The 70,265-nt window shown below is 41.8% G+C and overlaps 7 protein-coding genes across 8 annotated transcripts in view; 4 read left to right on the top strand and 3 right to left on the bottom strand.

Moving 5' to 3' along the window:
* The window catches only part of jarid2b (jumonji and AT-rich interaction domain containing 2b), a 50,494-nt gene extending 37,896 nt beyond the window's left edge, over positions 1–12,598 (bottom strand). The window contains 1 exon segment of the mRNA XM_077590460.1: positions 12,010–12,598. Coding sequence (XP_077446586.1) covers positions 12,010–12,054 — 45 coding nt within the window. The 5' untranslated portion in view covers positions 12,055–12,598.
* A 27,902-nt stretch (positions 12,599–40,500) lies between these two features.
* Positions 40,501–42,886, top strand: bloc1s4 (biogenesis of lysosomal organelles complex-1, subunit 4, cappuccino). The gene is made up of 5 exons (XM_077590461.1): positions 40,501–40,981; positions 41,644–41,715; positions 41,781–41,882; positions 42,018–42,152; positions 42,224–42,886. Exons 1-5 carry the CDS (start codon positions 40,667–40,669, stop codon positions 42,332–42,334), a joined length of 735 nt encoding a protein of 244 aa, XP_077446587.1. The 5' UTR covers positions 40,501–40,666; the 3' UTR covers positions 42,335–42,886.
* Positions 42,887–43,504: 618 nt separating this feature from the next.
* On the top strand, positions 43,505–45,000 carry LOC144067184 (nuclear transport factor 2-like). Its single transcript, XM_077590722.1, has 5 exons — positions 43,505–43,652; positions 44,087–44,201; positions 44,267–44,338; positions 44,406–44,504; positions 44,768–45,000. Exons 2-5 carry the CDS (start codon positions 44,094–44,096, stop codon positions 44,888–44,890), a joined length of 402 nt encoding a protein of 133 aa, XP_077446848.1. The 5' UTR covers positions 43,505–43,652; positions 44,087–44,093; the 3' UTR covers positions 44,891–45,000.
* Positions 45,001–45,677: 677 nt separating this feature from the next.
* On the top strand, positions 45,678–49,515 carry rrm2b (ribonucleotide reductase M2 b). 2 transcript variants are annotated; one of them, XM_077590647.1, is made up of 9 exons: positions 45,678–45,860; positions 46,296–46,412; positions 46,480–46,596; positions 47,175–47,308; positions 47,793–47,887; positions 48,454–48,587; positions 48,652–48,756; positions 48,857–48,970; positions 49,039–49,515. In XM_077590647.1, exons 1-9 carry the CDS (start codon positions 45,792–45,794, stop codon positions 49,189–49,191), a joined length of 1,038 nt encoding a protein of 345 aa, XP_077446773.1. In that variant the 5' UTR covers positions 45,678–45,791; the 3' UTR covers positions 49,192–49,515. The 2 variants fall into 2 exon arrangements, with proteins under 2 accessions (XP_077446773.1, XP_077446772.1); XM_077590646.1 differs by having other exon boundaries at positions 46,263–46,412.
* Positions 49,516–49,604: 89 nt separating this feature from the next.
* LOC144067134 (uncharacterized) lies at positions 49,605–53,669 on the top strand. Its single transcript, XM_077590645.1, has 10 exons — positions 49,605–50,106; positions 50,466–50,567; positions 50,637–50,754; positions 50,850–50,987; positions 51,507–51,755; positions 51,826–51,879; positions 51,953–52,059; positions 52,373–52,474; positions 52,556–52,631; positions 52,704–53,669. The coding sequence occupies exons 1-10, from the start codon at positions 49,708–49,710 to the stop codon at positions 52,760–52,762; spliced, it is 1,404 nt and encodes a 467-aa protein (XP_077446771.1). The 5' UTR covers positions 49,605–49,707; the 3' UTR covers positions 52,763–53,669.
* A 378-nt stretch (positions 53,670–54,047) lies between these two features.
* On the bottom strand, positions 54,048–59,091 carry cart4 (cocaine- and amphetamine-regulated transcript 4). Its single transcript, XM_077590649.1, has 4 exons — positions 58,505–59,091; positions 55,922–56,063; positions 55,709–55,792; positions 54,048–55,638 (listed from the first exon to the last, which is right to left on the bottom strand). Exons 1-4 carry the CDS (start codon positions 58,648–58,650, stop codon positions 55,531–55,533), a joined length of 480 nt encoding a protein of 159 aa, XP_077446775.1. The 5' UTR covers positions 58,651–59,091; the 3' UTR covers positions 54,048–55,530.
* A 1,143-nt stretch (positions 59,092–60,234) lies between these two features.
* On the bottom strand, positions 60,235–62,586 carry LOC144067250 (uncharacterized). Its single transcript, XM_077590842.1, has 4 exons — positions 61,855–62,586; positions 61,247–61,324; positions 60,704–60,870; positions 60,235–60,460 (listed from the first exon to the last, which is right to left on the bottom strand). The coding sequence occupies exons 1-4, from the start codon at positions 61,904–61,906 to the stop codon at positions 60,401–60,403; spliced, it is 357 nt and encodes a 118-aa protein (XP_077446968.1). The 5' UTR covers positions 61,907–62,586; the 3' UTR covers positions 60,235–60,400.
* Between the last annotated feature and the right edge of the window lie 7,679 nt (positions 62,587–70,265).

The following is a 70,265-nucleotide window of genomic DNA, read 5'->3' as shown; positions in this document are numbered from 1 at the left end:
ATAACGATACCTGTTTCTTTGCATTGATTGGCTGTGAAAATGAACCAATAGATCAGACTTGGGTTGGTTCGCGGGCCGCATTAACGTCAACTCGATTTTATGTGGGCCGGACGGACCATTTTAGATATAATATTTAGATTTTTATTTATTTAAATGGATTAAAAGAACTGGTCTAAAATCCCTGGATATTCAGTTTTTTATAGATCTAAAACAATGTTTATTTTAGCTTTTTTTTAAATATATTTTTAGATTTTACAAAATGATTTTTGAACTAAAAACACAGAAAAAATGGATTAAAAAATGACAATTATTGATTTAAAAGGGGGAAAATCAGGACATTTAACATACATCTATACTCTTCATTTTAATTTGATCCTAAAACAGAAAGTCGGCACTCATCATTTACTTCCACGGGCCGCACAAAATGAAGTGGCGGGCCAGATTTGGCCCCCGGGCCGCCACTTTGACACCTGTGCAATAGATTAAATGAACTTTGACAATAGCTGGACATGAGTTGAAAAAAAAATCTATTATAATGCGTTATTGGGGCTAATGGATAAACGCCTACGCTACTTTTCTTTGACTGTATTTTTGGCTATTTTGAATAGTTCAAAAAAGAAAACATGCAATTATTTTCCGATATTACGACAGGCCGACATTCAACATAACCGATTTTGTTGCCCAAAAGTGATTATCGTTCTGCCAAGATACAAACTTCAACTCAGATTTTTTTTCCCGGCACACGACGGACCCCCACGCGAGGGCCCCGCGGGAACATTTGACCCGGAGCGCTAGCACGCGAAACACGTGTTCCTCAGGTTCCTCCTCTCAAACATCTGTTCTCCCATCACACCTGCTCCTTTTCCACCCCTCCTCCCAACAGCCCATCTTCTTCTTGTCAAGCGAGAGCAGCTGGAGCACCACCACCACCAAGCCGGGCTATTCCAACCCGCCACCGCCGCCGCCGCCACCCCCCCCTTCGTCTAAGTGCGGCGAGGAGAGCGAGGATCCGTTGGACTTGTTAAGAACCACACAAACCACATGAGGAGAAAGCAAAGATGCTTCTTTTTTTGTCCTGCCTTCCCACTTACAACATTGTTTTCCCACACTGTCAGTCTTGTCATGTTTTCGCTCCGTGATGCTAATCGCTAAAGCGGGAGATTCTTGCGGCGGATATCTTAACGCCAGACGTGCCAACGACAATCTGACATGTTAGCGTTGGGGAGGAGATTACAGGGTAGAGAATAAAGTCAAGAAAAATGGAAGAAGAAAAAAAAAAAAAGCCAGACTGCGGTGTGGCGTACCGCAACATCGAGCTAATGGATAACTGGCTACGCTACTTTTCTTTGACCGTATTTTTAGGGCAAGTGGTTATTTTGCATAGTTAAAAAAAGAAATTTAACCCAGTAAAGACACATGCCTGGATTTCACATTTTGGGTCACTAAGGTCAAAATATTTTTGGTAAAATAAAAATTTAAAAAAAGACTGCTGAGTGATTATGTGGTAACCTCAGTCTCAGTCTGTGGAATTCCTGTTTGTGGCTCCAGTTTTTTTAACTAGGTCTACAATGTCTTGTGTGTCTTGTGTCTGTCTTGCTACTGCCAAGAAATTTCCCGAATACGGCATAAATAAAGTTCTAATCTAAATAACGAGGATGGCCTACATGACCCAAAATGTAACGTTTATACGTGGACACCAGGTCTCAATTATTTTTTATATATATACATAAATAAAATTCAATAATCATTACATTGGCCTATATTTTTACGTATAGATAAAATAATAAACTGCTACTACAACCTAAAATAATACATCTTTTTTAGATTAGATAACTTTATTCATCCCATATTTGGGAAATTTCCCCATCACAGTAGCAAGAGGGTGAGAATACAGACACAGGAAAAGATTTACAATTTAAAATGAATAAAACCAGAAGCAAAGTCCCCAATAACGCACTAAAATTGAGTCATATTGACAAGGATAGATGTCAAAGTTGATTTAATCTACTGGTTCATTTTCACAGCCAATCAGTTAATTTTATAGTTTTTAACATCCAATCCATATTGACCCGAGTTAGTCTTTAGAAATGTGATATTTGATATTTTGCCTGTAAAGATAGTTTTTATCTGGATTTATTTCCGAGTCAAAATGGACTAGACGTTTAGCGATGTCAATGGTTGGTAGCCATTAAGTTCAATAATTATACACACACACACACACGAGATCGAATTGCCGTGGTTATGACCGGCAAACCCAAGTAAATTTGACACCTAAATTCTAGACTATCAAGTCCTATTTCCCAAAACCTGACTTTTTGGTTCTTGCTTTCTGTGACAAGTTGATTCCAAAAGTGTCCTGCCAGAGATTGCAAAGTACTTTGTGTAAAATGCTCGGGAACTTTTTACGACCTCCTGCGAGTCAGAGCGAAACTGCCATCATCAAGTCATCTTCCTGCCAATAAAGTCAAGGCCAGACCACGACTAAACCCAGCCAGCCAGTCACGTTTGTTTCGTCATTTGAGGACCTTGAATAATCAACTCTGGGGCTTTTAAAGTTCTTGTGGTTTGCCATTTGAAAGGCTTCCGCGAAAAAAATCAAGTTAAGTCATCGCGCAAAATCTCTTAATAGTTCTTTGCTAATTTTTTCAATCTGGGATCGCCACCCAAATACGTGTCAATCCACAAAAACCTAATCCCGCAATAGGATTCGTTACAGTGCATCTAGGGCAAGGGTGTCAGACTGTATTTTTAGATTTTACAAAATGATTTTTGAACTAAAAACACTGAAAAAAATTGATTAAAAAAATGACAATTATTGATTTAAAAGGGGGAAAATCAGGAAAAGTAATATACATCTATACTCTTCATTTTAATTTGATCCTAAAACAGAAAGTCGGCACTCATGATTGACTTTCCCGGGCCACACAAAATGATGCGGCGGGCCAGATTTGGCCCCCGGGCCGCCACTTTGACACATGTGATCTAGGGGGAACTGACATCCCTCTTCTATTCTGTTTTTATGAGTGGTGGGTGGAGTGCTAGTGGGAATCAACACCCCCCCTTGACACACACGGATTACTCGTCAATCCAATTGTATTCAGCGCGGGCCCACCAATCGGACAGCGGTACGGGAGGGGAAAGCGGCCGGGATTGGCGGAGGACGTCGGCCGTGCCCCAACAACAGCGGCAAAGCCTGCGAGACCCCCCCCCCCCACCACAAACACACTCACACGAGGCCCCAGGGCCTCCCCAAGCGTGCCGTTCCAGGCGCCCTCGGTCTTTGCGGGGGTCCCCTTTCCTTTCCCTTCCCTTCCTTTCCCTCCGCCATGACGGCGAGTGAAATTGGGCTGAGATTTGCCAGAGTTCGGCGAGTTCTCAAAGCCTTTCCACGCGAGCGCTCGGGTTGAACGAGGTCTCTCCGCTGACCTACTTCTCGGCTCAACGCTGAGCTCACGCGACACCGCCGCCAAAACGACCGTTCGCCGTTTGGCGGCGGAGGCGCCCGACCTCTTCCGGGGCTGCTGACGCACCCCCCCGGGCCCCCAAAGAAGAACCCCGCCTCCCCGTGTAAGCGGGAGGTGTAAACAGTCAGCTACAAAGAATGGAGGGGGGGGGAAAAAGCAGGCATGTGCCTCATTAACACTGAATGACTGCGCAGCGGTAGGTTGATTTAGAAGGCTCCCGATTCAACTGAATTGGACGTCTAATGCCGTCAATGGCGCTGTAACTTGAGAATTTAATGCTAACAGGCCCAGTTTGGACAAACTTGACATTTATCATGTTGCGGGTCTTTAAAAAATCCTCCATTTCAGACTACAATTTCGAAAACCAAAGCTCGTATGTCAATTTACTCGTATCTCAAATCAATTTTTCCCATATAAAATAACTAAATACAAATTAATAAGTTCCCACCCTCTGAAAAAAAACACCTAAAAGAAATTACAATGGGAAAAACATGTTTTTAATTGTTCCAATTCACCACCTACGCTCACAAAGTAACAAATACCTATCTAGTGGTTATGATCTGCAATAAGAGACAGACGCTAGCGGCTAACGGCTACAATTTTTGTGACACTTCGTAAGATAACAAACTTTAAATTGAACTTATATGAACTTTGCTTACTATACACACTTAAAAATTGATGTAACCTTGTTGTGCTATAACCGTGGCAAACGTGTTAATGCATTCCGCCGCGGCTTTTGAGTCGGAACTAGCGTGTATGTCAGTTTGTTTTTTAAAGTTATGGAACCAGCCCCAAGTTTTTGAAGTATCCCCATTTATCCATATTAAAAGAAGCCCCTCCCTATCGTCATGAATATCAGTGAGCATCTTGAAAAAGACTACCTAGCATCCACGTCGTATGCGCTTATGTCAAATCGGTCTCGTATGTCGGGGCAAAAATTTGCTCGGAATTTTCCTCATATCTCAAATTTCTCGTATGTTGGGACACTCTTATGTCAAGGCATTACTGTAAAGCAGGGGTGTCAGACTCGGGTTGGTTGGCGGGCCGCATTAACGGCAACTCCATTTCATGTGGGCCGGACCATTTTAGATTTAATATTTAGATTTATTTTTTTATAAATGGATTAAAAGAACTGGGTTAAAATCCCTGAATATTTAGTTTTTATAGATCTAATGTTTATTTTAGCTTTTTTAAATATATTTTTAGATTTTACAAAATGATTTTTGAACTAAAAACAGAAAAAAATGGATTAAAAAAATGACAATTATTGATTTAAAAAGGGGGGAAATCAGGAAATTTAATATACATCTATACTCTTCATTTTAATTTGATCCTAAAACAGAAAGTCAGCACTCATGATTGACTTTCCCGGGCCACCCAAAATGATGCGGCGGGCCAGATTTGGCCCCCGGGCCGCCACTTTGACACACGTGCTGTAACGAGTCCTGCCACGGGGCGCAAACGCCGAGTGTTTTATCTCAGTGCCGAGAAGTGCCGATCCTTCCTTTAATTGCTTCTTCTCGGCGGCGCAGCGAGAAACCAGCGTCTCCGAGTCCCCGAGCGCCGGAGCGCCGGAACCCCCCTCCCGCGGCCTAAGCCCCCGGCTTTGTTTCACGGCGTTCGGCGGCTACGCCGTAATCTACAGTCACACCGGCACGCACGGCGAGGCTTTAAAAGGCTTAAGATTGTCGGACACGGCGGAACGCTTCGAAAGGCGCTCCGGGTCTCGCGAGGTGAGCGCTACGCCAACGTGGCGCACCCGCACATTTCTATTGACGGAGGCGAACCCGTCGACCCGTAACAGATGCTGGCGCCGTGCGACAAATTCAAGTCTGCTCGGCCTGTTTCGAAGGCTGCTCTAGAAAAAGCTCCGGGCGGGCCGGCCAGTTTCGAGCGTTTGTTACGTTTGCAACGGGTTGCTTTTTCTAAAAGACGAGTGGAATTGCAAAATGGCAAACAGTAAGTGAGGCGTGCGTGGATGGGGGTTCCAGTTCCGGTCTTTCCTGTCGGTTTTGGTTCACTTAATCGGCAATCTTATCTGTCTCGCGGTTTAACTGACATAGAGCCTATCCTGGTGAGTTTTTGACCGGCAAGATCGGTCGACCGAATGGTTGTAGACGGGTTTTCTTAGTTTGAGGGTCGTAAGAGGTCTTTTGAGAAAATGACTGTTTGGTCAAAGTAAAAACGGTTCCTATTTAAAGAAACTGGTTCACGGTCAATGTTGAAAATAGAAAAACGAGGTGGCAAAAATTTGGTCACCTGTCATTAATTCAATGTTCAATTGCCTGGGCCAATCGAATTGCCTAAACCAAGGGTGTCAGACTCAGGTTGGTTCGCGGACCGCTTTAACGTCAACTTGATTTCACGTGGGCCGGACTATTTTAGATATAATGTTTAGATTTTGTTTTTAAATAAATTAAAAGAACTGGATTCAAAGCCCTGAATATTCAGTTTTTTATAGCTCTGAAGCAATGTTTATTTTAGTTTTTTTTTTTAAATATATTTTTAGATTTTACAAAATGATTTTTGAACTAAAAACACAGAAAAAATGGATTAAAAAATGACAATTATTGATTTAAAAGGGGGAAATCAGGAAATTTAATATACATCTATACTCTTCATTTTAATTTCATCCTAAAACAGAAAGTCGGCACTCATTATTTACTTTCTCGGGCCGCACAAAATGATGCGGCGGGCCAGATTTGGCCCCCGGGCCGCCACTTTGACACCTGTGGCCTAATCTGTCAGGCTTCGCTCGATGATTCATCTGGCTGCTAACGCTAACAAATATATGGCTACTTATCAGATCTGGATCACCAACTTGGCCCTTGCCTGGGTTCAATCGAATTGCCTAAACTGTCAGGCTTCACTCGATTATTCATCTGGCTGCGAACGCTAACAAATATATGGCTACTTAGCAGATCTGGAATGCCAACTAGATCAAAAAACAATCAAAATATTCATGTCGGATGTCATCGTTAGCTTGAGAGAAACCGTAGTAGGAAAATGTCAAAACAATTCAAGGAAATGGGGGCAAATTTACTACAGGAAACGGCTTTCACCGCGATATCTTTTTCCAACTCGACTCACGCTCGCGACTTCCGCGGTCGACCTGACGCTTTCGGATCCATCAAAAGCGGAAACCGTGTCGACATTGTCACTCGTGAAAATACTTGATCACACCTGCTCTGTCTTCCAAACGTGCTAAAGAAGTGCTGGCGATCCAATTTCTTTCCAAAAAGCGCCACGGTGGCTCATCGAGCTCGTTTTCTCTCCACGGTCCCAGATTGGCGTTTTAGGGAGGATTCTGCGTTCTTTGGCGGTGGCCAAAGAAGAAGGCCAGATGGTCAGATGAAATCAGCGTCGTGTAATGCTTCCATTTTGGCAACGCTGGAGTAGAACAATTAAAACGGCACTCCGAACGCCACCGAGGAAGACAAACAATGGCGTCTTGACTCATCGGGTGCCATTGGTGAACCAGATTAGCTCTGAAAATGAACCGGTTTTACATTGACCGCGCGGTCATTTTAGCATTCAGCAACACACCTTCTAACGTCTTCAATTTGTTTCATAAATTGCCTTATTTACTTGCCACTGATGACGACTGATCAACTACTGTAGGTCTAAAACTGAATTAACTTTAGAATTTTACCGCTTACAAGACTAAAGAAAATTCAACCACCTTCCTCCTGTTCTATTTCTTTAATTTCACAAATTACCGCCATCAAAATGACAGGTACGCACGTCCTATGGGACAAAGGATAGTCCTTTGCATATGCAGATAAATGCAAAATTATGTGTTATTTCCGCAAAAGCCGGTAACAACAGTTGGTATTTTAGCACCGTGCCGGACATTTTTACGAGCGGCGACGGCGTCAGCAGATCGATACGCCCTCTTGTCGCCGCGTCCCCCGAGGCTTCGTTCCCGCGACATCCGTGTCACTATAACGGAGGATCAGACGGCGAGGTGAAAAGGTAGGGGCTGTTTATTAAAAAGCCAGTCGTGGCGACGGTTGGCGCTTAATCTGGAAGATGGACGGAAAGGTCAATACCAAGTCAAATCAGATTAGAATCGCCAGCGTCTTTTTTGTCGGATTTAATATTAAGCAATTAGCACGACACTGTCGGCAATTATTTTTAGTCATGTTAGTTGGGATGTGTAATTATTAGAGTTAGAAACAAAAAAAAAAACGCTCATTTTTGTCTTCATTGCGCAATTCTCGTGTACATTTTTCCTGATAATGATGCCCATTATGTATTCGGTTCTGTGTTTCTGATTGTTTTTCTGTCTAAAATAACCGAAAAAGTTATCAAAGTTGCAATAATATGAAATGTAAAGGTGAATTTTGGGGTCATGAGGTCAAAGGTTGTAAATAAATCAAGAGCTAATAAAGGAATTAGCAAATTTATGGAATAGTTTTACAGTATAAAACAGAAGAGGTGATTCAATCATGGCAAGGGTGTCAGACTCGGGTTGGTTCGCGGGCCGCTTTAACGTGAATTTGATTTCACGTGGGCCGGACTATTTTAGATATAATATTTAGATTTTTTTTTAAATAAATGGATTAAAAGAACTGGATTAAAAGGTATTCTGTGAATGCGCTTTGACCAATCGTCCCCATTGCAACAACAAAAAATCCTATATGAGTTAATAAAATAATATATATTCATTATTTACAAAAAGTTTAAAAACCAAACTATACCTTCACTCCCACAATATGAGCACTGATCCACAAATACACAAAGCCTCCGAAGGACCGAGCAGCTGTCCTGCCCCCCCCCCCCCCCACACACACACACACACACAATCTCTAACGCCCCTTCTTCACCCACAGGAGCAGCCGTGTATAAATCAGAGGGTGAAATGAAGTCGTACATAACACACACACGCGCACCCACAAAACCGTCCAACGCGCCTCACGACGAAAACAACCGCCCCCCTACTGCGTTACCAAAGTTTGTCGACGCCAGCCCCTAAAATGGCCCCCGATTGGAACCTACTATGGAAATAGACATCTACCTGATAAGTACTTTAGCTAGATTTTGCGCAAAATGCTCCTGTGTGGTGTTTGCATGTTCTCTGTGGGTTTTCTCCGGGTACTCCGGTTGGACACTCTAAATTGCCCCTAGGTAAGAGTATTAGCTTGAAAACTTGTCCGTCTCTGTGCTTGGCGATCCGATTGGCTGTCCACCAGATAAGGGTGTCCCCCATCTCAGGCCCAAAGTCAGCTGGAATAGGCTCCAGCACCCCCTACAACCCCTGTGAGGATAAGCGGCGCAGAAAATGAACAAATGAGTTTTATCTGTCAGAGTTTTATGTGTCAAAGTGGCGGCCCGGGGGCCAAATCTGGCCTACCCGCGAATAAACCGGAGTCGGACACCCTTGATTAACATGAATCAATTGCAAACTTATTGTTGCCTGTGGACTCCGTGTTAGCCAGGAAAAGGGATTCGTGGTCTCCAATTGTGTTTTTCACGTCTCCGGCCTGATAAAAGATTTAGCGAGCGAGCCACGGGTCATTGTAAAAGACGCTGTCAGTGTACGTTTCATCAGGCGTGCCAAAGCCAAACGCCATGAGGAAACAAAAATAGAGCGAGCGGGCAGTGAGTGGCCAGTTGCAAAAAAGCCCCACACCCTCTATTTCTCCACTACTCAAAATTGGGGGCCTCTTGACTCGGACTTGTTTTGTTTTCCGCCCCGCTCGGGCGAATCTTATGTTTGGACGCGAACGCTCACGTGCGCACAAGACGGCTTTTTCGAGCGACCGTCGCTGAGGCCGACCTAAAGCGGAGCCCTGCTTTATTGCCTGTTTATTTGAGCGGCCCGCTTCTGTGTTTATGTTCCACGCTGAGCCGACGAAAGTCACTCGCCGTCTTGTCCGTGTGCTTCGAGTTCGCTTTTGCCGCCGCCTTTTCTTTCCATATATGTTCATTTCGCGCAAATGCTGTATGGAAACACAGATTAATTTTTCACCTGGTTGTTATTTTACCCTTTGAATGACACAAAATGGAGTTGGCTGACTTCATAGTATATAAAATGGTATTAATACAAAAATACTATTTGATTTTTCATGCATTTTTTTTAACCGGATAGTAAATTCAGTCATCAGTGGTTCACTGCTACTTTAAAAAGGCAGAAATAGAAGTCTTTGGTTGCATGCTCTCCAGATTGGACATCTGTAAATGCCCAAATAGGGATTCTGCTTGATCAAATTGTGGGAAAAAAATTACAAGAAAAGTAGCAGGCATGCTACTACATTGTCCAACATTTGCCATGAATGATTTCCACATGGCGAAATAAACAAAAAGCGGAAAACCGAGCAAAACGAAGCTAAGCCGCCATCTGCGACCAATTAATTCGATTACAACGATTTCCTACGGGGAATTACATGGACTTGGTGCCATTTCCACTGTATTGGTTTTGCTTAGTTGCCTTTTATTAAGCTTAATCAATGATTTGATTAACTATAAAAAAGGGGGGTCCTGTGTTTTAGTGGGGGGGTCCTGTATGCATAATTGTCTTTCACTAATAAATGGGAGCAAAAGGACGGCAGGGGGGCCCGGATTCTGGGTGGATGGGGGTTGTTCTTATTTTTTTTTTACATTCTATCCATTTAAAGTAGAAGTGTTGACGTCTATTGACGTCGGTTGAATATTGCGCAATGAAATCCGTTTGCACTTTTTTAGTAACTATCTAATACTTTGGGAAACTTAAATTTTAAACGAACTATGAAACAGCGATGTCGAGAGGCGATTTGGAAATATGCAAAAGTTTATTATCAATGGGAGACACTGAGTAAATAGTAGATGCTTTGACTTCGATGAAATAAGCTATTCAAGATTTAATTTTAATGTCAACGCATTGAATTCAATGGAATGGTCACCGTTATCAAGATGGCTGCCCCGAGGCCATGTTGGTCAGGGTGATGAAAGGCCTTTTCATTCTTCTACTGTCACTTGAAATGAGTTTATCGCCAAGAGACATCCAATCTATTTGAACTGGAAGGCCGGCAGTGAACGAAAATTAATTTCCTGCCAGGTCTCCTTCTTCAAACGGATTGGACGTCAATGCTTCTGCTGTAAATTGAATTGTGTTGATCACCAATATCCAACGCATTTGAAGGAGCCCGACAGCAAATGTGTGGTCATTCGCTGCCGCCCTCCCATTGCAAATGGATTGGACGGCTAACGCCGTCAATGGAAGCCAATGATTTACCATTGCATTTGGCTTCGGATTGGAAGTTTAAAGGCAGAGCTGGTTCAAAGTGCATGATTGTCTCCCTGTTACAGGAAAATGCCATGTTTCTTGTTACAATATTGATTACAATGCCATTATTTAGGTTTATAGTCCTAACTTAATCCTAAAAGTGACTGTTTTGGAACAGAAAAGCTTCAAAAAAAGTGCAGTTAAACAGGTTTCCTGTCGAAACTGTACACAACACTGAAAGGCAGCAACAACGACAGCGTGCAGCAAACTTTAAATGTCCAGACGAAACGTGGAGCGAGTGACTTTGAACAACTCGGACGCATGCAAAGACGACATTGTTGGCACAAGTCATTCCATTTTCCACGCAACCGGAAGTGAAGGATCCCACGGACAGCACGCCGGTAGAAAATGGTCGCTTCTCGTCACGTACGCGAGTCCCCCCCGACCCTCTGCAATGCGCCTCGTCGTTCGAACGAGTGGCTCGCCCCCACCGAAAGCACATTTGACGACATAAAACGCAGCCTTTCCTCGTCATTTGAGAACAAGGAGAAAAAAAAGGAGGCTAGCTGGCTAACCGAGCAAAGGTTTGCTTCGCTATTAGCTAGCTAGCGGAAGGTCATGCCAATACCTGCCGGATTCGATTTCGCCCTCAACAAACCCCCCCCAACACACACTTCCAAAAAGGGGCTTCCAAAGTAGAATAAGTCGTGCATACGACCTCCACAGCTAACATACTTTAAAGTGTTGTCTAAAGGCAGAAAAAGTGCTGATTTAGCGTGACCCCCTTTCCCCCCCTTCGAGTACACTTTGGCGAGGAAGGGGGGTTATTAAAGGGACCCCAAACGACAACACGTTCGCGTGGAATTAAAAACACAACCCGTGCAATAGACGCCCCCGACCGCTCTTAATATTCCTCAAAATGTCCACAAGTCAGATAACAACATGAGAACGAGCTGTGCAATAAAAAAAGAGGGGAAAAAAAGGCTAAACCCATGCATGGCCGCCGATGCCGACGACCGGGCTCCCCCCTCGCCCACAAAAAAAGCCATTTTGTCTCCAAATTAAAGCCACGTTGTGACAATTTAACCCGATGATCACAAAGAGTGGACGCGATGTCGCGGCGAGCAAGCCCGTGGCGAAAAACAGCGATTTCGCGTTGACAAAACACTCGAATTGGACACAAAATGGAGTAAAGTGAGAGTGAGGGCTTTTAAATGTGTTTTGAAAAGGTACAATCTTTTGGCCGGGGGGCTGGAACCCCCCTCGCCACCCCCCTCTCCTGTTATCATCCACATGAAAGTTTACACATTTAGGCGACAAAGTTGAAGATGTACTTACATATTTCTTGTGGATAATATTCCTTTTGGGTCGTTCTTTGCTCATCCTGCACTTTCTTCCCCCCGACCCCCAAAGAGGCAAACTAGAAACGAGAGAATGGCCACATGAATGTCTCTCTCCCCCCTGAGGGGCAGCAGCGAATTTAAATCCCCGAAGAAGAGCAGAAAAATAATAGCTCTCCAAAAACAAAAAAGCCAATCCTCACTTCCTCGGCTCGGTTGTCTTTAAAATGTTCCCGATGGAGGTCCGACGACGACGAACTCGACCGGGGGTTGCGACGACGTAGCCCAAACAATCGCAACATAACAATAAGTTCCGATCGGCTGCTCAGGCTCGGCTCCCGGTTCTTCTTTCACCATCGTCCGCCACCGCCGAGTTACATTTTTCGAGAGAATAAATAGGCTGGATTGCAAGCGATTGGTGTGAAGAAGAAAAAAAGAGCAACAAAAAGAAAATAAGAAGGCTCCTTTTCCTTGCTTTCCGTTCGTTTCCTTTCGGCGTTCTCGCCGGAGCTTTCGCTGCGGCGGTCGCGAGAGCTTCTCCGGCTGCACTGATGAGCCGAGTCCGAGCAGCTCCTTTCTTCCCCGAAAACAGCCTATCACGACGCGCGTTCCGCAGCGGCAACTTTAAAATCCCTCCGAGGCACCCCCACCAAAATAATCCCCCACTCCGCTTCTCCGACGGGTTCATTTGACAAATTAAACTATTCCAAATAGGCCTGGGAAACTCGGGATACGATACACGATACGAGGTTTGCAACAAAAAAAAGATGCAGGGCCAGAAAATCAATTTAGGATCATTTACTATGCCAGAGAAAAGCAAGCTATTTCTAATAGGGAAAATAGACAATAATTATTATTTTCTTATTATTTTTTTATCATTAACTTGTATTATTATTTATTATTATCATTTTTTTAATTAATTCTTGTTGTTTATTATTAATTATTATTCTTATTCCTATTCTCATTACTATTATTATTGTTATTATTCGTATTATTTATATTATTATCATTATTGTTGTTATTATTTTTATCATTAATATCATTATTTTGACTTTTATTATTATAATCATTATTATTGTTATTATTTTTAAACAAACGTTTACTTTATTATAATGGGCTGCCATTGACAGCACTCGACGTCCAATTTGTTTTGCTTGGGAGGGGTCGCAAACAAATCCTTCCTATAATCCATGAAACGATGAAATCTTGTTTAACAACTTGTTAAACTGATGAAATTTGGAATCGTCATATTCTTTTGATAAACCTCTTTACCTCATTTCAATCTCCAACTGATGTTTTCAGAAAAAAAATCAGTGATTTTCCATTATTTCCACACACAACCCTGTAAAATCAATCTATTTATTGCGATATGCCCTATGCCAATAGATTACTGATATATCCTTTTAGAAAAATGTCACTCCTTATAAAGAAAAATATTCCACTAAAAAGTGAAAGTGAGTACAAAATGTTTCCGTGTGGCAACGTTTGAATGCTCATCTCGACATGAAACACAATCAGATGGAGAATTTGATAAAGAAACAAAAGAACAAAAGAAAAAAAGTCACAGGCTTCTCAATGTTTATGTAAATTGACCCCCACCAACCTCTTAGCCCCCCCCCCCCACTATCACTATTCACCCCAACCCCCAGTAGTGTGAAATTGCAAAGCGTAGAAACAAGTAAGACCTGATTTGCCCCACTTTCCGCACTCACATGCTAATTTTGCTAATGCTAATCCCTGTACGGCGCTTATAAGACATCAAAGGAAAGATGCTGATTTTTTTTTAATATTATTTTTTTAATAAATGCAAGGCTGCTCATCCACCGCCATAGAAAACTGAAACAGGATCTCGGAGTTATTTACAGTATCCTAATCTGTCCAATCATTATTCATTTTGCCCTTGGATCAATGTCCGTCTGTCCCGACAGCCCCGGGGGTCCCAGGGGTTATTTCCAGGCTGCTTTTAGCCTACTACGCCTGACCCACCCGCCAACTCCCCCTCAGTGCGGGTTTGCTCGGGGGTCCGCGGCGCTGACATTCGAACCGGCGTCGATCGATGAGACCCGACGGCGACGAGGCTGCTATTGTTTCCTTGTGACCAACTCGTTCAAACTGAGCAATTAAAGCAAACCTTTTCAAATTTTTCAAACACAGGCAACACTGACTGAGATTTTTACTGTATTTACTCAGATATTAGCCGCCTCCGCGTATAAGCCGTACCTTAAAATTGCCTTAAAATAATTGAATTTGACAATTTCTCGCGTATAAGATGTAATTTTCTGAAGTATAGATGTATATTAAATTCCTGATTTACCCCCTTTTGAATCAATAATTGTATTTTTTTAATCATTTTTTTCAGTTTTTAGTTCAAAAATCATTTTGTAAAATCTAAAAATATATTTAAAAAAAGTTAAAATAAACATTGTTTTAGATCTATAAAAAACTGAATATTCAGGGCCTTTAATCCGGTTCATTTAATCCAATAAACAAAAAAAAAATCTAAATATTATATCTAAAAGGATCCGGCCCACATGAAATGGAGTTGACGTTAATGCGGCCCGCGAACCAACCCGAGTCTGACACACCTGCGTTATGGCGTCAAGTCTAATTTGTGCGCGTATAAGCCGTACCCTTGATTCGGTCATGATTTTTTTAGTGACAGATATGCGCGAAATTGTTTGAATTCAATACAATTCAACTTTCTTCAGTTTTGCGACCATGTGAATATTGAAACCGGTCATTTTTGTGAAGTATTCTTTTTTTCAGAGGTAGAAAAAGCCCGCAGTGGGGCCAAAACCTGTACGGGTTTACCAGGTGAACGTCGGGACGAGAGCCTCATTAGCCAAACGCAAGCCGCCGCCGCCTCGGGCGCCCGCGAATCGAAACGCGGCTGTGATCTTCGCATGTTTGGCTTCCAGATGGGTCAACTCGGGGCGGAATCTTTGAGTGCGGGAGGGACCATGTCTTGAAAAAGGGGGGCCCCGCCTACAGGCACCCCTCTCGGCTTGTCCGTTCGTTGTCTATAGCCTTGGGGCGTCAAAAATGAATTACGAGCTTGAACTTGGTCCACTTTTCAAAGGCCGTGAATAAAAAAAGTGGAATGAATTCATCGGCATGGATACGAAAAGCAGCCAATGAGTGTATAGAGTGGCCAAGGTTATATTTTTTAACTCATTGACTTCCGTTGACAGTCATAGATGTCTAATTTCTTTAAACTGGGAGAATGATCATATTTTAGTGTCATGGACGGTAAATTCAGTCAAACGGAAGAACGTCAACAAGGTGATCATTGAGTAATTTGAAGTGAATACACTAAAACAGGGGTGTCAGACTCGGGTTGGTTCGCGGGCCGCGTTCATGTCAACTTGATTTCATGTGGGCTGGCCCATTTTAGATAAACTTAGATTTTTTTAATAAATGGATTAAAAGCCCTGAATATTCAGTTTGTTATATATCTAAAACAATGTTTATTTTAGCTTTTTTTAAAATATATTTTTAGATTTTACAAAATGATTTTTGAACTAAAAACACAGAAAAAATGGATTAAAAAATTACAATTATTGATTTAAAAGGAGGAAAATCAGGAAATTTAATATACATCTATACTCCATTTTAATTAGATCCTAAAACAGAAAGTCGGCACTCATGATTTACTTTCCCGGGCCACACAAAATGATGCGGCGGGCCAGATTTGGCCCCCGGGCCGCCACTTTGCTCTAAAATGAACATAAAGTGACCCAAAATGAACTCATTGGCTGCCAGTGACAAAGATAGATGTCCAATTCATTTAAAACAGGAGAACATGATGTCAATGCTCACGTCTGATTAAATTTGACTTGTAATCATATTTTTTTGACATTTTTAAAATTAAAACTTTTTTTTAACTAAATCAAAAAATGCTAAAATAATATATCTACATTAAATGTGAAGGCGCCCATGTCAGCCATTTTGACCTTTTAAACAAATTTCAATTTCATTTTTGGACTTTTTTATCAATTTTCATCAGTGCAAGAGATTGCAAATCTCTGGGTAAATTTTGTCCCCCCCTCAGTTTTGGTTCCATCCCCCTTCCACCCCACCCGGGCCCCCTCCTCCTGGATATCGGACATCAATCTCGCCAGCACCGTCTGCTAAGCCTCACTGGGCAATTAAGCACATTGAGAGTGAAAGCTCTAATCAATTCCTGGCCTTCTCCACTGCACGCTCTCTCTTCAATTTGTTGGCTTTGCCGTTTATGCCGCTGTCCAAATAGGCCTTTTAAATCTACAACTCCCTTGAAAGAGCAACAAAAAAAGCGCCTAAATGGAAATCTCTTTTCCGGCGACGCGAGCGTTACGCGACGGCCGGTGAAAACGGATGACCGTCATTTGGCCCTTTGCCAAGTGGGCAAAAACGCAAATGTTAGCGAGCGGCGCTAAAACGAAGGAGACCAAAAGTTACAGCAAGGATGTCAGACTCGGGTTCAAACATTTAAAAGAACTGGTTTAAAAGCCCTGAATATTCATTTTTTATAGATCTAAAACAATGTTTATTTTAGCTTTTTTTAAATATATTTTTAGATTTTACAAAATGATTTTTGAACTAAAAATAGAAAAAAAATGATTTAAAAAATTACAATTATTGATTTAAAAAGGGAAAAATCTGGAAATGTAATATACATCTATACTCTTCATTTTAATATGATGCTAAAACAGAAAGTCGGTACTCATCATTTACTTTCTCGGGCCGCACAAAATTATGCGGCGGGCCAGATTTGGCCCCCGGGCCGCCACTTTGACACGTGGGTTAAAGGAAGCAAACTTTTCGGTTTCCTATTTTTTGTTGGGAATTATGGGCTGTACAAAAGATTGGGAAAAACTGCATGGTAATTTAATACTTGAAATGTCCCAATTTTTAATGTATTGGCGGTCAGTGACAAGAATTGCTTTAAAATGATCAGTTTTTAAATTCACCACCCAAAAACTTTGTAATATTACCACTTAAAAACGTCCAAAAAATACATTTTTCTTTTGCCCCCAATATTATTTAAAAAAAAAACATTGACTGCCAATGACAGTGATAAATGCCTTATCCATTTGTTCGATCATAAGTCTTAAATTGGCTTTTTTCCAATGGAGTTTGGTTAGGCCCGATATCAAAACAAATTATTTTTACACATTATTGTCAAATTTCAATTTTAAGCCAATTTAGATTTTTAATTTAAACTTGAACTCTTTCAATGCCAATGACGATAATATAGCCCCCATCATTTGGCATCCAGTCATCACTAGTAGACCCCCAATTTGTTTGAATTGGAATTCTGCCAACGTTAATTCGCTGCCATCCTCCCGCTTCGAATGAATTGGTCGCCTATCGCTGTAAATCGCAACGCGGTGGCTTTCTACACAGGATGTGATCTTGAATCAGGCCTAATTCCAACCCCCTCCCATTAAAATAAAAAAATCCTCACCTCAGTGTGAGGTAGTCTCATGCAAACGTCCCGCAGTGAAGCTAGCTAGCACGCATATGAGCCCCCCACTCCGCCCCTCGCCAACCCAAAATCTTTGCTTATTCACTTAGTTCAAGAACAATTATGCGTCTTTCAACTGTGAATTAAACCAGAACTGACAATCAAGTGAAAAAAAACACCTCACATTACAGGCAGCCAATTAGCGACGAGACATATGTAGCTAAATTACGACGCGCACCCGGGAGCGGAGGGCTATGCAAATGAGCGGGACCTCCCGCGTGACTTACCTTGCTTTTTATCATGCAAAAACGTGTTGGCGTGATAACCCGGAGGGGGTGCGGTTTGGTTAGCACGTTTTATTTTATTAACCCGGTTCGCAAATCGAGCGCTACGTCGTCCCGGTTTGAAAAATGGCACTGGCGGACGAGAATCGATTGGAAGACTTCGCCTTCTTTGTGCGTGGGACCACCCAGGCGGACCCCCCCAGACCCCCCAACCCACCCCACCCCACCCGCGCCGAGCTCCAGCTGTTCCCCTGCTGTGGTTCACGTTTGTGTTACTTTGTTTCCGCGTGGCTAAGGTTGAGGCTGGCGGCGCCCCAACCCGCCCCCGCCTACCCGACCCACTTTCTTTCTGCATTTTCTTCGCTAGCGGAGAATCGCGGGGGCTTTTGTGCAGGGTGCAGGTGTCCCAGCTATGGGGGTATTCAGCACGGGACCCCTTTCCCGTCCCCCCACCTGTGGCAGGTTTCAAACTACTCGAGACTCTACGATTTTGACCGACAAAAAAAAAAACGCATGTACACATTCATACCTATTAATGATTTTGGAGTGATTATTTAGCCTAGCATGCACACTTTTGGGGTACGGAAGGAAACCGGAATCCCCCGAGAAAACCCACACAGCCAATGAGGAGGACACGCAAACTCCACATAGGAAGGAAGAAAGCCCGGGATTGAACCCTTGACCTCAGAACTATGTTTAATGCAATTCCTTGTTAATTTTAGAGTACCGTACCAACGGAGTAGATTTTTTCTATTTTTTTTTATGGGAATTGAATGTGTGATTGGAAATTTTGAGGGAAGTTTTGGCACCCGTTTTTGCCAAAAAAAATGTATTTTTGTGTGCCTTGATTTTCTTAATGTTTCATCTGTGAATAGCATGATTTTGACAAAATCATTTTTTTTTGAACATTTGTTTTTGTCATTGGAAATGAACAAGAATCCTGTATTTTCCTTTCTGCTTGTGATTAGCTAAAATGTTTCAGCTAGCTGCTGTTTTTAGCTACGGTTACAGCTGGACGCTTTTATCCTGTATTAATCTGGCAAATTGCTTCTTACTCAAGGGTTATGTTTTTTTTTTTAAATGCAGCGGTGCAAAGCGCATCACGCGTGTTAATCTGGTCTTGTTATCTAGCACATCAAAGCCAATTTATCCCGATTTAACATCAATTCTCAGCCCGGCCGAGGCAACGTATGAATTAATAATCAACCCCCACAGCCCCTCCCGTTATTTTTTTAACTATTTTCAGTGCCATGGTCGATGACAGACGTCCAATTATGTGGGGGTGTGAATTGAAATGAGTTGTGGGAGCATTACTTGTAAGTTAATACAAATTGCAGGAATTGTAATATGAAACTAGATTCAAATTTGGGGTCATGAGGTCAAGTGTGTGTTCAAGAGAAGTCAAGAATGAATAAAGGGATACATCTTAAACATGTGGTGTGTGTTTGTAATATGAAACATAAGAGGTGATTCCATTTGGAGGTCATGAGGTCAAAGGTTAGAGTTCAGATATGTATTTTCACAATAATTGATAAGAGATTAGCTTAGCTAACTCAAATTTGCTGTGTAGGTGATAGAATTGAATTGAATGGTGAGACATATGGCGATGCTTTGCATTTGACTGCTTTGGCAGAAAAAATATGCGGTTATTTTTATTAATTTGCTGTGCACTATTAGCTTTCCAATCTAACTGAAGTATGAAGCTAGTGGGGCAAAACTCCCACTTCAAATGGATTGGACATCTAGAATCGTCAAATGTTAATATGAACTTGCCAGCACTTTAAAATGAGTTTGCCATGAAGCACATTGTCAAGGAAACACGCAACACGGCAACATGACGTCGTTGTCTGCCTCTCTCGCTTCGACACGAACCCTCCATTTCTGCCACATGAAATATGGAGCGTCTCCTCATGAATAGTTGACAAGATGGCGGCGGTCTGCCGTGGATACTTTTTACGTTTCAACTCTGACCTAAATTGTCCAACATGTCATACCTGTCAACCTCTGCCGATAACTGCCCTTATAAATGATTATGATTCCCCTTACAAACCCCCCAAAAACCTTACAAACACCGTACGACTCGTCGTACGGTGTTTGTAAGGTTTTGGGGGGGTTTGTAAGGGGAATCATAATCATTTATAAGGGCAGTTATCGGCAGAGGTTGACAGGTATGACATGTCCACATGTAGAGATTTCACGCAGCAACCCGACTCATCAAATCTGGTTTGAGTTGCATTCGGTAAGTATAAAAAAATGTATTGAGTATTATTTATGAGTTGAAAACTTTACGATCGTGACAACAGTATTATTACTTTAACCCAACTATGAACAGATGATGGGAATGATGGCAATATTGGTCGGGGGAAAAAAAAAACAGGAAGCAGCCCAGCACTTAGCGTCAACATAAATGCGCTAACGGTACCTCCGGCGCGCTAGCCGGCACATGGACTTGGAGGTTTTATCTTTGGCCTTTTTGTGATCGATGGCGAGAACGCGTGCACGTCGGCGGGGCCGGCCAACCACGAGCATTCCACTGCAGCGCTTGAAAAATTATGCCTATATATTATTCATCACTTCCCTTGTGCCATTAGCGGATATTGGCCATCCGCGGCCCGGAGAGAATACCAATGTTGCGCCTCACTCGACGTTTACGTTTTTTTTCTCCCAATGACCTCAAAAGCTTGTGTTTCGATTTATACGGCTTTAACATGTACTCCTAAATCAAGTTTTATTTTTTGGTTGCAGGGAAACTAATTCTATGTACTATTTCAAGAAATAAATGTCATGTATTTAGAGTTAAAAAGAACTAGACGTGTATCGCTGTCTATGGTAGACAAGAAATTAATTTGTCAAAAAAATCTAAAAATCATACTTAGTAGAAAACCTTTTTCTGACTAAAAACCAAATGGATTGGACGTCCAAGGCCACTGAGTTAACATAGCCGTGTTCCATTTTGGTTGTAAACAGACAATTACAGTTGGAATTTTTCCGTTTTGTCGTCTGTCTGCTAGTGACAGCGGTTTCTAGCGCAATTGTCGACTACTCTAGACTCCCCCCCTCCCTCCGTCGACCTGCCAATTAGAGATTAGCCCCGCTTCCGAGGGGCGCGGCTCGCCGTCCAATCGGGCGGGACCTTTCTCACCGATTCCGGATCCCGCTGAGCCACCAGGCTGCGGGGCTAGATGGGCCGGACGGAGGTGGGCGGCAGACCGAGGGACCAACTGTCTCCTCCACACATGGCCGCTCCAATCTGCCCAAGTGAAGATCTATCTTTCCTGGATCTTAACAAGCTCCGCTTGCAACCAAAATGGCAGACGTCCTGAGCAGGACTACTTGAGACTTTTTTTTGCAGATCTACCCATGAAAACATGTCTACCAAATTTCCACGCTTCTCTATGTCAATGTGGATTTTCAAACCAATGACTAACTCCCTACGTCAAGGGTGTCAGACTCGGGTCAACTCGGTTTCATGTGGGCCGGACCATTTTAGATATAATATTTAGATTTTTTTTAAATAAATGGATTAAAAGAACTGGATTAAAAGCCCTGAATATTCAGTTTTTTTTATAGATCTAAAACAATGTTTATTTGAGCTGTTTTTTTATATTTTTAGATTTTACAAAATGATTTTTGAACTAAAAACAGAAAAAATGATTAAAAAATTACAATTATTGATTTAAGAGGGGGAAAATCAGGAAATATAATATACATCTAGACTCTTCATTTTAATTTGATCCTAAAACAGAAAGTCGCCACTCATGATTTACTTTCTCGGGCTGCACAAAACGATGCGGCGGGCCAGATTTGGCCCCCGGGCCGCCACTTTGACACCTGTGCCCTACGTCTTTTCAGGGATTGCTTCTTGGGGCTTTTTTGTAGCTAAATGCCTACCAAACTAGCTTTGAGGGCTGAATTTACAAAGTGAAACTGAGCCAAAACAGACCATGTGATCCAAAACAAGCACCATTCTGTGTCTTTCCAGGCAAGACATTTTTTGTAGTTGTGGAAACCCCTACCAAAGTTGATGTTGCTAAGTCAATGTGGCTTCAAGATTAGCAATAATAGCCACAATGATTCAAAATGGCTAAGTTGCCCTTTTTGTGCAGTTTTTTTGTAGGTCTATACATTGAGATGCCTACCAAACTTTATACTGCTAAGTCATTACAGAGATTCACCCAACTTTGTTCCCATACTCCAGCCATTTTTATCAATTTACGACCAACTACCGTTGCTACTTTGATATGTGGTTTAAATTTGGTAAGAATCACACAAAATCTGGAGAACCAAACATCACAACAGGCCTAAAATATCTACCTTCGCGCCAAATGACCCACTACTCGTATCATTTACGAGACTTTGAAGGTAGCAAAATCGCCACCATGGTCCTAAGAAAACGTCTATGATGGTAGTACAATTTGGCTGTCATTTTTGGAATGACGCTTTCACACACAAGAACACAAAAGGAACGCGCCCTGAATGCCGCAGTCGAGCCAAACCCCGAACGGCTATTAGCATAGCTTGTTTTGGACACTTTGGGCATACGAGTTACCACAAAAAGTGCGTCATTGTTGACTGACTTTGGGTATAAACTTGACTTTTTTTTACCTTCTGTCCAAAAGCTCTGTCCCGTTGTCCTCATTTGATTAGTGGTCCGGTTGTGTAGCGGTCGTGGATCGCCTACGAAGAGGAAAAGCAACATCAAGCGTTAGCCATCGGAAGCTAATTCACGCTGAAAATATTTAGCAGTGGTTTTCTTTTTTTTGGTAACAAGACCCACGTGCGGAAGGCGCGTTACTTTTATTGTGGCGCCTGCTCGTGATTTAGCACTTATTGTTGCTTTGGACAAAAGAGCCGCGTGTGGTGAAACGCCATGAAAGTCTCCGAGATGCTAACGCGGGTATGTGAGCTAAGACTGCGGTGGTTTTGAAAGCCACCATTTGTGCTTTTTGTTCTCAAAAAAGACGAAGCGTGGTGGTCCCATGGTCACGAGGAAGTCCACCGCAGACGCAGTAATAGTAGCTAGGGTGCCCAATTTTAGCTACTTTGTGAGATTTGACTGTCGCATAGCCACCAGTAGATGGCAGTGTGTTCGGATATGAGAATTTAGAAAACCAACTCAAGTTCTACTCCTTGCTAAAGAATAATTGAATTACACTTTTTTAAAGGAGTCGTGTATGTATCTTAGTTCATTTTTGATTTTTAAAAATGTAGAACTTTTTAGTTCAAATAAGGTGAAGAAAATAGAATCACGTAAAATGCAAGAGAATTGGCAGACAAAAGCCAGTGAGAAGCTTCTGGACGCCCGTTAGCGCGGCGCTAATTACACGTGGCACGCTACACAACGCTCTAATTGTGGCGGGGACTATAAATAGCGCGGCTTGTTTTCGTGACAAGTCGTCGATTAGATCCCGTGTTTTCCTCTGTCAAAGAATACATTTACTATAAATATTAGCGCATTTGATACAGATTGTTGACATTTTAGCTCTCACAGTATTCGCTCTGTCTGAAGCAGATCAAAACAAAGAGCTACAATGTCCATATTACGTCAAAATGCATATATATATACATATACATATACATATATATATATATATATATATATATATATATATATATATATATATATATATATCCACACATATACATACATATACATATATACATACATACATACATATATACATATACACATATATATACATATATACATACATATATATACACATACATATACATACATATATACACATATATATATACACATGTATATACACATATATATACATATATATACATATATACACATATATACATATATATACACATATTTACACACATATATACATACATACATACACATATATACATACATATATACATACATATATATATGTATATATATATATATGTGTGTGTGTGTTACCCAGATTAAATTTGAAGTCAAAGTTCAAAGGTCACAGAGGTCAGAAAAGGAATTTTGCGATAACATTGCATTAAAATATGACTATGCTTTGAATTGTATTTGCCATTTTGGGTCAATGTTAACTTTGTGGCTTACATGAGCCAAAATGGCGATGTCCACATCTAAGGTCTTTACGTTAAGCATTTTTGGACTGAGCAAAAATAGTCCAAAATTTGGCCGCTAGCGTCCTTGTATTTATTTTGGTTGTAATCATCAGGCTTTAGCTACCGATAACCGAAGCCCCCCTTTCCTTCAACACCACCAAACGCTTTTTATTTGTCAGGCGGGGACGACGGAGGACGGGCGGGGTGGGGGGCTTTGGGTGGGAGGCCCTGTCCGGGGGCGCCTTTGAGCTCCCACTCGCTCGCATTGTGCTTCCTACAGCTGGACTCTCGCTCCCTCCTTCCCAGAATGCTCCATTCTTCCCTTTCTTTGCCCGGGTCGCGTTTTCTCCCCTTTAGGAGGGGAGGGCGAGGGATGAGGTGGGGGGGGCACTTGTCACGGGGCCAACTTTGGGGGTTTCCATCACACACATGCTGACAAAGAGCGCACTTCGTAGGTTTTCCTTCTTCTATATTCCTCCAATGGACACGTCCTTTGTTTATCGATGGTGATATCGACGAGGGGCTAGCGCGGGGGTGCCAAACTGTCGGCCCGGGGGGGCCGGATCCACTCCACAGGATCCTTTTTTGTGGCTGTCAAAATTAAATCATGTGCATAGACTCCATTTTTTGGGGGGTAAAATGAAGTTTATGTACAATTTCCATCATCCAAAATATGGAGGAGTAGGCTAACTGTTAGAATTGTCCCACCCCCGATGCATTTCAATGACTAGTGTCTGATGGCCGGTAAAAATAGACCAGAGGAACATCTGTGCGTCTATCTTCTTCATTTAAGTAGCATGAGAAAGGGAATATGCAACCCCAGGGGTTCAGGAGATGAGGACAACCCCCACATTCCATCACACACAATCCCAAAAAAATAAAAAGATCAGTCAGCATGTCGACCGCCTGCGACACATTTAGTGAATAACGCTCACATTTACATGGGCTGCACGTTTGCGGTAAATAAATGCATGCTCGCGGCCGCCGGTGCGTTCATTTATGACCCCAGGAAATTACAAGGGGGATTTGGAAGGGAATTTTTTTTATTTAAAAAAAAGGTCAAATCTTCCCACTTTAACTGTGCTAAAAAAGTATAGAGGCTGTCCCAAAGAAAGGTCATCACGGGAAAAAAAATAAAAACGTAATAATACACCATGTTGTTGATTTCTCATGTGTTTTGTCAAAGAATGAGGTCAGCTGACGACGTAAATATACTGAATGAACATTGCATTTTTTTCCCCTGATGACAAGGACATGCTGCAAGATGACAATGCCAGGATTCATCGGGCTCAAAAGATTGGTTTTAGGAGCATGAAAAGTCATTTTCACACATGAATTGGCTCTTAATGCCATTGAGAATCTTTGGGATGTGCTGGAGAAGCCTTTGGTAAAAAAAAAAAAAAATGAATGCATTAACAGATTGAAATGAATGTGGTGACATTGCAGAAATGTATACAAACAATGCCAGAGTGTATGACGTTATTTTTGGGGGGGCGGTACACTCCCAGCGCAAATGATTTGGACGCCTCGTGGCGTTAATGGCAGCCGAATGAGTTGAATATTTACGACCACACTTGACTTCTTTACGGTCTCATGTTTTACGCCAACATGTTTCCTGTCGTCGCCTCTCCAATAAAAGAGAAGAAAAGAAAAGGAAGTGTATAACAAAGTCTTGTCTTGGACGACGCCATCAAAAAGACAAAAAGAACGAGACTTGAGACAAGCCATAGAAGTCAATAGTCATTGTAGGTAGAAGATAAGCAAAAACTACAAACGTTTCAGGAAAGATTAGGACTCACATAAAAGAATATTTGACTTCCCAGTTGAGTACATTGTGCATTCTTTCATTTTGACGCTTTCAGCTAATTGGAAAACACCCCCAAATTTTAAATGTAATGCATACCTGTCAACCTCTGCCGATAACTGCCCTTATAAATGATTATGATTCCCCTTACAAACCCCCCAAAAACCTTCCAAACACCGTACGACGAGTCGTACGGTGTTTGGAAGGTTTTTGGGGGGTTTGTAAGGGGAATCATAATCATTTATAAGGGCAGTTATCGGCAGAGGTTGACAGGTATGGCAATGTGTCCTTCAAGTTAGTAGTCCATGTCTTTAAAAATCTTTAGCCAAATAGCTAGCTTCCCCTAGTTTGTGTTACCCTATGCTAGCCAAAAACAGCCATATAAATACATAGTGTGGTTGAGATTAGGATTAGAAACAGGATTATCTATGCCAGTGACGCCCCCATTTTGCAGGCCAAAAACAGACCCTCCTCCAAATTTCCCGAAACCACTTTTGACCTCTCAGAGTCGGCCCACTTTTCCGACAATCCACGCGAGGGAACGGCGACGCCGACTAATTATCAAACGCAATTAGCGGCGCCTACGCGGACGACGCATTCCGTCCCTCGACGTTTAACTAATAGCGGCGATGCGTTTTGCCTCCTCGATTTGTTCAAGGTGACAACGGCAGCCATAGTTTTAACTTTAACGTCCTGTTGACGATAATCGATAGCCAATGTCGTGGCGTCCAATCACCCTGCTGCTTTGAATTCAAATGAGATTGTCAATAGTGGTCGAGCTGAGGAACGACTTTCATTAAAAATCCAACATAAGAGCAAACAATGACAAAATAGAATAGAGTGGTACCTCAACATAGGAGTGCACCGACATACGAGCAATTTGAGATATGAGTAAAATTTCGGGCAAATATTTATCTTGACATACGAGACAAATTTTGATCTTTCCCGTCGCAACTCCCTCGTGTAATGTCTCTACGAGCACTGGGCGGGGCTTTGCATTTTTTTCAGTGTTTTTTTTCCCGTTAGTCAGTGCGAATGGCGGAGCGATCGCTAATACGAGAGGAGTATAAACTACTTCTCGTTGGCAAGTAGTCGTGCGTTATCCTATTGTGAGGACATTTGTGTGCATCATTTTGGGAATATTTTGAAGGGAAGACAAAAGCAAACAACCCTCGATAGGTTGCATCTGAAAGTCAGGGTGGAGGCGGGGCCAATAGTGCCAAGAAAGGTATCAAAATTTAAAACAAAATTGAAATTAAGTTTAGTGTAAGGGTAGATTAAATTTATTTTTGAGTGTGTCTGCATCGTAATTCAAGATCATTTAAATTTGTTTGTGTTATGTTACGAGCGTGTTGTCGTGCAAAATCTAATTTGTCTAATTTTAGTACTATTAAACACATTTTAGTACTATTAAACCACTAGTTATTTGTTACTTTGTTAATAGATGGCGAATTAGAACAAACAAAAATGTTTTTCCAATCCAATATCCTGTTTTGGGTGTTTTTTCAGAGGGTTGGAACAAATTAATGTATTTTTAGTTCATTTCTATGGGAAACGTTCGTTTGAGTTACGAGTAAATCGACATATGAGCTCAGTCCGGAACGCATTAAGCTCGTATTTCAAAGGTACCACTGTATACGTATAGGAATACTATTTGATGACAGGGAGCAAATGAATTCCTCCTTTTTGGGCAGGAAGGAAGGCGGAGCTTATTTGATGTCAAATCAAAGGGGGGGGAGAAGCTCAGCAATATATTCTATTTATTTGTGTTGCTGATTGTAGTTTTCGTCAAGGTGTTGTCAGGCGCATGAAATATTCATGATTGTCTTTCTGTCTGAGGGTTGACGCCACGCTGCCACTGTCACGTGTGGCGCGTGCAGGTAACGCACAAGCACACACAATGAGCAAACCCATGAGACAACATGTCAGTGTTAACTCAATGTTTTCTTTCTTTACCCGCTTCAATGTTAAAAATGGAATTAACAGAGTGTACAGGGAATATAATGCAAACTTCTATCGTATTTTTTGCACAATGCCTTTTTTGTCGACTTGCCACTTTGGGTTATCGTCATATAAATATGGGCAATCTGTGATATTCTATGTATTTATATTATACTCTAAAGTCTAGGTGTCAACATTCTGTTTTATGATCAAATTCAAATGCAAATTAATGATGTATAGGCAATATTTCCTGTTTTTAAATCAATCATTGCATTTTTTTTAAATCCAACATTGTATTTTTTTTCTTTATGTGTTGTTTTTAGTTCAGAAATCTTTTTTTTTTTAAATCGGTTTTAGATATATGACAATCTGAATATTTAATCTGATTTTTAAAAATATATTTAAATATTATATCTAAAATGTTTCATCTATCCCCTTATATTTTTTCACTACAAATAAACAGGTTTTTAAATAAACTATATTTACTCTTTTTTTCCTTTTTAAATAAAGGTTAAAACATGATAGATGTAATATTTGCCCGCTTTTCTGATAAAAACAATTTTTAAACACATTTAAAAAAACCACTACTAGAGAATATTTGCTTTTAAGAGGCTCAAAGAGAAGATTAGTACTAATTGTAATATCCAAAAATAATCTCTCCACAATCGGAAAAAATGTCCATTCAGTAATCGATGAATTTAGGATGAAATCGAAACTACGACAAAAACGGAGTTTGACACCCCTGCTCTAAATATATTATTTTTTTAAATAAATGTATACACTAATAAAACGTGATCAAAAAAAAACAAAATGAATCTTATTAAAATGATTCAAAACTGAAACAAATATACCCATATTATGCCCCCCAATAAAACTCTAAAATCCTTTTTTGTATTTAAATTCGATACGCGTCCAATTAATTTAAAGACAACATTGCTAGATGTCCAGTCCTTTTTCACCAAATAAATTGGACGACAATCACCGTCACTGGCAGCCAATGAGCTACAGTTGAATTGTTTGTTTTTCAAAATATGCGTATTTATGTAATATGTTGGGGGAAGGGCATTTCTTCCAATTAGGATCGTCCGCCTGGCATATCATTAGCTGACTTTTACCCTTCTGAATACCCGCCTAATTATTTCATTTGGGATTGATCCGGGTGCATTGCAGGGACGCGTACACCCCCCACCCATCCACACACACACACACACACACACACACACACACACACACATATATACGCAGTCCTCCCGGGTTGATCAAAAGGAAGCCATTTAATCGGGGCCTTTTCCAGGCTAATTGTCCCCGTGTTGGAAATCCGCCTCGGTTAATCTGTCGGCGTCCTCCTAAATAAATTCTCTCGACGGTTTTCGCATCTAGACAAAGTCGACGTACCCCCTTAACTTTGAACGTGTGAGTCAGCGCAATCATTCCCCACAAGGCCCGTTCATATCCTGACAAAGTAGGCGTAGCATAACATATATCATTTGCCAAGCTTTTTAAACCAATGATCCTTTCCCCAATCCCGGTCGTAAAGAGTAACCAAAGATACGGTCGGCGAAGCTTTGCGGCGAAACCGTAGCCGCGTCCGCTAAGCTTAACATCAGTCGACAGCTCGGCGGGCCTGCTATCGCATTTCGCACATTAGAGCGCCGACCATAACAAAATTTGAGCGCCCGGAAGTTCCCAGACACGTTTTCAATGAACAGCTGTAAATTTGTCACGAATGTGACCATGTTCGAACTAGAAGCGTCACGCTTGGTGTAGTCAGGCGTGACGGCGGCGGCGGCGGCGACGACGACTTGGGACTCGGACGAACTAGCGATGCGTATCGAGTGACGCTTTCTGGTCTAAAAAGAGAACGGTTTGTTATGAGACCCACTTCACTGCAAACAACATGAAGTGGGTGTCGCTGGCGCGTGGTCTTTCCTTAGCACCTGTGTTTAGACTTTTAAGTTCGCCTTATGTGAGTAAATATTATTTACAGTGGTACCTCGACATACGAGTGCCCCGACATACGAGCATTTTGAGATACGAGTAAAATTTGGAGCAGATATTTATCTTGAGATACAGGACAAATTTTGATATACGAGAATACAGCGGACCTGAGAGGTTGCTCATAAGAACATCATGGCCACTCCCTTGTTGTAATGTCTCTGCGAGCACTGGGCGGGGCTTTGCATTTTTTCAGTGTTTTTATTTTGTAATGTAAAACAAAATGAGAATTAAGTTTAGTATAAGGTTAGATTAAATTTATTTTTGAGTGTCTGCATCGTAATCCAAGTTCATTTAATTTTTAAACGAATTCATTTGTTTTTATTTCATTTCTATGGGAAACGTTCGTTTGAGTGACGAGAAAATCGACATACGAGCGCAGTCTCGGAACGCATTAAGCTCGTATCTCGAGGTACCACTGTATTATTATTTAATCGCGTAAATGTTGCATTTTTAGTTTTTTTTTTTTTTTAATCGCTTAATAAGGGGAATTGCAATCATTAATAAGGGAAGCAATTAGCCGAGGTTGACAAGTATGCATTTTACATACCGCTTATGTTCAGAAGGGTGCTGGAGCCTATCCCAGCCAACTATGGGCACCAGGCGGGGGAGACCATGAATTGGTGGCTAGCCAATCACAGAGCACACGGGCAGATATTTTTTTTTAAATTCATAAAAACTCTTTAATGAGTTTATGATGAGTAGACATCCAATCGGGAACATTTGTTCATTGGCTGCCATCTCTCCCATTTGGAGCAACAAGAGGTCAGTCCATTTGTCAGCGTTTCTTTTATTTTTAAACACCGGATGAGAAAATGGAGCGAGTCTCAGGCTGGTGTCTCGAGACGCTCGTAAAAAAAGGGAAGCCGGATTTTTAGAGCGCTCGTAAATTGAGATCCCATTTTGACCAAGTCAGTCAAATAAAATTCAGACTGTGCTGACAATTTGGGGAGTTTGACTCAGGAAAGTTCTTTTTTTCTTTGGGGCTAAGCAAAGCGGTTTTAAGGGAGGGGGGTGGGGGGGTCACATTTGCATTTGAAACACTCGCACCCCCAATGGATGACTTGACCTTTGCCCTCTTAGACAATACATTTTTACACTTGACTGACAATCGTGAAAACAAATCAAAATAAGCATTTCATTTCATTTAGTATTTCTTCCTCGTGTTGTTTTTGTTGTACAGAAAACTAACAATCATACCTTTTCTTCTTTGGCCCTTAAATCATGCTTAAAACCTTAAATGTGATGTCCTCGTATTAAACTCCAACTGTTTAAGAGTCTAAAACCACTGACAATCGTGAAAACAAATCAGAATAAGCATTTCATATTTAGTATTTCTTCCTTGTGTATTTTTTTTTTTCAAAAACTAACAAAATTTGGAGCTCTATACCTAACAATCATACCTTTTTTTCTTTGGCCCTTAAATCATACTTAAAACCTTAAATGTGATGTATTCATATTAAACTCCAACTGTTTAAGAGCCTAAAACCACCTCGAAATGGGGGCCGGACCATTTTAGATATAATATTTAGATTATTTTTTTTAATAAATTGATTAAAAGAACTGGATTAAAAGCCCTGAATATTCCGTTTTTTATAGATCTAAAACAATGTTTATTTTAGCTTTTTTTAAATATATTTTTAGATTTTACAAAATGATGTTTGAACTAAAAACAAAAAAAAATGATTTAAAAAAATACAATTATTGATTTAAAAGGGGGAAAATCAGGAAATTCAATATACATCTATACTCTTCTTTTTAATTTGATCCTAAACCAGAAAGTCGGCACTCATGATTTACTTTTCCAGTCCACACAAAATGATGTAGCGGGCCAGATTGGGCCCCCGGGCCGCCACTTTGACACATGTGCGCTAACGGAAGGTAACGGAACTTTTCAGTGGTAGCGAGCTGAACCCGCTAACGGAAGCTCGACAAATTTCGCCAATTCCACGAGCGCGGCCTTTAATTCATCGGCCGCCATTGTGGTTGTAGACGTCCAATTACGTGGCTCTTAAAAACTAAATGCAAACTCTTCATGCCAACAGCGAATTACCAAACATCCATTCATTGCCATTCACCCACTTCAAATGGATTGGACGTCAACTCTTGATAAACTCATCGGAGGAGTTTTAATTTAAGGGCCACATAATTGGACGTCTATTGTGGTCAATGGGTCTGAAAGATTAACTAGTGCAGTTGGCCAGCTTTCAACACAACAGCTGGCAGTTGACGCCGACCCCCTGGCCCTCCCGCTATTTTTTTTTTCCCCAACACGCCCCTCGTTCCTTTTTGGGCGAGCGCGTGCTTTTCTGCTTGACTTGCGCCCGCTTTTGTCCGGCCATTACCGACTGAGAAGGCCTCCGTGGTGTTTTGTTGTTTTGTGGGGGTCGCTCTGATTCTCAACTCGGGTAATTCGCTTTGGAATATTCAGACAGGTCGACAGGTTCGCTCGCCGACGGCCCTCCGGCTTCAAATGAATTGGACCTCGTCAATAGCGGTTAATGAATTGGTAGTTGCTCCGCTAAATATCACGTACTACAAATGCATTGCATGATTTAGCTATTTTTCCCTGAAAATGCTATTGTAAACAAAGAAATGCAACATGTGTCGCCATCATATTTTTTATTCTTGCTCCAAACTTATGATCTGTAGGCAAAAACACAGGGGTCTTTTGAGGACGCTCAGCTGTGCTCGATTTAAGGTTACATTTTTCATCTAAAAAGTGTATTTAATTGTAACGTACGCAGGCGGGAAAAGATAAGAGGACGTCGCGCTAATTGAAACGTTATCTTGATCTGATGTCATGATTGCTTACTAAACGCCATATTTTTAATGTGTTGTCAATGGGGCATTTACATACGCTTCTATGTGTATGTAAAATGAAAATATATATGCTCGCATATATATATATATATAGATATGTATATGTATACGTATGTATATATATATATATATATATATGTATATATATATATATATATGTATATATATATATATATATATATATATATATATATGTACATATATGTATATATATATATATATATATATATGTATATATATATATATATATTTCAGCAACACACTTATTTATTTATATATTTATTTATGTATTTTTATTGATTTATGTATTTATTTATTTTATTTTTATATTCATAATTTTTAATTTTTGATTGATTAATTTATTAATTAACTTATTTATTACCTATCTATTTATGTCTAAAATGTCTTTTGCTATGTCTGTATTCTCACCCTCTTGCTACTGTGACAATGAAATTTCCCGAATATGAGATGAATAAAGTTATCCAATCCAATGTTTATGAAAGCAGTTCTTTAATATTCAATAATGACTTTTCCTTCATAATATTATGACTTTACTCTTGTAATATTGTTGAAGCGACGTGTAATTCCGACTACATTTTCTCGTAATATCACGTAAACATGGGTAATACAACAGTTAGACTCGTAATATTATGACAGTGATAGACAAACTAGAGTTGCTTTAAAAATTCTGTTTTTAAAAGTGACAGTGCCTGATGCTCACTGTGGCCCCCTAGCGGCCTGGCATGCTTCCGTTTGATTAGCGTAAAAAGCAACAAGGCAAATGTATTTGCCAATAGTGGAGAGGTGACGTGTTTTTTTCCAGTGCCTTTTGTCCTCTAATCAAAAGGAGGGCCGCTCCCACCACCATCAACTCCACGGGCTAATGGCTAATCAAACAGGAAGGCTGCCAACCCCCCCACAACAACACCACCCGCCCATCCCAGATTGAATCTCATTTTTTACTTGGCTTCCTGCACTCCATCAATTTCTCAGTGTGATACCTTCAAGTGCTCAAATGTTTTTTTAATTTTTAACTTTCAGCTTGGGAGATTTTCGATGCCACTCCCCCCCCAAAAAAATGACCCAACCCCCTTTTCTTTGTGGCAACCAAGAGGCCAAAGGTGAAGGTTTAAAGGCTCTCTGACCCCGCCTTCTGAGAGATCTTTTTGAAATGCCACATCCCATTAAGTCCTGGGGAGCATCTGGGGGGAGCGTCCAAAGACTTCATAGCCTCCAAAAGTTGAGGAATTCCACCACCTGAATTTGCCATAACTAGTGCCCTATTGGAGACCAAGACTCCGCCTCTAAAGTGAGAGCCAGATGAGACCAGAAGAGAGTGTTCACATCTTTTGGACAGCATGACCTCAAATCAGCGGAAAAAATGAGAGGGTAGGGGGTTTCTCAAATAGCTAAAACTATCCAGATGAGCACCCCTGACCTCGGCTGCGCACCCCCCACTGACTGACAAGTAGAAGTTGCCACATACTAACCAACTCTGGGAGCCCAAACAACACCATTACAGGGGTTAGATTAAACCCCTCAAGCAGCGATACACACAAACATATACACACACACTCCCCCTTTCCTACTTCCCCTTCCTAACAAGCAATAAAGCTTGTTGTGCCTCAATAACTCACGTGGACGGTCCGCGGCGGCGCTCAGACGCACTTTGGCTTCGTATAAAAGCGTCTCCCGACAATTAAAATGTCACAATGTTGTGTCTGGCTGAGGAACTCCAAATAAACGGGTATAAATCACTTGTAGTACATTGGACCTGACGGAAAAATGGAAAAGAGAGGCTTTTTCTTGACAAGTTGGCCTCAGAATCCGGCGTTAATGGTCTCAGCCGGCCGATGGATCACCTGGGAGGCCGGGAGCGGCGACCCGCCCGGAGGGGTTGACCCTACATCAACAACTGCCACCGAGGTGGCTCGGCGTCGGGGTATGCGGGCCGCTAGAACGAGGCCACGCCTGACGGGAAATCCGAAGGGAATCCTGTGAAATGCGCAGCTTCGCAGTTGGACTCGGGAGACGAGGAATATGGAGTTAATCACGGTGGTTCCACAGAGGCGGAAAACCACCAGAGGGGATGACCCCGTGTCAACAAGCGTTGAGGACAACCTCTTCTCTTGCTGAGAAGCTAACCAGATGCAATCCAACCCTTGGAAGCAAGTAAAAAGCCGGGTTCTTTCAAGCTAGAAACTTAGTCAAAAGACACTGAATCAAGATTACATTGATCCAGAAGGGCAGCCAGGACTGGACTAGACTGGACTGGACTGGACTGGAACTGGCAAATTATAGTCTACCAGTCCCCAATCGAGGTGGTGTGGAATGGTTAGGTCCACTTCTTTCAATGTCAAAAGCTGACACTTACTGAGAGACATGGTTCCTCAACAGGGGGGAAAGGGATGAACTAGTCTCAGGAAAATTATAGTACTACCATTCCATCTATGTAGTAAATTTGTTTTATTGTCAAAAATATTTGCCTTTTTCATTACCTTGTGGCTGCGATGGCAGCGAATTAACGGACGTTGGCAAAAATGTTTCCTCTCTATCACTGTCAGCATTGTTGTTTTGCCTAGCAGTTAGCAACAATGATTGTTGTTTCGCCTAGCAGTTAGCAACAATGATTGTTGTTTCGCCTAGCAACAATTATTGTTGTTTTGCCTAGCAACAATGATTGTTGTTTCGCCTAGCAGTTAGCAACAATGATTGTTGTTTCGCCTAGCAGTTGGCAACAATGATTGTTGTTTCGTCTAGCAGTTAGCAACAATGATTGTTGTTTCGCCTAGCAACAATGATTGTTGTTTCGCCTAGCAACAATGATTGTTGTTTCGCCTAGCAGTTAGCAACAATGATTTGTTGTTTCGCCTAGCAGTTATCAACAATGCTACTGTCGCCCCATTTGATGCAGTAAACAAAGTATAATTATCTACCAAAATTGAAGGACTTATTTCTTAAGTTATTTGGCTCACCTGAAAAACTGTGTTCGTTAGCCCTTCTGAAACAGTAGCATCGTGCTAAAATCAGGTGCATCACCCGGGATTACACTCCTGGCAAACTGTAATCTGGGCCAAAATGGCCGGGTTTAACTCATTGGCTGCTATTGACAGAATAAGACGTCCAATCTACTTGAAGAAACGCTTCAAACGGATTTGTCTACAAGTGATACATTCCCAACAGACATCTATCCAATGCCTCATTTAGTTTTATTTGTGTAAATGTTTTCATATTTCATTCTTAGTGACTTGACCTTTGACCCCCTAAATGCAGCGTAGCGTTGTCGGTGTTGGCGGAATGCGCAAATATCTGGCGCCAACACATTAGCCCCTTTGACGGCGGGCTACCTAATCACGCCGAGGCGTTCGTCGGCGAGCCTTAAGTGTCTCTAATCAAGCTTCAAAATGGCCCCTTTTCTTGATTTCTCGCCCGAGGAAATCAAGTGGCTCCTTTCACACCTGCCGCGCGTCGGGGATTCCGAGGCCCGTCTCCACACCTCCGGCATTCCTGCGGTTTCGCGCCACGCTTCGGAAAACACGGCCCCCCCTTCGCTCTCCGGCCTGCGGTATGTCATAAAAAAAAGGAGAGTTTGACTACTGGCGGGGACTTTGGCGAGCGCCGGCGGACACAGACCACGTCTGTGTGTCGGAAACGCACGTGCGGCAACCGCGCTCTGAAAGCCACCCGCCCTTTACAGAATTTTTTATGCGCGGATCTTAGATTTGCATAAATTTACAAGTGACTGGTGCGATGTCTGTATGAAAAAATATATCCCCACCAAGGCTGTTTAATCCGAAACCTGCGCTCATTAGGTTAAGAATTCAAGGCACGTGCGTTTTTCTACTCCAGTCATGTAGGGGGCACTAAACTGTAAAGATTTGTATCCCTGAGTTTTCTTTATTATCTGTTCAGATTTACATAAATTTGCAAGTGCCTGATATGATGTGTGTTACGAAATAGATACACACTCAGGCTGAACAGTCGTATATATCGCCTTGTTAGATAAAAAAAATCGGACGTTATTTTACTCCGGTCCCATAGGGGGCACTAAACTTAAACAGATTTGCTGAATAGTTTTTTTATGCGCAGCGCTCGGATTTACATAGATTTACAAGGGTCAAGTGGGATGTTAGTGATAAGAAATATGTCTCTAGCCTTTCTAAATATTCATAAATCTAGGCTTGTTAGGTTAAGAATTCAAGACATTCATTTTTCTAGTCCGGTCTCATTGGGGCAGTAAACTCTAAACTTTAACACATTTTAGGGACAGTTGTGAATACAGTAGGCAGCTATGTGGGCCTTTGGTACTATTTTTAGTTATTAAAAAATATATATTTCTATGTATATTTTCTAGTTTATCACTAATGGACCCCCAATCCATTTGAAATGGAGGGTTGGCAGTGAATGAACACACAAACTATCGCATTGGTCGCCAAAGCTACTGCTAACGGCGGCTAGCCATTGCATACGTCGCTAACGTAATCGACATAGATATTACAAGAGTTCACCTGACCGCCTTTCAAGGTCACCGGCCGCATTTAAACCCAAATTAATTAGGCCGACGTCTTCCGGGGTTAATGGTTTTCACCCCTCCCTCGCGTTTTTCCTAGCCGCGTTTGCCTTAAAGACACGCGTAGAAGCAACTTTGTGTGATTTAGAAGGAGGGTGGTCCGGAGATGGCCGAGGTTAAGTTGATACATTAACGTGGGTGCGTTTTAATTAGCTGTAGAACACCCTGATCCGTTAAATCAAGTCCAGATGTGGATCTCATTCCGTCCAGCTTAACCGACCACCCGCCATTTTGGGTCTGTTATCTTTAAACTAGTGTTATTCGACTGCCGTACTATGGTGGTGCCGTGGAAATTCATCCTTGGTTATAGTGGCGCATTAGACAGAGGCTAGCCGCCAACTGCTAGCAAAACCATAAATCTGACAGCGATGGTTAGGTTTTTGAAAAGCATGCTAACTCAAACCTGGACAAAATTCCGACCCGCCCAATTGCTACCAGGCTTCCCCCCCACAACATATTGGACAGTGACAGCCGTCAATGGCAGGCAATGGGGTATTTAAGGGGGTAGGTAACTTCCCTGAGACGTTTCCCGCTGTCTTTCCTTGCTACCCCCCGCGCCGTCCATCATTAAAAATCAATAGTTTTTTTTTCTTATTGGAGTGAATGGTGGCGCGTCATGCCGGTCTTCCCCAATGCTGCACCCCGTGAGTGGCTCCCGCTTTGTCAGCGGACAAAAAGAGCGGCCGGAGGCTGCAAGTTGTGTGTGTTGTGAGGATGGAGGCGTCTCCATGGTGATGATGCTGCTTAACTAGCTAGCACTCAGGGGCCCCAGAGAAGAATGACAACATGAGAAGGCTCTGAATTAGTCTCATTTTTCACTCTTATGATATACAGTTTTGTTTTTCTTCCGTGAAGGCCCCATTTTACAAAAGGGAAGCAATTTACCTGGTAGATGGATCCTTGAAAATACTGAGAATGCTTGCATCGAATTTGATAAGAAAAATCATCAACACTGAAGGTCCAACAATCGAGGAATTAATCAATTTAACTGCTTGAGTAATTAAGTTTTGCAGTGACAGTGATAGATGTCCAATCCATTTAGACTGGGAGTTGAGTACAATTTTCATTTTTTAGTATTTTTAAGGCAACAAGTAAATACGCATGAATGCTTTTCTTTTTCCATCTGGAACAAAAAGTACTGATATTCTACAGAGACTGCCCATTTAAACTGTTCTGCTAAATTAAAAATATTAGCCTATACCCAAATGTATACTTCCAAGTATTCTTAGTATTTTTTTTAATCATAAAAATGTCATCAACATTGCAAGGTCAAGAAATATTAGAATTGATTCATTTTCATGCTTGTGCAATTGACTATTTCAGTCCCAGTGACAATGATAGCCGTCCAATTCATTTTGAGTAGGCATTAAAGTACATTTTTCATAGTCTTTTTCTGTATTGATTAGTTTTTAAAGACAGCAAATGGATAAGAAACATGAATACTTTTCTTTTTCCATCTAAGAAAAAAAATACTCTACATACTGCCCATTTAAATTGTGTTGCTAACCAAAACATCAGCATAAACCAAAATTTAAAGAGTCCAATTATTTATTTTACTTTTTGAGGGTTAGAGCTAATGGTAAGTTCGCCTCACCCTGGAAAAGGGCAAAGGTCAGGCTTTAAAGTGCAAAGGGCGAGCCCTTATCGTCGTGGAAACGTCACAGCAAAGGGCCTAGGGGGTCTATTGTGTCACCTCATTAAAGAACAAAGTGTTTGTGTGTCAGTACTTACTGTAATTCACTTGGTAACTGTACTTCACTCATTGACTGCCATTGACAGCAATAGATGTCCATCTCTACCGGGAGAGGCTTCATTCAGTAATTTACTGAGTCGCTAGGATAGAAAAGCAAATAATAGTGAGTTAGTTATCAAGCATATCACCACAATGTACAGAAAAACGTCAAGCCCAAGTTCACTTAATATGTCAGTAGTGTACTTAAAGACCCGGGAACGTCGACAAGATGGATGCTGTTTTCCTCCCATCAAGGACGCGTAATCCCAGCCTAGATGTCCCGCCCGTAGCCCACGCCGCTATTGTTTCAGCGCTACACCATGATGTCACCAGCATGGATTTGTAGCTAATACTTAGAAGTGTACATCGAGTCCCCATTTTTTTTGTCCGTAGTTACTCAGGATGTGCCGATCCCTCGTTTCTGTTGTCGCCGTGGCAACCACACAGCCACAATAGGATGTGTAGGCCTTGTTTCTGGATGAAGCCAATACACTAACGTTGGAAGATATGGGCACAGTTGGCTACCATGGACAGCGATAGACGTCCAATCCATTTTAACCCCGAGGGACAAATGGACGGTTCATTCCTGGTCAAAATGGATTGGGCGTCTTTTCACCATTTATGGCAAACAAGCTCACTCACTGTTTTTGTTTCACACAAAAAAATACAACAAGTACTTCAGTTGCACCCGTCCTTGTACTGCTTGTCCTTCTAAAGGAAAACACCAGCCATCTGGTCTCGTAGGGGTCAGAGGTCAACTCTTAGACTGGTAATGAGGATGGAGTTGCCAGGGGAGAAAGTGTGTGAGGTCAAAGGTGGCCGGGTCTGTCTACTTCCTGTGTATTAAACATTAACAGGTCTGGTATAAGACCAGACAATGAAAAGGGTTCCATTTTACTCATTCACTTCCAGTTAAAACTGATACGGACGTCTATTGCCGTCAATGAAAGCCAATAAGTTAATTGTATCAACTTCCAAAAGAACGGAAATTGAATTGTCGGCCTTCAAAAAATATTACGCAAAGACCATCACCACAGCAAAGTCTCCCACAAAGACAGTCAGTTCTACTTTAGTATTTACTTTTTAGTATTTTGAAATAAATATATACGAAAATGTAAAACGGTTTGTCCTCGCCAAATGTTATTTTCTTTGCCTGGCACTATACTGACCTCTGCTGGCAATTATGAGAAACGCATCTATTTTAGCTTGAGCTCAGAAAGCTTGTTTAATATACGTACTTCCACTTGACTAAAAACTTGTTTAATATACTTCCACTTGACTTGGGAGCCATACGTTCATTCATTAGTTGGAATGTACGTTCCAAACAAAATACTTTTATGTGATTGGGAACTATCGTCAGATTTAAAAAACGATAAGTATTTATACAATGAAAAACTATTGTTGTTATTTCTTAAACTATGTTATGAATACAAATAATTGCAAAAAAGGAGAAAACGTTGCTTAATTTGACCATATATGCTATATATGTATATTAAGCCAGGTATAAATAAATACAAAAAAAGGTCAATTTTCAAAGTGTTTTCTAACCGCTTAGTTTTTCATCAACTCCAGTCATGCAAAAATTTAACTACGTGCTCAAAATAATTACAAAAACATTTCTCACCACCCAGCCTGGATTATTGTCACATTATTACAGTTTGTGGTGAAGCCAACTGTTTATAAATGCGTCAAGAATTCAACAAGTTAAGACTATTTTAGTAACAAAAAGAAACAACAACCTCGTCTTACGCCTGGACCTCGGGCCTGTTAGTGAAGCTTTCAAGATGGCCGCCAGTTACTTTCGCCGCTACTTTCGCTTTTGGGCATCTAGCCTTGAAATAGGTTATCTGTTGTTTTGACTCTCGCGTTTGCCGTCTTTTTTTTTTTTTACACGAGTCACGTGACCCCGTCAGCTGACTATGCAAACAGGGTCGTAGTGTTGCGTCCTGCTTCCCTTTAACACTCACCTTATATCCAGTGAGTCAGGCGACATGGACCACCGTCGCGTAGAGCGGGTGGGCCTTCTGTCCCCCCTGGAGGAGTCGAGCGCCGAGATTAGCCGGGACAGCGGCATCGTGTCGCAAAGCGCTAGCAGCCTGTCGATGGTTAGCGACATCCTCAGCAGTGGCACCGTGTCGCAGAGCCCCAGCTTCGGCGCGGCGCCTAACGTCGTCGCGTCGCCCAGTCCAAGCCTTCACGAGGCGGCCGCAGCGGCGTCCCAACACGGCCCCGAAAGACACGACGACGACCTCGTCCAAACCGCCATTGCGTACTCTTCCTACGTGAGAGCCACAGCAGGAGAAGAGGTGAACATTTGATGAAAACAATCTCACCTGGTTCGCTTTAAAAGTGACTATAAACCGTAGTTCTTCGCTTTACTTTTGTTTAAACACGCGTTTCTTAGTTTTTAACTTACTCAATTCGCAAGACTTTCGAAGACGACGCCACTTGAATGACGGTGACGTCGTTCATCACCTGAATTCGTTTCAATTTAATTGGCACATTTGGCGGCCACTTGTTGTTAGGCAGAATACGACCACTTCCGCATAGTTACAAGAGGCCCTATGTGTCAGTCAGATTTGGGGACAACTACTACAAATAACTTAAATTCTGGAATTTGGAGGTACTTTTTAGCTGATTTTATTCACACACGTGTTAGTTTTGCCACTCTATCAATTCCAAAACATAAAGGAAACACTATGTCAAACCTCAATGTTAATTGAACGCGTGTGATAGCGCGTGTAAAAATTGAAGACAAATGTGTGCTTTGTGTGTGGGTCTTTTTTTGCATCAAAAATTTAAGTTTAATTCATTCTATTTTAATATAAGTTTAATTCATTCTATTTTAATTTGAGCTCATTTGTTTACTATTCTTCGCTTTGTGTGTGGGTCTTTTTTTGCATCAACAATTCAAGTTTAATTCATTCTATTTGAATTTGAACTCATTTGTTTACTATTCTTCTTCCAGATTATGTGCCTGGAGAAAAGCCTGGAGGAAATGTTGACCAGAGTTGACGAATTTGTCGGCATGCTGGATATGGTAAGGAAGAGGGCGATCCGATGTTACAGACGTGCATTGTTTGCCTGTTTTGTTTCCGACTGCAGATTCGTAGCGAAACGTCGCAGATCGTGAGCGAAAACCTGCCTCAAATTCAGCAAAAGTCAACAGAAATGAGACAACTGTACAGACGTATCGATAAGTTGGAGGTAAGCCACATAATGAAATTAGTGATGGTCTTTTTTGAGTTTGAGATAATCCAAGCTTCAGGCTGAAATACTACGTTTAGTTTGTTACGATAAATCTATTCCAAGTTGAATGTTCTAGCATTGACACATTTAAAGGGCTTCGTCAAAATGGTGGGAGCTAACGTTAGCGCCATGGAGGAGCAGTTGGTCCATGCTGAGGGAGAAGTGTCCACGCTCCCGGGTGCCTTCAAGAAGATTTTCCGCACAATGAGCGTTCCAGGCTTCTTAAATGTGAGCCTTGTTTTTAGGAACTTTGTGAAGATAAAGAACTGAACTCAAAACTTTCCTTTTTCCTCATATAGAAACCCAACAGTCCACGAAAAACAGCACAACATCCGCACCATCAAGAGATCCCCCGAGTGTTCCGCACAGACGATTACATCGTCACAACGCAGCCGGCTGAAAATTCATAAAGACGACGCTAATTTCCTCAGCCAATCAATAGCTGCGTCTCTTTCTCTCTCTTAGCAACAACTCAATAGAGGCACGTGAAGTGACACTGAACTGTAGCAAAAAAAAAGTGAGTTTATTGTTTAAAAAGTGCCTCAAGAGTATTCTTTTCTGCTGGTTGTTAGCTTTGTACAAGTCTGATGCATCTTCCAAGACAATGTTTTTTTTTGTAAAGTTTGTCAAAATGTCTGCATGATGTCCTAAATTGATTTCTAATCAGTCTAATTCAATCACCACAAGCAATATGGACCTCAAGTGTTACATGTCTTCCATTTTAAAGATGCCAATTGTATTTCTAGCTTCTTGTTTCTTATTGGCTGCGTGTTTGTCCTTTTGAAAAAGCACATTGACTTTATCTTAAGTTTGGCGGAATAGTGAAACTGTGCCTGAGCAAGTGGACCTGGTGATGTGACGTCAGCACTGTTGTTTATCAGGATGATTGCTAGAGTAAGATGTTGCGACTTTATTTTGAGCACACTTTGAGAGTAAATATTAAAGGTTTTTTATATACATAATGTGCTGTGTTTGTCTCTTTGTCTCTCGCCAATCAGGTTTGTGCAGAACATACATACCACAGCGTTATTAAAACTTTAAAAATATCATATTAAACACCATACTAGTATCTAGTTTTGTAGTAATAGACTGAAAAAAATGTTAAAGTGAAATGCATCTTGGGATACGTAGTGTACGGTTAAGTATGTTTATGTGGAGGTTGTATTTTAATATTGGGCTTTGTTGAAAATATGGTGGTTCTTAGTGTTAAAAATAAAAACATTGGCAATTTCTGCGGTCTAAAACAAAATTATTATTCAGAAATCGAGTATTTTATTTAAAACTTTAAACATTCACATTAAACACCTTACTAGTATCTAATTTTGTAGTAAAAGACCCAAAAATAAAAATGTTAAAGTGAAATGCATCTTGGGATACGTAGTGTACGGGTAAAATATGTTTATGTTGAAGTAGTATTTTAATATTGGGCTTTTTTGAAAATATGGTGGTTCTTAGTGTTAAAGATAAAAACATGGGCAATTTCTGCTGTCCAAAACAAAAAGACGGCGGCCAATTAAAACCTTTGAAGCATCTATGAACTAGGTTAAGGCCAATCAGAATGCATTAAGAAACGAACAACATGAGCGTCAGCTCATTTCGCATTCCTATTGGTCGGAGTGTGTGTGTGACGTCATGGGTTGAGAGGTCAACGGGAGCCCTCCATTGCATTGGTCGTGCTCGCGTCATTTCAATGCAAATTCGGTTATAAACTTAACTGACTCGAAACTTGTGAGTACGACATTATCTCCTTAAAAGTAACCGTTTTATCGGGCTTCATTTGATTTATTCCAGAGGTTTAATGCTTACGATAGCTTGGAACGTAATGGGGAAACGTCCAATGTAAGCTAACTACAGGCATGGGTTAGCATCTACAGCTAAGAGTTTGGGCTTGTTTTTAGCACCGCCTAATGCCAGTGATAGCTTGGATTTCTAAAATGGATTTGCGGGGACCAGATTAGGCACAACGATAACTTCAACTACCCAGCAAACCTTAGTAACGCTTATCCTCACGACTGGAAACTATACTAGTAAATGGGCAATTCCAGCAGAAGTTTCCGTAGACTCCTATTCTGTGATAAAACAGCCACATGCAACCTCTACGTCAATAATCCCTAACACTGTAATATTGTCTTATTTTCTTTCCTCCATTTTCTAAATGTTAGGTCAGTCATGCAGGGCTGTGACAATGACTTGTGTCAAAAAATCGGTGAAGGTTTTGTGCAGTGGTACTACAACCAGTTTGATAACACCAACAGGATGGAACTGGTTAACCTTTATGTGAGTTTGCTTCATTCATATTTCTTGTCATTGGCTAGCAACATAATCCTTTTTCCATTTCCTAGGCAGAAGGTGCTACTCTGACATGGGAAGGAATGGTTTTTCATGGCAGACAAGCCATCGCTGGCAAACTGACTGTAAGTATTGTTCACTATGATTAACGTCAATCTACTATTTTTTTCATTGTTGTTTTGACCTTTTCAGGGCATGCCGTTCCAGCAAATTAAGCATATAATTACAGACCAAGATGTTCAGCCCACTGTAGACAACAGCATCCTTATCATGGTGTTTGGGCAGTTAAAGGTGAGTTGTATACAAAAACATACCTGTCAACCTCTGCCGATAACTGCCCTTATAAATGATTATGATTCCCCTTACAAACCCCCAAAAAACCTTACAAACACCGTACGGTGTTTGTAAGGTTTTTGGGGGGGTTGTAAGGGGAATCATAATCATTTATAAGGGCAGTTATCGACAGAGGTTGACAGGTATGCAAAAAAATCCCTTAAAATTGAATGAAGACTAGGTTTAGTTTTCCTCACGCATTGGCTTGTTTTTCCCGACAGACCGACAACGATCCGCCGATGGCCTTTCACCAAGTGTTCATGCTGAAGGCACAGAATTGCAACTGGGTGTGCACCAATGACGTCTTCCGTCTGGGTATACACAACATACCCGTGGAATCCTAGTGGATTTAGAAGTCTTCCTTCAACATTTTCCTTCGCGTGTCCTCCTTGCGTGTCATGTCGTAGTTTCCCTTAAGAGTTCTAACAAAAAAATAAAACCTTTTTTCAGACTATTCAAGTTTTTTTAATTTGTTGGTGTTTGAAGCAAGGCTTCCTTAAAATAAAATATGGCAGCAATGGGATGTTTGTTCATAAAAGCTTTAATTACACTTGACGAATAACCCAACATTTATTCATTCATTTTATTCTCACGAGGGTCGTGGGTGGTGCTGGAGCCTATCTGAGGTAGGGGGCACCCACCCAATTGCAGGGCAAAAGGAAACAAATGACCAATCACTTGTAGCTAGGGACAATTTAAACTAGCATGGGTGTTTGTTTCTACATTGTGGGAGGAAATCGAAGCACCTGCAGAAAACCCACGCAACCCTGGGGCCAACATGCAAACACAGTGAGGACTAACCTGGGATCGAACTCAGAATTATGAGGCTGACGTGTTAACCATAACCCAAAATATAAAACTAAAAATAAAAGAAAGTTAAGCCAATCATTTCCAGTCAAATAAAAATGAATGAAAACTAGTCAAATTATAAACTAATCGAATTAGAGGGAGGAAAACTAACACCACAATCAATGAAAATGTTAAGATACTTTGACTTTTGGAAAAGCTAATTAAGTTTTTGCTTGAAATGATAATTCGATTACAACAACATCTTTTAGCGTTAAGGGAGAAAGATCCTTGTTTTGCGTCGGTCTTCAATCCATGAGGGACGTCGGTGTCATTTGTAAAACATGCCACTAGAGGGCGACATTCGCGAATTACTCGTCTCCAAATTCGTCCCTTTAAATGGCTTGACAACAACAACAAAACTTGAATAAACTCCGTCAGCGACTCCAGACGGATGCAATGACACCAACACCGGAGAGAAGGTGTGAAGACATGGACCGAGTGAGTGACGACCTTCGTGGTGAAACGGTAAGAAGACCAATGCCATTCCCAAGTCATTCGCAGCAATGGATGCTAACGTTAGCTCGCAAGCTGCTTACCGAAAGGCAAATGCCACCAAATTTCGTTTAAATCTTAATAAAATATAATTAAGCGTCAACACAAATGTCTGCATTTGCGCTTCAGGTTAACCGAATTTGATCTATTTATTCTATTTATTTTATTTTTGGGATGGGTGTCTACTGCGCAGGCGCAGTTGACGGTAATTTCGTAACAAGAAAGGTGAAAATACTTTTTTATTATTATTTTATTAGCCAACAAAATAACGTTACAACAAAATTAATGATTTTTTTTGTTTTAAATTTTTGGATAAAAATATTTAAACCCTCTAGAAGTTAAATACCTTTTGTAATTTACTTCTTTTATCCCTAGAATGACTTAAAAGAAAAATCCCCGGACCCCCAGGAGGAAGAACCTCTACTAAAGGAGAACCCCCGACGCTTTGTCATCTTCCCCATCCAGTACCCCGAAGTTTGGAAGATGTACAAGCAGGCTCAGGCGTCCTTCTGGACGGTGGAAGAGGTCTGCTTTCTTTTTTTCCTAATTTTCATCCCAGATCTCCTTAACTAAACCACTATGGATCTTTCAGGTGGATCTGTCCAAAGACCTGCCCCACTGGGACCGACTCAAACCGGAGGAAAGGCACTTTATCTCGCACGTTTTGGCCTTCTTTGCGGCCAGCGATGGCATCGTCAACGAGAACCTGGTAAATAAATTATATATATATATATATATATATATATATATATATATATATATATATATATATATATATATATATAATACAATACATATATATATTATTTTTATTTAATTTTTATTTATTTATGTTTTTATTTTTTTATCTCTAATATTTTTTATATAGCATTTATTTGCAATCTTATTGTGCTCTTCACAACTGACATTCAACCAAAAAAATCAGATTTCTTATTTATATATGTATAAATCTATATATACACACATATTTTTTTAATTTTGTATTTTAAAAAAAATATATATATATATAATTTGTTTGCAATCTTATTGTACTCTTCACAACTGACATTCAACCAAAAAAAACCTGATTTCTTATTTTATTTCCTCTTTTGTTGAAAACAATGTAGTACTAAGTTCCCCTTTACAGCCTATAATGGGATAGCTTTACTCAAATTGAAAAAAAAATTGTAATGTGCTGTTTTAGCAAATATAGGAGATTTAAAGTCGCAAAATATATAGAGAAGTGAGGAAATATTAACTACAGTCCCTGTAAAGTAAAGAATATACTGCATTTGTGTTTTGGGGCAGGTGCAGAGGTTCTGTACGGAGGTTCAGGTCCCTGAGGTGCGCGCCTTCTACAGCTTCCAGATCCTGATAGAAACGGTGCACTCTGAGATGTACAGCATGCTCATCAACACTTACATACGGGACCTCAAGGAAAGGTCCGTTACCCTCCTAACCCTAATATGCTATGCTACCTTGCTACAAGTCCCGTGACATATGCGTACGGTGTTTGGAAGGTTTTTGGGGGGTTTGTAAGGGGAATCATAATCATTTATAAGGGCAGTTATCGGCAGAGGTTGACAGGTATGCATATGCATTATCACTTCATTTACTGAGCAGATACACCAAAAACCGGTAAGACCGGAAAAGGGAAGTCAGGACCGATTTGGGTATGACTATTACTACTGTTTACAGTACATTTGAATTGTTGTTTTTGTTGAGGGCACCTGTTCATAACACTTTCACCGACTGTTTGGGGGGGGGGGGGGGGGGGGGTCTGCAGCTGGGGCAACTATCTTAACTGTCATATTCACATCAGACGATATGTTTTGTTTTTTTTGTGCGTTCTATCAATTGATGGTAAGTATAAGTGGAGTGTATTTTGACGTTTATTTCAATGGTTTCCTGCCTGTTTGGTTTTAGGGACTTTCTCTTCAACGCCATTCAAACGATGCCGTGCGTGAGACGCAAGGCCGACTGGGCGCGCCAGTGGATAAATGACACACAAGCTTCGTTTGGTGAGGATCAACTCGTTAGTTAACAGTTAATGCGAAGTGCGTCCAATCCATTTTGACTGGGAGGGGCGAATGAATGAAAGTCTATTGCCATTCATGGCAGCGAATGAGTCAATCAATAGTAAATATTCTCTAAATATTCTTATTCATCTTCTTCTTTTATATATGCTATTTTTTAATATATTCTCTCAACTTAAGAAAACAATGTATCATATATTTTGTCCAAAGTCTGATTGGCTCCAGCACCCCGCGACCCTCACAAACCTAAGCTGTGTCGTAAAGCAAAAAAAGGAATATACATAAATAATAAAAAATAAAAAGGATGGAAAACTGTAAATATTCTCTTTTTTTCTCTCCATTTCAAATGCTTATATGTTTAATTTTTGTTTAATTAAAAATGGAAAGTAGTAACATTAAAATTAAAATTGCTGGGATATCATCACCATCAGTGGATTTGATATATGGCTATTTATTTTCCTTCAGTTAAGTATTTTCTTTTGAAACTAAAGATTTGAAAAAAAATGCAGGAAAAAAACCTATAAAGCACGCTAAAAACATTTTTTTTTCAGGCGAGCGAATGGTGGCCTTCGCCGCCGTGGAGGGCATCTTCTTCTCCGGCTCCTTCGCCGCTATCTACTGGTTGAAGAAAAGAGGCCTCATGCCCGGCCTCACTTACTCCAACGAGCTCATCAGCCGCGACGAGGTATACTCGCAAAATTAGAGTCGGTAGCTAGCACGCCAGCTAACGCCACTTTCTTCTTCTTCAGGGACTGCACTGCAACTTTGCCTGTTTGCTGTACAGCTTCCTAGTAAAGAAGCCGTCCGAGGACAGGGTGAAGGACATCATCACCAAAGCCGTCACCATCGAGCAGGTCGGACAGTCTTTTCCACGTGGCCCACTTTGCGAAACCCAAGAATAATCCGTAATAACCCAAGAATAATCCGTAATAATACCGTGTGTTGACAAATCAGGAGTTTCTGTCCGAGGCCTTGCCGGTGGAGTTGATAGGAATCAACTCTACGTTAATGAAGCAGTACATCCAGTTCGTGGCGGACCGCCTCCTAGTGGACTTGGGTCTAGCCAAGGTAATCCCGTCACTTATTAATGACATGATCTGTTTGAATTGTCTTTTTTAAACGTTATTCTACGGAAGGTTTACTCGTCCGAGAACCCCTTTGACTTCATGGAGTCCATTTCGCTGGAGGGGAAGACCAATTTCTTCGAGAAGCGTGTGGGCGAGTACCAGCGATTCGGAGTCATGTCCAACATGATGGACTGCGAGTTCACTCTGGACGCTGACTTTTGAAAGTTTTTATATTGGTATTAATTTATTTGGGAGAAGCCAAGGCTCGTCGATAACACACATCAGCATCTTGTAGTCTACAGTACAAATTTATGGACAATATTGACAGCATATTGGTAAAACAGTTAAAAATATGCAAGCATTTTCAAATGTTAGCTAGTCATGTAATGAGAAGATTTGCAAATCTTTTTTAAAAATGCATTTTATGAGCTTTTGTGACGTTTGTGTGTTTTTTCCCCTGATATGAAAGCTCCAGCACCCCCCGCGAGCCTTGATGCTAAGCGGTTGAGAAAATGAAGAATGCAAAATAAAATGCGTTATAAAATCCGTTTCTAGTTGTTCATTTATATACTCCGGTGCAATTGACGGCGGTAATCAGTCATTCAATTGGCGTTAAGACCACTGAAGAAGAAAAAGAAGGAAGCAAACACTTTGCGTTAGCATGCGGTTGCTAATGGCTAGCAGCTAATTGGCTAGCGTCCTAGCCGCTCCGGTGTTCCGCTTCATTCGAAAGCCACCATGGCCGGAGATTGGCGACAGTGGCGAGGCTTTGCGTTGGAGAAAGCCGAGCTCCTCGGCGGCCGCCTTAAAGACCTGATGTCCTCGGGCCAAGCGTTCGTCCGAAGCCGCCTGGGCTGGGACCTCGGTCTGGATCCCGAGCTCTACCCGACCTGGCTTGTGCTGACGACGGCCGCTTTGGGTGCGCTGCTCGTGCTCGCCGCCTTCTGGGCCGCCTTCTGCGGCGGAGGGAATGACCGCAGGAGGAAGCGGAGCGTCCCGCAGCCGCAGCCGCAGCCCCAGACGCCGCCGCCGCCGGGCAGCATCCGTACCGGACAACTCGCTGCCAAAACACCGTTAAACAAGAGTGCAAAACCGGAGGAAACGAAGAGAAAAAACGTCAAGAAAGCGGGAGACAAGGTTTGTTGTCTTCCTTGTTTACCAGTAGCCGTCGGCTAGTTCGTGTAGCCGGCTTGATTTAAATTGCTCGATTTGCAACAATAACGAGGGCGCCATTTTGTCATATTTCTATCGATGTTGAAGTAATGACATGTGACCGAGCTCATTTCAAAGATCTGAAATCCCCCTAATTCCCAAATCCTCTTTTTATATCATCCCCAAAATAATTTTGATGACAAAATGTGTATGATTGTTGAATGCATTGAAGTGAGTAATAATAGTTTTACCATATAGTTAAAAAGCCCTGCCAACGATCACCTCAATTCTTAAATTTGCACTTTATTCTTTTGAAATGTCATATGATTGCCACATTTGAACAGAAACCTCAGCCTAACGGACAACCTGCTTCCGCCGTGGTCGTGCAACAGGAAGTCAAAGTCCCCAAGGTGCTCCCTAGACCGCCACCCGTCAAAACCCGGAAGGTAGGTTCTCCGTTTTCTCTTTGGTGTTGGCGACCGGATTCACGCCTAAATTTGCCTTCTTGTGGACAGGCGACCAAACCCCAAGAACCGTTGCCGGTGCAGGTAAAGAAAGACAAGAAAAGAAAAGCCAATGTCAAAGCGGCGGCGGCGGCGGTCATCACGCTTGATGGGAAAGAATCTGACGAAGGTAAGAATTGCCAACTTGGTTCCAATATCTTAAAGCCAGGATGAACTCATTCTGAACTGATTTCTTGACCAAAAACTCAATTTTCTGGCCTTCAGGCGCGTGGGAGACTAAAGTGAGTAACCGCGAGAAGAAACAGCAGCGACGGAAGGACAAGGGTCCCGAGACCCTCGCTGTGCCAGAAGATGCAAACGCTGCCAAGAGCCATGTGAAGAAGAAAAGCACAGGGGCTCATGGTACGTTACCAACGTTATACTCATGCACAACGCTAGATGGCGACAGGTAGCCCTAAAGCAAATCATCAACACTTTGATGGTTAATGCAGTCCTTGCAATTTTGTTGCTTTATCACAGTTTTATCACATCTAAAAAAACAAAAGCCATTTATTTACAACTGTGAATGCATTTTAGTTTATATATTTAAATGTTCAGCTATTAAGATGTGATGGACATTTTTTTTGCATGATTTAAATGAGGCAAAATAACATGCTTTTTTTCTCGAATATGTTGTTATAATATTTTGTTGCAGAAGTACTGTTGTTATTTTCTGTTCAAAAAGTCTCTTTTCAAACTTGAGTCTTAAAAAATGGGTGGGGTCGTCTTCTATTCGGGTCAATATGGTGTCATTGGTAGTGAAAGAGTTAAATAGTGTTGAAATCAATGGAGGCAACTGTAAAATATAACGTATGTGAATATTATTTGTGTGTATTTGCATTTGAATTTGTGTAAGTCCATTTTGGTACCTCCTCATTTTAGAGTCCCAACCCTCAAGATCAGTCGTCAAAGCGCCGCCCGCCGCCCGGGGAGGCGAGGGCGGCGACGGCCGGCGCGACTTTTCCGGCAAAACCCCGACTTCCGCCGAGACGGTCAAGTGGGGTTCCCTCCACCGCGGCCCAGGAGAACCCCGTAGCCAGGAATCGGAAAGGGGCTCCCGGACCTGGCTGGCTAACGGCAACTCCGACCCGGATGCGGTGTCGTACTCGGCGCTGCGAGCCAACCCGGCAGGTAAGTCGGATGGGTGATTGACACGGCGTGGCGTTTCAACGCCGCCAACCCGTCCGCTGGTCTCCTTCAGAACTCGCGGAGCCGCAGTGGACGGGTCAAGGCGATGGCCAATGTGGAGCTTCGAGTGAGTGCACGCCATCTGAACACCGCTAAGTTTGTCTTACGGCGCTAATTGAAAGAATGCCTCTTCGCCACAGACGGCGTGGACCTCGGCTCCGATTGGAGCGCCCCCGCCGAACACTGGGGCAACTACGAGGGACCCCCATTGACGACTCAACCGATGGAGAGGCCCCCCGCCGCTAAGGTCAGTCCATAAATGGAGTCGAATGAGGCCAAAAAACACTAAAAGTTGTTTTTCTGATGTGTCACGGTGAGGAAAAATATAAATAAAAAAGCCAGTATTTCCAGGAAGTGGTTGAGCTATTTCATTAGTGCCCTGAATGTTTCAGCCAATCAAATGTGAGTATCCCAAGTAGGCCAACCTTGGTCAAGACGCCATTTATAGTCATTATACGGCCAGATATTGAACATGTCTAGTATGTGTCGTGCTCATTAGTGAAGTAAATGACTATCATTTGAAAACATTGACTGCCATTGAATTAAAAATGACATTGTAGGTGGCGTCTGTCGAGAAAGATGAACAGGATCCAGCAGGGGGCGCTGCAATTTCCAAGAAGAAGAGGAAAAAGAAAAAGAAGAATGAAGAGGAAGCATCTGAGGTAAGACAGGTTTTTTTTTAAAAACTATGTCCATCAAAAATGTGCTACTGTCTCTTTAAATGGACTTTTGTCCATTAATAGGTAGTAAACCCGGCACCCAAATTGCAAGACGTTCCGACTGTCGCCGCTCAAAAATCCAGCACATCATCGTCTCGGCGTAAGTGCTCTGTTTTTTTTCAAATTCGCAAACAGGTGCGCTGAAGTCAAGCAACCAATTTGTGTTTTCTAGAACAACCCGAGCAGAACGCGGCAAAGAAAGAGAAGAAAAAAGTCAAAAAGGAAACTTAAAAAGTTGCCCCTTAGGTTTTTTTTTTTTTTTTTTTTAACCAAACGTTTGATGTATTGAATACGTCGTTAAGCAATAACGAGAAGCTTCTCTTGACTTTTTCAAAAGACAAAGGCGATAATCGACGATCGTCAGTGATGTCAAATGCGTTGAGGAGGGGGTCCTATGGACTTAGGTCTTTTTTGCACTATTTTTTGCGCCGCAGTGGACTTTTAAATGTTTTTTTTTTTAATCAGAGGACTTTTTTTGCACTTGATTGGAGTGAATGAAAAAATACTGTAATGTCTTTTTGGTGAGTTGTAATGAAAGGACAATGTGTTATGACAACGAGGGATTATTTAACATAAAAATCGATACAAAAGTTGCCAGGGAAATTTTATAAAAATACAATTTCGACCATGATTATGGATGTATATTTCCAAATCATTCAAAAAAATTATAAATATTCCAATGTAAACTCAAGGAATGCCACATTGTATAATGTTTTGGTGCTTTCCATTGCTTTAGTCTTCATTTTAAAACTCCTTGTGATGGAATTTATTTCAATTTGAGTTAAATATGAATGAAAATGATCGGTAAGAACGTTTTGGATGAACCTGAGCTAGTTGTACTCAAAAGTACTTTTTAAGGTGGAGAATGTGTGAGTAGCTTTCATTTAAAAACACAACTGCAGGAATTTTATTCCGTTGCCTTAACTTGTTTTTAATTGTAGATATAAACTCGCATCAGTGCCAGATTTTGGGCACGTGCCATCCAATTGTACGTTTTAACATTATCTAAGTCTTGCATGACTTTGACAAATAGGAACAGTAAAATGTCATTGGTCTATTGTGTTAATGTTTTTTTTTTTCAAAAAAAAACAGTCACTTGTATCATTAAAAAGAACAAAAATAAATGTTAAGGACCATGTTTTTTGGGGCAGAATTGTCCATTTGTGTTTTTCTTGTCTGGAAGTAAAGAGTAGGCTATTTGTACGTAAAACCTTTTGGTTTATAAGCTGGCTACAAAGATAGTCAAAAGTGTCCCTCACCTTTTATGATGATGATGATGATGATGATGATGATGAGGATGAGGATGAGGATGATGATGAGGATGAGGATGGACTGAGACGTCTTCTGCAATAAGGACAAATGTGGAAGCTCGCCTTGAAATGAAAATAGTTTAAAAAAATACATTCATGTTTGAGTGAATTTTATTATTATTATTATTTTTAACCCGTAGAAGTCAAGTGGTCACTACAGTGGAAGGCTATTATAAAAGTGAACTTTCAAAATAAAACCCCTTCACTATTTGCAATGATTATTTTATTTCATGATTAATCATGAGTGTATTTAGCGACAGAAAATAACCACTGAACACAAAGTCACCCAGATAAATGAGATAAAATCTACAATGACTTTTGGGTTCTTTATAAGCAAATTAGTAAGCTTTTATTTGCCTTTGAAAGGCCATCTTTTCTTTTCATGTTTCATATTTACGATACACACATTGCGAATAGATGAATAATTTGCGTGTGTGATGAAAGGAGTGGGGGGTCTCGTATCGGTTCAGAAAATGTCAGGGCGTCGATAAGCAAAGTGCAACACTACGTCGTCTCCTGATTGGTTGCCGGGTGTCCGCGCAAAGAATAGCTCAAAGGTTGCCGAGTTTTTTAATTGGAACGTTCGGGTTTCGTCATTAGTGGGCAATATGTAACATGTTATGTGCTTTTAAAGTGTTGAAAGAAAAGGGAAAGTTTGTGAGAACATTTTGTAAAGTCTAGTACAGTTGTGTGTGGAATTTTCTGTATGTTGGAATCATGTTATAAAATGTTGTTAACTTTAGGAAAGGGTACTAAAATCTTGTAAAACAAAGTCATTGTATTGCTAATGACAATGAGGATTTATGACTGAGTGACTTTAGTTTTATCTTCTCAGTCTATTTGTCTAAAGCACAGGTGTCAAAGTGGCGGCCCGGGGGCCAAATCTGGCCCGCCGCATCATTTTGTGTGGCCCGGGAAAGTAAATCATGAGTGCCGACTTTCTGTTTTAGGATCAAATTAAAATGAAGAGTATAGATGTGTATTTAATTTCCTGATTTTCCCCCTTTTAAATCAATAAATGTAATTTTTTAATCCATTTTTTCTGTGTTCTTAGTTCAAAAATCATTTTGTAAAATCTAAAAATATATTTAAAAAAAGCTAAAATAAACATTGTTTTAGATCTATAAAAAACTGAATATCCAGGGCTTTTAAAACATCTATAAAAAAAAAATCTAAATATTATATCTAAAATGGTCCGGCCCACGTGAAATCAAGTTGACGTTAAAGCGGCCCGCGAACCAACCACCCCTAGTCTAAAGTGTTGTGAAATATTGTAAGTTATTCATGTAACATGTTCTGTAAAGGTTTGCAAAATTTCTTAAGTATCGTGAAGGGTTGTAAAATGAGATGACATGTCAAAGTTCTGGTTTGTGTTGTAAAATGTTGTCAAATTTGGAACGAACGTGCCATTGTTTAGTATAATATAGCTGTGTCAAATCGTAAATTTGTGTTACAATTGGTTGCAAAATGCCGTTGTGTGTTGTAAACTTTTAATGAGTGTCATAAAGTCATGTAAAATTAAGTCAATGACAATGTGGAGATGTAAAATATCATAAGTTGGAATGGAGTATGTTAGGTTTTGTGATGTGCGTTAAAAGTTAGCGATGTTTGTTCTGCAAAATAATGTCAGCTATCGCATTGTTGTAGAATTTGTTGTCAAACTGTATTGGGGTGGCGCCAGCCACGTAGTTAGTAGCAGCGCAGGAAGAAGGTGTTGCAGGCCGTTCCTCGCAGGCAGTCGCACAATCGGCCGATACGGGGTCCGTGCTTCATGGCGCAGCGCTCACCCACGTCGCACTGACATACACAAAAAGCAGCGGCGTTAGCATTCAAGCTAATGCAAAGGAGCCAAGAGCGGGTTTCTCACCCTGGGGATGACGCTGGCCTTCTTCTCCACCGACAGGCCGCTTCGACTTTCCGCTTCGTCCAGGAAGTCCTGAAGCGCCTCGGCCTGCGTACCGATCGGAGGGAGAAAGACGTCAGCGAGACTTAACGATCGCTCGCCACTCTAGCGGGCGACTAATGAGCTAAACTATCGTGAGGTTCTCCATCGATTGAAGTGAAATAAAGCTTGACCGACCAGCTCGTCGTCGGCGAGTTGGGTGAGGTTGTCGTCATCCGGCGTGGCCGACCTTTGACCCCGGCAGAGGCTGAGGGTCAGCAGAGACACGCACGCGTACAGAAAGAGGAATGCTCGAAGACTCTCCATGTCGATGAAAAACCTAACGACCAACAGACGAGATTAATACCTATTCTGCCAAGCATGACTTTTTTTCTTGAAAAACGACATAGTAGAGGAAGCCTTTTTTTCTTAAAAAACGATATTGTATAGTAAGGCTTCTTTTCTTAAATAACAACATAGTATAGTAAGGCTTTTTTTCTTTAAAAAATGACATAGCAAGTAAGGCTAAGAGAGTCGGAGAATAAATCTGACTTCTGATTCTTCACCTTCTAGTTGTTGCTGTGGTCCACTGGCAAAATCATTGGGTCAGAACATGAGGTGGGAATCAGGAGTGAGTTCAATTCCACTCTTTGCAATTCTCAAATTGTTTATTGAGGTAATGAAAAGGATAAATACAACTTCCAATCACTTCATTTCAGAAGACACTGTGGTCCAGTGGCAAGAACAATGGGTTGAAAATTGAAGTTGGACACAAGTTCAAATCTGGAGTGAGTTCAAGTCCACTCTTTGCAAATCTCAAATTGTTTATTGAGGTGATGAAAATGATAAATATAACTTCCAATCATTTCATTTCAGAAGTCACTGTGGTCCAGTGGCAAAGACAATGGGTCAGACAGACCTCAAGTTACTGGATTTGACTGCCATGTGGGAGATGGGGTTCGATTCCCACTCTCATTTGACTAATCACTACACTAGTAGTTCAGTAAATGGGTAATCCTTTTTTCATTCAAATAAAGACTTAGTCATTTTTTTCAGCAAAACAATATTTCCGGTCAGCCTTCGGCTGACCGGAAGACAGTTGGGAGGGGGGGATTCCTGGTGGTGTTCGACAGTCGGCCTTCGGCCGACTGTCGACACCATACAGTCGTTGACTGGCGACACCGGGACGTGAACCCTCGACACCCACGCCGCAGGCAGGTGACTGACCCACTACACCACGAGGCGGCCCGCCTATACATGATTGGAAGTTATATTTATCCTTTTCATTACCTAAATAAACAATTTGAGAATTGCAAAGAGTGGAATTGAACTCACTCCTGATTTGAACTTGAGTCCACCAGAAGTTCTGACCCATTGTCTTTGCCACTGGACCACAGTGACTTCGGAAATGACCTGATTGGAAGTTATATTTATCCTTTTCATTACCTCAATAAACAATTTGAGAATTGCAAAGAGTGGAATTGAACTCACTCCTGATTTGAACTTGAGTCCACCAGAAGTTCTGACCCATTGTCTTTGCCACTGGACCACAGTGACTTCTGAAATGATGTGATTGGAAGTTATATCTATCCTTTTCATTACCTCAATAAACAATTTGAGAATTGCAAAGAGTGGATTTGAACTCAAGTCCACCTGAAGTTCTGACCCATTGTCTTTGCCACTGGACCACAGTGACTTCTGAAAATTTCAGTTTCTAATACATAAATCTCTCTCTCTCTCTCTCTACAGTACTGTACATATTCTCTCCATTTTATTAAATTTTTTTTTTTCAGTACAAACCAATGCGTGTTACTTATACAAGCCTTAAACATACAAATGCACTTATATAAACCTTCAATATACTTATATCAGTCTTAAACATAAATTATAATACAAAATATAGCACTGAATCAACTTACAAATAAATTCAACTTATGAACAATCGCTCGGAACCAATTGCGTTCGTAAGTAGGGGAACGTCTGTATACATATATATATACACATATATACATATATATATATATATACATATATACATATATATATATATATATATATATATATATATATATATATATATATATATACATATACATATATATATATATATATATATATATATATATATATATATATACATACATATATACATACACACATACATATGCATATACACGTATAAAACATTTTTTGACACTTAAAACAATTAACTTTTTATATTTTTATAGAACAAGCAACTGATTCTGGTCATATAATCTTATTTTGGGGGGGAGGGCACTTAAGACCTTTAACCCCTTTTAGAGCCAACTGGATATTTTTCGTCCTTTTAAAGATATTTTATTTATTTTTATAGAACAAATGACTACTATTGGACATCTTTAATTTTTTAAAATATATTTTCTGGGATAGTAAGACCTCTTGACTATTTTAGTCATTTTAAAAAACTTAAATATTGGGAATTATAAAGACATACATTTGTAAATTATGAATACATACTTGTAATAAGATAAAATGGAAAATTTTACATTAAGATTGTCAGTTTTTTGATCATCTTTGCAACCTTACAAGTCAATAAACATGTCTACTAAATACTAGACAGGTTCCCACTCAACACCAGATTACGCACCTGTGTTAAATATTATAATTATATGAAAGCGTGTAGCGCCACCTGTGGAAAAAAAACACGCAAGTGCACGGATCCGATGTGCCAAAAGCTCGGATTCAAACTCAGAAAATGAATCACCCAAATCAACAAACAAGAAGAAAAATGTAAAAGCTCACCTGGTGGTCTGATGGTAACTTTTTCTTCTTCTCTTTCGGTTGTCCTGGTTGTCGTGGCGACAAAGGTGGCGAGGGCTGGCGGCGTCTTGGCTTTTATAGCGACCGCTCCTCTCTCTCCTTTCCTGGCCCGGCCGCTCGCTCGTCATTGGTCACGTCGCGCTGGCGTCACTTCAAAAAGTGCGCCCGGCGTTGATGGATGAAAGCGCCGTTCGCTCAATATTCAACAGGTCGCCGCAAGGTGAGCGGACGCCACGGTCACGGGTCCGGTGGTCGGTTCAAGTGGCGTCTAGTCATCCTTCTGATGAGTTTGACACGAGTGAACGCCCAAATCCATTTTAAGTGGGAAGGTGGCAGTGAACTAACATTGCTCTGTTTGCTGCCAACACTCCCACTTCCAATGGATTGGACATCTAGCACCTAATAGCAGAAACTGAATTTTGCTCTTCCCCTGGCCAAGATGCACCCTCCAACAAATGAGTAGCTGTCCAATGCATTTGAAGTGGGTGTCTGGCAGCAAAGGAACCTTTGTTTGTCCGCTGCCAACCCTCCCGCTTCTAAAAGATTGGACAACTAGCATTTTTTGGCAGAAAATAGGCGTCCAATCCATCAGAAGTGGGAGGGTTGACAGCGAAAATAACGTACGTTCTAATCGATTGGACGTCTCGCACCGTCAGTAGCAGACAGCGAGTAAAAAAATCCAAATTTGTTCCTCCTCTGAACAAGATGAGTTTATCACTCATAGACGTCCAATTCATTAAAAGTGGGAGAGCGGCAGCGATCGAACGAGCGTTCACTGGCGTCAAACTCACATCAGAAGGATGATTTACCGCCACGTGATTGGACGAGTGTCGCCGTCAATGTCCCTGAAAGAGTCTGCCTCTGATTTTCCACAACCGGAGCGGTGACAGCGGCGTCCGCTCACCTTGCGGCGACCTGTTGAATAAAACCTCCGAGTTGGAAGTCGTCAAGACGGCGGCGTTAAAGGTACGGCGAGTGTTGACAAGGACCGCGGTGGGCTTGTTGACAGCCGCCGCCGGCCTTGTGTTTATTTTAGATGATGAAAGTCACCAGAAGACGCTCGTCCAAGTCGCCACGGCGACGCAAAGCACCATGGGAAGGAGATGACCCCCAGGCGAGGGTCACACCCTCGGCAGATTGTCAAAGATGACAAAACGCCTTTTGGACTGAATACATTGAAAAAGGAACATCATTTGTCTTCAAATGACGCACAAATACATACAAATGCAAAACCATCCATGAGTACGCAAATCCACACAAACTTTTGTAAAACTTCACAGGAAAGTAACACACAAAATGATGTCCCGTATTTTCACGACTATAAGGCGCACATAAAAGCACTCGTTATTGACACTGCGGCTAAAAATACGATGCGCCGTGAAAATACGGTATACTCACAAATGCTCAGAAATGGTCACAAAACGACACACTTTTTCATTCACTGCCAATGCGCCCTCATTAAATGAATTGGACGTCTATTAATGATTAAGTCATTAGTGTGAGTGCGAAGAACGATTTTGACTCTTTAACTCATTAACAGCTATTGACGGCAGTAAACGTCCAATCCACTGGAAGTGAGGAGTGCGGTTGGTTTATCCGCTTCAAATGGATTGGACGTCTTCAGGCTGACAAAGCAATTTCCATTCAAAGTCGAAAGACGATTAGACGTATATTATCGCTATTAGCACGTAAGCTTAAATTGATTGAAAAAGTGAAGATGAAGTCATTTTTTATTTGAAGAGCTGAAGTTTAAAACAACCAAAACAATGCTAGTACACATTTCAGAGTCAATGATGTAGTGATTGATAGTAATAAAATTCATAAAAAAGCGACTTGTCTTCATGTGTGTTTTGTGATTGACCTTGATTGAGGGCCGGGTCACGTGTGTATTTCCATGACGACCACCATCATCATCATCGTCGTCATCATCATGATCACCTGCCAGAAGTCAAGCAGAGAAAAAAGTTAGCATGTTAGCATTACAGTTTTAGTTTGAAGTAGACTCCATTGGCTGCCATTGACGGCAATAGACGTCCTTTTCTATCAGCGTCAAGCTCAAATTAAAAAAGAAAAACACACATTCTTAACAATAAGTTTATTACGATTGAACGTCCAATCCATTTGGAGTGCGAGGGTGGCGGCATATTCACGTTTAGCCACGTAGGTCGCGGTGGGTCTTACCGACGGCGCCGAGTTCAACGACACCGCCATGTCGGTGACTCCGCCCCCTCGCGTAGGTGGCGTCCCCGTGGTCACCCACGCTTGGTCTTCATTGTCGTCCTCCTGCGAGTCCAGAAGGTGCGTTCGGTTCTTCAGGAACTCGTCGAGGTCCTCGCTGCTTGTGTTGCCTACAAGCATGCACAAAGAACGCATGAACAGACAGTTTGCATGTGTGTGTGCGTGTGTGTGTGTGTGTGTGTGAGTGTGTGTGTATGGATGAATTTGAAAATCTGCACGTGTTTGTAAATTTGTGGGTGATATTTTCTGACCGTCTTCATACCTGTCAACCTCTGCCGATAACTGCCCTTATAAATGATTATGATTCCCCTTACAAACCCCCCAAAAAACCTTCCAAACACCGTACGACTCGTCGTACGGTGTTTGGAAGGTTTTTGGGGGGGTTTGTAAGGGGAATCATAATCATTTATAAGGGCAGTTATCGGCAGAGGTTGACAGGTATGCGTCTTTGTATTTAAGTGAAGGTGTTCCCATGTGCTGACTCACTGAAGAAGCTGTAGCGAAGTGTTGAGTTCAAGTCATCATATTCATATTCTGGAAATGACGTCACCTCGGCTTGGCACACTAAACGCACACAAACACACACACACATACAGAGTGAATGCAAGGCGCCACGAGTCTCCGTGAACGGACAAGAAAAGATAAGAAGGCTGGAACACAAGTGGGAGTCTGAACATGATGAACTATGGAGAAAACATGCGGGTGAATCATGCAAACTGCCTTTTTTTCCCTCCACACCTGGACATCATCTGTCCGTGTGTCCGATCCCACGATCTTACATATTGACGCGCACATCCCATTCATGCAATGATTGGCGAGTGAAGTTCATGCACCGATAGGAAGCAAAGTCTATCGATCCGATTTAGTGACGGAGGCGTGGCCCACATCATCGGCTGTCAATCACGCACCTCGCCGTCACAGAACGGTCAAGACGAGGACTCGATTTGACAGCCAACCGCAGTCTTCTTCACCCATTCGGATTGGGAGGAGTAAATGAACATTTGCGCAATGACTACCGCACGTCCCAGTCCAAAATGAATTGGACGTCTATTGCCGTCAATGGCCGAAGACATGGAATTACGGCGAGAACTCACCGGCAGTGATGACCACGACGATCGTGAGCGTCGACACGCAAAAGGCCGACATGCCGCATCCACTTGTTGCACGTGTGTGTTTGTGTTAATGCGTGTGAACTACGAAGGAAGAGGAGGGGGCGGGGCTAGGCCACAGTTGGGCGTGGTCTAAGCAAGGCTCGGGGTATCCACAGCTGCGCTTTTCCTTCCAAGGTTGCTGGTTTCTAGCCAAAAAGACGTCCCCGGGAATTGATGTGTCTTCTTTATCTTCTTCTCACAGAAACTTTGCCAACTAGAAAAACTACAAAACTACAGTTAATGCAGCAAAAGGTCCAATTCGGGTGTTTAACAAAAGTTCTTTGTTTGACTAGGGCGCAGCTGGACGCGCAACAATGGAGCGAACACCCACACGCGCAAAAAAAGAGTTCCTGTGGCATTCTTGGTTTTTCCGTTCTCAGGACACCAAAGGAATGGATCGGGATGAATCATTTGATCCTGATGATGTCAGGGGTCAAAGGTCAGGCAGGGATAGGCAGAATGATGGTTAGAAATTTGTGAGTAGTAGTAATAGGCATACTCTTTGTTCTAAATGTACTCCGAAATGAATAAAATAATATATTTGCTCATTGACTGCCATTGATGGCAATAGATGTCCAATTGAATTGCCAGCAAACCCAGTTAAAATGTATTGTGATTAAGCGCATTGTGTATAGTAACAAAGTCAAAAGTAGAATTCATCACTTATTTTAAATGTAATTTCAAATTGATTAAATATGAATCAATATTAAGTTATTGCAAAGTTAAAATAATGAATTGTGTTCTTTTAAGTTAACACAACCATGAATATATAAAAATATTGCGGTATATATTTATATTGTATTATCCTCACACAGGTTGCGGGGGGGGCGCTGGAGCCTATCCCTGTCGACTATGATCATCAGGTGGGGTACCAGCCAATCCTGAATTTTTCAGTGTTCATTCATTTGCTGTCAACCCTCCCACTTAAAGTAAATTGGACATCTATTTCCATCAATGGCAGATGAGTAAAAAGTCCCAAAATGTTGTCCGCTTCCTTTTCTTGGCGTGTATGAATTTGACACGCGTGTCGGAATTTTTTTAATTTAGCATCTGTGAGAAGGCTTCCCTTTCCCAGCATGCCCTGGGCCGAGAAGCCGGAGATGCCAGATGCGCTCTGCCCTGCACTTTGAACCCCCTGCGGAGCGCGCCATTGTCACATGGGATCGCGTCACGTGACCGTCATGTCACTTGTCATATTGTGTGTTCCACTTCCTGTCCAGTTTTGTGTGTTGAAAAGCAACACAATGTGAAGCGCGTGCGTTTTATTGACGTGTTTACAGGATGCGCACTCACACGCGCCACAGGGGAGTTGCAGCTTCTTTTTCCCACGATGCAATTTAAGCAAATCAGAACTTTTGACTACATTGAAGAAAGTCACGAGCTAGCAGTGTTGACATCGATCGCTGTCAATTATCGACAAATTAGTAGCTAGTAAATATTGTTTGATTTATTTAGTAAAATGTTTTGTGTGATCACAACCAATGTTCCCTCTAATTTTTCGTTGGTCTGAGCAGAAAGTCAACCTCCCTGAGCGCACTGAGTACCAGTGTGAGCGACATCATCGGTACTCGGATGATTCGCCTAAAGACGTTTCGCCGACGGACGTTTGACAGACGGGCAGGTCGCCGAATGAACGTCCGGCGGAACGTCCATTCGGCGACCTGTCCATTTTTCATGTAAAACATGCTGTAAAACACGAAAAACATAAGTGGACAGAGCTACTGCCACTTGCTGCCGCTTAAACGGCGCCATCATGGGGAAAAGGGTAAAAAAAAAAAAAAAAAAAAAAAAAAAAAAAAAAAAAAAAAAAAAAAATTTTTTTTTTTTTTTTTTTTTTTTACTGCGCGCCATATGATTGCTGCTGCGCAGCGAGGACGAGAGTAGTGCGCAATTGCGCACGCGCGCAGCTTAGAGGGAACACTGATCACAACCCCCCCCAAAAATCTAGATATTTTCTTTTTAATTAATCTTTATATTATGGAAATTGTTTTAACCTAGAAAGAAAAAAAAATGCTTGTATAATTCTAAAAATGTTTTATCATATTTAAAATGTTTAGTAATTTTAGGACATGATATGCATCAAATGTAATTTAAAATAACATTAGAAAAAACATAGAATTGTCTTTTTCAACTTACTAATGACTTTAAAAAGAAGACTAAAAATATAACTAATGACACTGAATGAGTTCAAATGCAAACGATTACAAATTAATAATTAATACTAATTTGTTGGCAAAATGTCTTTTTCGTTAAATCATTGCACTTTAACTCCTAATAAATTTGATGACACAAAGGCATGACAAATAAACGTTTAACTTATGACTTTAATGATCAAAATATTTAAAAAATGTATAACTGGTCTCTCATTTGCTATTTACAATAAACGTTTTAACAATTGGAATGAACAATTTCCAATCAGTAAAGAGCAAACAATAAAGTTGAGGCTGGAATACTTTAACACAACAGCAGATGTCACCAAAGCTTCGCCGCAAAAAGATTTGCTCCTCGTTTCTCCGTTACCTCTTTCAGTGCCATTGACGATAATAGACGTCTATGAAGTGAGATTTTCCTTTAATATTCTATAAACAAAAGGTGACCTACCTTCACAGACGTCCAATCATGTGTCGTCCAATCATCTTTTTGCTATGACTTTGTCACTTAGACTAGTAGACGTCCAATCATTGTGAAGTACGGGGGCTGAAGAGAATGGACGTTTGTTTATCCGCTGCCACCCAATCAATTCCAAATGGATTGGACGTCTGTGACCGTCAATGGCAGCCAATGAGGTTAAGGGGGAAAAAGTGGATTTAGAAAGCTTTGATAATTTGAAACCAGAAACTATGCCTCAATGTAAAACCATCTTTTGGAACACCAAATACTCGCCAATACGGCGACTCACGACATGACCGGGGGTCAGTTTCCGGGCTGGACTTTAGGTTGGCGTTCTTCTCGCAGGGTGAGCATGAGCTGGACTTCGCCGGCGTTTGGCACGACTTTGGCCGGCGCCAACGGCACATTCAGCTTGTTGATCAGCGTCCGGATCAGATTCTTGCCGTCGTCGCGTTCCGGCCGCAGATGGCACATCGACGCGAAGGACCTGAGGGAGACGCGAGCAAGGAAAATGAATGGCCGGCCGCGAAGCCAAGATAGGACATTTACTGCCGTCAATGACAGCCAATGAGTTAACGGAGACATGTCCCGAAAATGCCCCAAAATTAAAAAGGAAGCGACCCATACAGCAGAGCATTCTCATTCAACTTTGAGAAATTGCGTTTTGTACTTTGAAGTAAAAAAAACTATTTCAAAATGAATTGAAAAGAGAATGACTTATTAAAAACTAACCATTCAGATAAACACAAACCATTCTAGAAATACATAATAGGATATAGGCGGCACAGTGGAAGAGTGCTTAGATCATCCACCGGATCTGGTCTGAACGTAGCATTTAGCATCACATAGCAAAAGCTAACGATAATTTTTAGGGAAGGCTTCTCTGAGCAAAAGGGTCGGCGGCGTTCACCTTCTCAAGATGGTGGGGTCCGCCACCAGCATGGTTGCCACCTCGCTAAGCCAGCAGGCTAACATCAGGGCTAGCTGGTCCAGGCTAAGACCATCCAGACCGCCATGCGCCACCAGATGATTCCAGCGTGCCTGGACGCAGGAATGTCATTGAGGCGCCATGTATGACTTTCCGCCAGTGTTTTTTTTTGTGTTGCTTTTACCTGCAAGAACTTCGAGAGGACGGGCTTGACGCAGACATCCAGCGGCTGCAGGCGAAAGGCGCATCCGGCGGGGATGAAGATGGCGTTGCCGCCGAGCTGTGTCTTGAACTCGGCGGTGGCGTGCCCCCGGTGGACGTCGACCATTAGCAGGGAGTCGCCGTGCGGCGCCATGCAGGGGCGCCACACCCTTTGCGTCCAGACACGCAGCCGGCGGGCATCGTCGAAGCCGTCGCGGTTCGCCTCCAAAAGCACGTTCTCGGGGAAATCGGGAGGGAAATGCGGCGCCGGGCCTCGGAAGAAGACGACCGGTGGCAGGAAGGTGCCATCCGACAACGCCGACAGCGTCACTTCGAAGAGAGGTTTCTGGGAAGGGGAGCCCAGCAACTGGAAGGCCGCCCACTTGCGGGCCGAGAAGAGCTCTTCGTCCACAAACACCGACAGCTCGTCCATGAAGCCCACCTGCCGGGGACGCAGCGTTGATCTCTGGATCTGCAAACCCAAACCGACAAATGGTTATGATGCAACCTTAACTTGAAAAGCCAATAAATGCATAAGTGTCAAATCATTTTGGATATCTATCTTGATGCTGGGAGCTAACAAAATACTGTAAACAGATGTGCCTTTAAGAGGCGTGGCCTAGTGAGTATATCTTGGCAATAAGGAACAATGTCAAAGCTATTATTATTATTTTTTGAAGAGTACTTTGCAGTTCCCAGGATGAAAAGCTAATAAACACTTTGTTCTGAATGAACTCCTTTCAACAAATTAACAGGCTTACAATGGAGTGTTGATTCACTAGTGATTATCTTGACGGAGGGCAAGCTATTTCAAAGTCAATTGAGGAGCTTCATTGGGGCAAAAGTAGTGTTTTGCAATTAATTTGAAGCTAATAAAGGAGAACAATAAATGAAGTCTAGTATTCATGTGCCTTTAACTAGTAATGCCAAACTGAAAATCTGACCGCAAGATCGCCAACTCACTTGCGTGCACAGCAAGTTGACGAAAGCGCCGCTCCTCTCCGTCACCATGTCGACCACCTTCTTGGGCAACCGCCCGTTTTGAAAGTCGTAGCGCGGCTGGCGACACAGGCGGAAGACGGTGCGGCGGTAGCGTGCGGCCTCGCGACTGCCCTCGGGTAGTGCGCGGTCGCCGGCCCGCAGCAGGACGTCCTCGTTGACCCGCAGCTGCTGCTCGCGGCGGATCATCACCCACGTGGCCACGCGCCACTCCCACTCGGCCAGCAGCTGCTGTTGCGTGGCGGGTGGAGACGTTGGTGGCTGGGGCTTCAGGAAGGTCAGCGTCATGGCGGCAGGGCAGGAAAGCTTGTAGGGGGAGGTCAGCTCTTTGACGGACAGCCGGCAAGGGGTGGGACCGGGTGGGACCTGGCCGATGGGGACGAAGGCTCCCCCAATTCCTGATGATTGTTTGCTGCGTATTGAAATGCGTTCGTTACTAGTCGTTAGATTTCAGTCAAACATCAAGCTGCGTCAGGAGGGAGTAGCGTTACCTGTTACATTTGCCCGTCAATTCTGTGTTTGTCTCGAAGGTCTCTGAAGCATCTGAAGCATCTGAAACCCGACAACAAGACATGAAAATGTACTAATGCCACGTGGGGTGTCCCTTTAGGTCTGACGTAAGACAAAAATTCGGAGAAATGTTCGCCTCCTGAGCTAATAGAAGGCAACACTATATAGGCTGAGCTTAAGCTTCGGAAGCGTTACCGGGTTCTGCCGCCGTGACATATGCGTATTCTGGATGGTCCGCCACATGAGCGGCCATCTCGTCTCCCCCGTCAGTGCAAAAGGAACAGTAAGTGCACCTCAGCTTCTCTCCCAGTCTGACGCACAAACAAATGCGGGCGTCAAGTGATGAGAGTGTGTCGGCGGTCGCCGCTTTTCCACTTACCGCGTGCCAACACTAAACATGCTGTGGTAGTTCGCCTTCTGCTTGATGGCTGTGTGATCTCTGCGGAAACACCGTATTATCCCTTAAACGTCAATGCAACTCAATTTCGCACACCAAGTAGCTTAATGCAAATCTTTTTTTTTTTTTTTCGAAACAATTTTTGGAAAGGCTAACCTGATCATGTGATTGGCATAGGCGATAGAGCAGCAAGTGGTAAACGGGCAGACCGAGCAGCGCACATAAGACAGGAAGTGTGCGCTCATTTTACTGATGGGCGACAGGCACTCCATGCAGTGACGACCAGGATGGCCCGTCTTTTCTTCTTCATCACTGACAAAAAAAGAAAAGAAAAATCAGATTTAAACATGAAAAAAATGATTTGTGAACGTGTCAAAAAAGGGCCGATAGCCAATGTCTAAAAAAGACGCCAAAAGGCAATAAAATTATCCTGATGATTTTATCTTATTATATTAGATATATATCGGCCAATGGCTGATCTGAAATACAAATGTCACTTTTACAACTCAATCTATATTTTGATATATTAACCAAAAGAAAAAAAGGTTAACATTGGGAGACACATTGAAGAGGAATTATCAACATTTGGACCAATAAGGGGTCAATAAGTTAATCCTGAAGTTGTACCTGCTGAAGTTGCACACCAGTGTAGCTAAACTCTCTCTCCGTTTCTTCCTGGGAACTTCCGGCGAGGACGGCGAATCCTCCACATCCACCACCTGAATCGCACAACATCAGTATTTAGACTTAAAAGGAATTAATCAGACCCGTCTTTGTACCGACCTTGCACGCATGCGCCGCTCGACCTGCGGACTCCTCAAACTCTGCCACCGCCAACCCGGAGTACGTCCTGACGCTCACCTACACGCGTACACAAATGTCACATAGCAACATGCCGGGTGGATAAATGGAAGAACGGAGTAGGAGGACGCAGGAGAAGTAGCTCAAACATAAACAAAATTAAAAGCAATGTTTTTTTTAGCAGAAGACTGGTTTGCCCACCCCTGGACTTGGTTGTATAGAAACATTAAAAAAATAACTAAAATGTGAAAAAGTGAGTACCCACCTTGGTACCTAGTTTAAGTCCTTTGATTTGCGTGGGCACAATGTGAGTCCCGTGGTGCTGACATTGATGCTCTATTCGCTCTTTTGCAAAAAGGAAGTGAAGGCGGCACATCTTGCAGCTTGACAAAAATTTTCTCTGAGGTCACATGCAAAAAGTGCGTTGAGTCACTCCCACACGTCAATAACGGAATAAAGAGCGCCTCAACTGTTGAATTTTGGAAGTCACCTGATGCTTGGCAAAATGTTGCATGTAGCTGAAGCCGTTGTGCAGAACCTTCAGACAGTACGGACACATTAGGTTGGCAGTGTTGGCGTGAACCTCCTCAAAATGACGCCACACTTCGGAGTAGAAGGACGACCTGAAGTGGCACACCTAAAAACGGCATATTCTATTAAGCAATTGCCCATTCATCCGCCGCCAAATCCCCCGCTTCAAATAGATTGGACGTCTATCGCTGTCGATGGCAGCCAGTAAATAAGTAAATAGCTGAAAGTGTAAAATTGAACTCTTTAAAGTCCCACTATTGCATATTTTTACATGTGAAATAAATTATACAATCGGGTCATAGAGAATTAAAAAACAAACAATCAAGACTCACAGATCTATTATTGAAATTGGATCCCCAAAAAAAGATCTAACATTGTACAGCTAGTGGCTCAGTTACCGTATCATTATTTTTTTCCCTTGAATTTCATTCAGACATTAAAATATATATTTTTAGCATTGTATCTGTTTATCTTTTCTCTATTTCGGCCACATTGTCTTGCGTTATGGCCTTTCGTCTTTGTCACCTTGCAGTTTTGTGCATGTCAAGTCTTATTTGTGCGCATATAAGCCGTACCCTTGATTCAGTCATCATATTTTTTAGTTGCAAATACGGCATATATGCGAGAAAATACAATAAGTCCAATCTATCTTATTCAATGAAATAACCTCCAAGTTGATAGTGCGACTTAAAAAATTGGTTGAAAAATAAAATAGCCTTAATGCCAATGCATTGACTTTGATGGAATTGTCGCCCCAATCAACATGGCCACCATGTTGGAAGGGGTGATAAAAATAACTTTTTCAATAAACTTATCACGAATAGGCATCAATCCCTTTAAGTGGGCAAACAAACGTTCATTTGCTGCCAGTCGGGCATCACCTATGGGAGCCAATGAATTAACATTAACTTAATTTTGGCCCACCTGGCACACGTAAGGCATCTCGCCGGCTTTGTGCGTGTTCTTCATGTGGTGTAGGAACAAAGGTGCCGTGCCAAAATCCAGCTCGCAGATTTCACACTTGACTGCGACGAGAAAAGATGATGTGTTTGTGACACGCTCATGCTGAGTGCGCGTGCGTGCGTACGTGACTGACCCGTGGACCGCAGTCGGGCGTGCGCCGACTCCACGTGATGCTCCAGTTGGAGGGGAGTGTTGAAGTGGCGGAAGCAGTGAGGACAAGAAGACACAGTGTTCATGTGGCGGTCCGTTTCAGCCATCTTGGCGACGTGGGACTTCATGTGGGACATTAGCCTAGGTAGCGGTGGACAGGGGGATTAAAAAAACGGCCAATGACTATGAGAGACAAGTAAATCTACAATGACAATAGAATATAGAAAAAGGAAAATATCAGTTTTTAAATTTTTTTTTTTTGCT

The sequence above is a fragment of the Stigmatopora argus genome, chromosome 21, assembly GCF_051989625.1.
Source record: "Stigmatopora argus isolate UIUO_Sarg chromosome 21, RoL_Sarg_1.0, whole genome shotgun sequence".
Classification (NCBI taxonomy): domain Eukaryota; kingdom Metazoa; phylum Chordata; class Actinopteri; order Syngnathiformes; family Syngnathidae; genus Stigmatopora; species Stigmatopora argus.
This window is presented reverse-complemented; position numbering and strand designations above follow the sequence as displayed.

Coding starts and splice junctions, on each gene's coding strand:
- rrm2b (XM_077590646.1), top strand. CDS start 45,792: ATGACACCAACACCGGAGAGAAGGTGTGAAGACATGGACCGAGTGAGT. Junction 45,861..46,262: donor ACGACCTTCGTGGTGAAACG/GTAAGAAGACCA, acceptor TTTTATCCCTAG/AATGACTTAAAAGAAAAATC. Junction 47,309..47,792: donor ATACGGGACCTCAAGGAAAG/GTCCGTTACCCT, acceptor GTTTGGTTTTAG/GGACTTTCTCTTCAACGCCA.
- LOC144067134 (XM_077590645.1), top strand. CDS start 49,708: ATGGCCGGAGATTGGCGACAGTGGCGAGGCTTTGCGTTGGAGAAAGCC. Junction 50,568..50,636: donor CACCCGTCAAAACCCGGAAG/GTAGGTTCTCCG, acceptor TCTTGTGGACAG/GCGACCAAACCCCAAGAACC. Junction 51,880..51,952: donor TGGCCAATGTGGAGCTTCGA/GTGAGTGCACGC, acceptor TCTTCGCCACAG/ACGGCGTGGACCTCGGCTCC.
- LOC144067250 (XM_077590842.1), bottom strand. CDS start 61,906: ATGTCGGCCTTTTGCGTGTCGACGCTCACGATCGTCGTGGTCATCACT. Junction 61,325..61,854: donor CGTCGTGGTCATCACTGCCG/GTGAGTTCTCGC, acceptor GTGTGCGTTTAG/TGTGCCAAGCCGAGGTGACG. Junction 60,461..60,703: donor CGTTGAACTCGGCGCCGTCG/GTAAGACCCACC, acceptor GACTTCTGGCAG/GTGATCATGATGATGACGAC.
- cart4 (XM_077590649.1), bottom strand. CDS start 58,650: ATGACGAGCGAGCGGCCGGGCCAGGAAAGGAGAGAGAGGAGCGGTCGC. Junction 56,064..58,504: donor AGTTACCATCAGACCACCAG/GTGAGCTTTTAC, acceptor GTTGGTCGTTAG/GTTTTTCATCGACATGGAGA. Junction 55,793..55,921: donor AACTCGCCGACGACGAGCTG/GTCGGTCAAGCT, acceptor ATCGGTACGCAG/GCCGAGGCGCTTCAGGACTT.
- LOC144067184 (XM_077590722.1), top strand. CDS start 44,094: ATGCAGGGCTGTGACAATGACTTGTGTCAAAAAATCGGTGAAGGTTTT. Junction 44,202..44,266: donor TGGAACTGGTTAACCTTTAT/GTGAGTTTGCTT, acceptor TCCATTTCCTAG/GCAGAAGGTGCTACTCTGAC. Junction 44,505..44,767: donor TGGTGTTTGGGCAGTTAAAG/GTGAGTTGTATA, acceptor TTTTCCCGACAG/ACCGACAACGATCCGCCGAT.
- bloc1s4 (XM_077590461.1), top strand. CDS start 40,667: ATGGACCACCGTCGCGTAGAGCGGGTGGGCCTTCTGTCCCCCCTGGAG. Junction 40,982..41,643: donor GAGCCACAGCAGGAGAAGAG/GTGAACATTTGA, acceptor TTCTTCTTCCAG/ATTATGTGCCTGGAGAAAAG. Junction 41,716..41,780: donor TTGTCGGCATGCTGGATATG/GTAAGGAAGAGG, acceptor TTCCGACTGCAG/ATTCGTAGCGAAACGTCGCA.